This window comes from Zosterops lateralis, assembly GCF_965231275.1.
Source record: "Zosterops lateralis genome assembly, chromosome: 2".
NCBI classification, from domain to species: domain Eukaryota; kingdom Metazoa; phylum Chordata; class Aves; order Passeriformes; family Zosteropidae; genus Zosterops; species Zosterops lateralis.
In genome coordinates, this window is record NC_139763.1 from 5,781,438 (window position 1) to 5,852,131 (window position 70,694).

Genomic DNA, 70,694 nt, shown 5'->3' on the forward strand with positions numbered 1-70,694 from the left:
AGTGCCACCAACTCCCCCAGAGGTGAGGAAGGTGCTTTCCAAAGCCCAGCTGCCACCACAGGGGTGACCATTCACCACCAGCCCAGCACCTCATCCCCTCTGCTCATCACAGCCCTCAGCTTTTCCTCCCAACCCTTCCTGCTGGCACCTTTCACATTCTGGGGCTCTGTGTCCCACCTGTTCCTCCCTCCTTGTCAGATCTCTCCTGCTGCCTTCTTGGAGCCAAACATAGCCAGGGATGAAGAGGAATGGCTCCTGGGGGTGCCTGCAGCCCTGCCTGGGATGGGCAGAGAGGGACAGGAGGGTGCAGCAGTGATGTGACTTGCCCCCAGCCCTGCTGCTCTTGTGGCAGAATTGGGGTCTTGTTGGAACTCTGGAAGCTGAGAATTTCAGGCTTTCTGTTCCAACAGAAAAAAGCACTGACCCTCAAGCGAGCATTGCATTTGACCTGAGGCCATGGAACAGGCTTCCAAAATTGACTGACAGCATTGGGGCTGTGGGTGTGTAGTTTGAATAGCATTGTGTGATCTCAGGGTGAAAAACTTCGAGTTTAAGGTTTTAGTGTATAGTAATATACATAGAGCAATATGGAGGATTTAGGACCTTGGCTAAGTCCTTCTTCAACTTCTTCATGGTTTTGGGTGTTTTTTTCTAATTGGGCGAAAAAGGCCTGCATTGTGGACCTTGTGTGGTAAATTATTGGGTCAAAAGTATAAATAATAGAGGTGTCATCTCGTTATTGGATAATTAGCACTTGGGAGTCCTTGGAGAGAGTCAGAGGCTCCTCCATTTTGTACCTTGTTAGTCAGAGCTCACAATTCATGAGACTATAATATAGAGAAAAAATTCATAAACACTGAGTCCCAACATGAAACTGTGACTCCTGTGTATTAATCCCAGCTCCAACACAAAGAAAAGATAAGAAACCAACAGGGTCAGGCCTGGAAGGATCAGGATAACTCTCAGCAGCTGCAACACGGGCGGTGCACAGGTACCTGCAGCTGGCAAACTCACCAAACCTCCTCCTGCTAAAATCTGGGTAATAACAACCATCCCCTTCCCATCCTCACCTTCCCACATTCCCTGCCCCATCCTGGGAAGCTCCAAGTGACCACACAGGGCTATGAAACATAATTTCTTTAGTTCTCTCCTCTTTAGTGATACTGTGGGTGGCGTTTGGCAGACAAATACAATACAGCACAATTTTCACCTAGGCATTTTGGGAAACTACTGGCTGCATTGGGCCAGAGGCTCCGTTGACCAGGTGGTTTGGGCTGGGGGCCACAGCTGGCCCTGCTGGAGGAGGGGGAGCAGCTGAGCTTCTCTGCTGCTTCTTGTCGTTCCTGCTGACAAAGGTGAGGAGGTCCATGGCTGTGACCACGCCAAACACCATCTGCTTCATGAAGGAGCTGCCATTTCCATTGACTGGAAGCACAGAAAATTCCAGCTCAGTGCGAAAAAAATTAAAAAGAACACCACCACCCCCACCGGCCCCCTCACCACCTTCCAGCTGTGCAGAGGCCGCTGTTCATTTATCAAAAGGAAACCTTTACAGGGAAAGTGTCTGTCTGAGCTCTACCTCCACAGAAGTGACTGATGGAGCCTCAGTCAGGTTACTGTGATCACACCAGAAAGGTTTTTGCTGCAAATAAGGCACCTTTCCCAGAGCAGGAAACTTAATTTCCCAGTTGTTTTTAACCAACCTCTGTTCCAGTCCTGCTGCTATCACCACAAAACTTTTCAGAGCAAACTAATGAGACTCTCTAAAAGCAGCAGTCAGGCACTTTTCTACTCTGTTCTCATAACATCCTACACCACCATTAATGAAACAGCACTTCCATAATTGTTTTAACTGCCTGATAAATGTTTTCTTAAATAAAAATAAAACTAGCCACCAGAGTCCAAACACAAGATAAAATGAAATCTCCAAAGGTGTGGGAAGAAAGTAATAAATAAGGGGGTAATTGTGACAGCATTAAAACAGCAGCCCTGGGAAAGCAAGTGGGTGTTGTTTGAAAATCAGAGCAAGAGGTGCTGCAGACAGCCGGCTGATATTTTTTGGTTGGGTGTCATTTAATTTGCTAATACTGTTTAATTTATATCAACACATAATATGAAAGAGATATTCCTTATTTTATGACAACACAGCTGAGAAAGGAAATCCAGCCTGGCATTAATTTTGGTGACTGAATTGGAAATATGCATCAAAGGCAGTTTTGAGTGACAGATTTTTGTTTGCAACCTGGTGTGGGAACATGGATGGGCTTGGAAGCTTCGGAGCTGATGGAGCTCTGGGGATCAGGGCCTGGAGATGGAGGGTTTGGGATGTTTGGGGATGGTGGGTTTTGGAGGCCCCTTGCTGGCAGTGTCACCCACTGCTAACCTGAGGGAGGCTTTGCATGCTCAGTGTGTGACATCAAATCAGCATAATTACACCCTTCACCTCTAATCCACAAGACCTAAACAGGGCTCTTCTGGCTTTTTTGTGTTGCTCACTTTTCCCAGCCAAGGTAAAACCTGTACTCCTAGCAGTCTTTTGGTGTAATTGTGCTGGAAAGGTGTGTCAGGTCAGATGTGCTGAGCAGCACCTGCCACCACTCCTTTATTTGGGTCAGAGGAGGCACAAGGGGTGATCCCTTCTGTCACTGATGTATCAGCAATCCTGATGCTGCTGTGGTGCTGCTGCAGGTGACTCTGCTGGGTTGGTTTGCCACAGGGGGAAGGTGGCTGTGCAGTGGATTGAGAATAAACCAAAGCTGGTCTAATGGTGCTCCCAGGCTGGCACAGCATCCCTACATCCAGCCCTGGTCCAGGTAAGACTCACAGCTACACATCAGTGCCCCTGGCTGACCCATGCCACAGGGCTTGCTCATGGCCCAGCCTGAATTTTTCTCAGCTTTCTCAACTTCAGTGCCTGAATTCCACCCAGGCCTTACCTAATGTGGCCAAATACTCCTCCTGACCTTGTCCCTGGGCTACAGAAGTCTACAGATGTCCCTCATTTCCCCCTGGCTTGCTTTGCCCTTCTCTCCTCATGTCTGGGATGTCAGGAACAGACATGGGTGAAGAGTGGGCAGTTCCAGGGCTTTGCAGAGCAGAATCCCCTGGTGCAGAGGCTCAGGGGCTGCACAGGTGCAGCAGCTGCACTGACACCTGCCAAAATCTGCTTGAGAATTTCCCTTTCCCCTCTCAAACACTTGTGCCAAGCCTGTGGAGAGTTTTTGCAGATACCTACACTGCATTTGCTCGTGTACAACGATAGCAAAATGGTCGTTCTCCAGGATGCAGGAAAGCTTCCCCAGGCTGTCCTCCAGGCCGATCTAAACAGAACAAAAGTGTGACATTTAACGTTTCACTTCACCTGGCAATGGCTGAGCTCTGAATTTGGAGGGTGATGATTCCCCAGCTGGATGAAATCCCCTGTCAGTGCTTGGCTTCTGGTGTGAAAAGCTCCCACGTCTGATCCCTACTGGCTCAGCAGAGCTTTTACAGATCCTTGTTTTTACTCATCTCCAGGATACCACCACTGCCCTCCCCTCCCCTCTCCTCTCTGCCTTCTCACCTCTTCTCCCAGCTCCTGTCACACCCCAGGGTGGTGGAGGTGCACCTCTCCCTCTCTCCCTGTCCCCAGACAAGAGGTTGCCACCAGCCCCAGCCTCAGTGGTACCTTAGAGAACTGGTCATAGATGACTTTGGTGACAGGGTCTGAGAACTCTGCATTTCCAGCCAGCACGGAGCTGAGGGTGTTGCTGAGGGTCACCATTCCCAAAATAAGCCTGTAAGGGAACAGGGAAATTTTCAGAAGGTCAGACCAGAGGTAGAACCTGTATTTTATATGTAGGGGCCGAACTGCTCTGGTTGAAGTCAGTGACTAAATTGTTGCTGCAGTCAGTGGGAGGCACCAGGTTTCTCCTCACTTGAGCAGAACAAGGAAGCCCTTTGTCCTCACCAAGCTGTTGGTTTCACAGTAGTTAAAATCTGATGTTGCTGTCCAGGACTTAGCAGCTGGGAGAAGGAAAACCCATGGGCTCCCCAGCTGCTTATTTGTGTGTGTTTCCCCCCAGCTCTCCCTCCCCTGGGCTCCCCTTGCCTGTGCACTGATCCAGCATCTTCTGAGTTTGGTGGGCACTGGATTGGGCTTTAACTGGATCTTTTACAGGAATTATATTGATGAATCTTCACAAGGAGGAGGATGATACATTTATGCATCAGAGTCCAACACAAGAGCCCCAACTCTGAACGAGTAAATGGGACTTCAGCTTCATCATGACTCATTTTTCTCTGTGAGTGCCCCTCTCTGTAGCGAGCAGAAATAGTTACCCTGACTCAGCAACAACAGGAGCTTGGTCATATCCCTTCTCCTGGAGGATCTCAATTGCCTTTTGACAGCTGACTTCAGGAAGGAGAATGAGAGGGGCCGAGAGATTCAGTTTCTGCACCTTGATGTTCCACCACCTGTCGAAAGACAAATGGCAGCGCCGAGCTGTGACTGCTGCACAGCTGTGGCCTGGAGCAGGGGGGCAAGGCCAGAGGAGATGAGGGATAGTCTGTGTGCCTGAAAAGCCAGCCCCACTCCTACACCCAAAGCAGAAATGCCACCACGGCCAGGTCTTGTTGAAGCCAAGCTTGCCCAGTGTTCATGCAGCTCCAGAGGCAGGGATGAGACCAGCAGCTGGCAAGGTGCTGAGCTGTCCTGAATCCAAGGAAGCTATTGAGGGCTTCACTTCAAGCTCATAAATGGGTGACCTACCAGTTTTACTCCTTTGTTCTGTATCCTTGGTCCTCACAAGGCAGCATTTGCAGCTCCTGCAGGAGAGAGCCTGGCAGAGATGCTCGTGTGACTTATGAGGGACAAGCTGAGATTTTTTTTGTGGGGGAACACAAGCAGCTCCCAAACATTTCAGCTCTGAGTCCTTGCAGAAAAGGCAGGGCAATGCTAGAGCCTGGAAGGGCCAAGAGCAACTACAACAAGAGGTCTTGGAAATGTATTAAGTTTTTAGGAAATACTTTACAATAACCTTTGGTAAAGAAAGAAGGTGACATCAGTAATACCTGCTGTCTTTAGAGTGAGAACAAGAGCTTTTTTAAACAACTGGCGTCTGCCCAGCCACACATCCACTGGAATCAGCAGTTTGCCTGTGACTCCCTGCCTCGAAGGGACTCTTTCCCCATGGTGTCCAAGGGACAGCAGAGTTGGCCATCTTTTCTGGCCAGCAGCTCTGGAAGGTGAAAATTTCATGTCTCCTGCCTGAAAAGATCTGCAGAGATGTTTGAAAGGGGGCTTGCTACAACAGGGACCCACCTCCAGAGCAGCCTGTTGGTCCTTTGAAACATCAGATGTGGAGCAGAGAGAGGTTTTCAGGGGGTTTAGGTGGCCTGGGCTGCCATGTGGGAGTGGATCAGCTACATTGGGACAGAAATGGCTCCTTTATAGACTTTGATTGGAGAGCTGAGAGATAACCACTCAAAAGAGAGGAGCTGACATTACAGCCTCCCCAGAGGGGTCTGGACTTTACTGTGTTTTTTCTAAACACTAAAAGGGAACATACTCCTTTGAAGATAACAATTTCCAGACTCAGAAAGCTGATTCCCCTTAGCACAGTTTATCCCAGCAGAAGTTGTCTTACCAAGGCTTGTGCTCCTGGACATCATTTAGGAACCCGTTTTTTATCATCCACTTATCATTCACAAATTTGGACCTAGAAATCACCAACAAAGAGCGAGTCTGTGAGGCTTCCAGAAGAAGTCATGCTTTGTTTCATGCACCAGACCACAGCACTGCCCCCAGGGCTCTCATGATTTTTGCAGCTGGCTGCTCTCAGCCCCTTTTAAGGTCAGCAGGAGCATCGGGTGCTCAGTAACTCTTCGAAGCACGCCAGCTATTTGCCTCCCTAACTTTAGGCATGCAAGCTCAGAAAGTGGAGCTTGGCTGAGTCCTGCTTTGTGCAGTAAGTCAGTGATGAGAGGAAATAAACTCCAAGTGTCCCAACACCCATCCCCTGGTGATTGCCACAGGGATGTGCTGTTTCTCCCTCTTGTTTATTTTGCTTTCTTCCTCTGATCTGCCCAAGGGAGACTGCCAGCTCTGGGCTCACTCCTTGTGCCTTGCTATCAGATTTATTGGGGTGCTTCTACAGAACCCCAAGCACCTGGGCTTGACTCCTGTCACAGAAGGTCACAGGAGCTCCCACCCTGATGCAGGAAAGCAGGGGAAGAAGCAGGACACTCACATGTAGTTCCTCACAGAGTCAGGCAGGATGACAACGCAGCGCTGACCTTCCTTCAAGTCCTTGGCAGCTCTCACAGCCACAGACATGGCACTGCCTGAGCTGCCACCTGGATGGGCACCAAGGAGAGGGAGACAAGTGTCAGGGCTGCCCAGGGCACAGGGACACTCCCCTGGTGTGGGAAGCAGAGGCTACGGGTGCAGAGGTGGCACCTCTTTGGGACAGTGGGATGGGAGGACAATCAGTCCCAAAGCCTTGTTGGCTTTAGGGCCAGGCAGAGGTGGGGACTGATGGGATGTGTTCATATGGTGGCTCTTGAGGCAGCATAAAAGTCACCTCATGAACTTCATGAACCATTTCTTGTGATGACTCTGTGGGCAGACCAAGGTCCCATTCAGGGACATTCAAAACTGCCCACACCACACCCTCCCTTTACATGAACAGAAGCCCACGCCAGTTCTAGAGCTTCTGGCTGACATACTTGGCAGCCAAAGATTGGCTTTAAATGCACTGTAAAGACTGAAAAAAGCATAAACATTACATTCATACTTGGAATACCAGGCCAGCATGATGGGAAGACTTGAACGCTCCCCGTGTCTGTGTGCACGCATGTGGTTCACTGCACGTAGGGAAAAGCAGGTCCCTGCTTTACAGAGGCAATTCTTCCACCACCAGTCTGAGTACTGGAAGTCAAACACATTCCAACTATCTGTGTGCCAATTACACACTGCATTCAAGGCAGCACGTATTTTACAGCAGGTTAATTATCTCTGGGTCACATTTTTCAAACAAGTGAGGAACGGCCCTGAAAAAAATGCAGTTCAGGGAACACGAAGCTGTTCACAAATTATGGTTGAGTTCAGACAAGTGGTTTCTGTTGAAACACAGTGACTTGGTGCCTGCTAGGTTAAATCAACATTTAAGTGTTTCATTACATATATAGAGCCTGATCTTTTCCAAAACTCCCTGGATATGAGTGCTCAGGGCTTTTATCAACTGTAACTACAAGCCTACGTAGTGTCTGGTCCTGGATGCAAACCTGTGTCTGTTTGCTTGGTGTCAGGGAAGGCTGAAAACAACACTGATGCTCTGTGGAGGCTCTTAGGGTACAGGCATGGTCTGTCTGAGGGGCACCTGTTCATTTTGGGAAGCCAGTGGGATCACTTACAGCTTGTTGGCACAGAGAGAAATACTCAGTAAGAACATCTCACACTTTCTTTACTTTCAAACCTTTCTGGTCCAAACCTGGCACCTCTGGTGTGGCAGTGACACCGAGCACGGCCTCGCAGAGCTGTTGGCAGAGCCCACCTGTCCTGCCCCACTAATCCTCCCTTCAGCCTGTGTAACTCTACACTGCCTGAAGATCCAGTTCCACTGCAAAAGTGCTCCAGTAAGGAGAGAATTATTGCTTCTATAATTATTGTGGCCCGTGAGTCAGACCCCAGACCAGACTGAGGGGGACACACCTCTGCAGTCTGCAGTGACCTCTGCACACCCCAAGGCTCAGCCTTTCAGCCCTTCTGACCCAGCAGACGCAAAATGCAGAGGGCATCCACCCTGGAGCATTCTGGTCCCAAAAGGATGAGGTTCAGAAGGTTTGCTAAGAGAACAGGCAGTTGTGGCTGCGTTGTGCTTACCACACAATAACCCCTCCTCTCTGATCAGCCTGCGGGACATGAGGAACGAGTCTCTGTCATTGCTTTTGTACCACTGGTCGACCACCTGGAAGGAAAGCGAGGAGGATGAGTCTTGGCAGTGTCATTTCAGGCTGCCCTGACTCTCTGAGGCACACCATGGTGCTGATTCCCACAACATCTGGCAGCTCTGAGCTCCCTTCCACACTTGTTGAAAGAATTTGTCAGAACATCCATGGTCTGGAGGGTGTGTTCTTGCTTGCAGACACCTTTCTAGTTAGCACCCTTTCCTTGGAGAGTTAGGGATGCCTGACAGGTCCAGAGTTGGGATGTGGAAGAGTATTTATGATGTCCCAGGCCAGAGTACATTAATAGCTGAGATTTTGCCGAAATGAGATCCAGCTACAAGAATCAGTGTGGATTATGAAGGTGACAGCTCTACAGCCATGTGCTGACAGCAGGGATATAGTCAACACCTGGAAGCAGAAAGAATCTGGGGTCTGAGGCTGTGAGGGACCTTTCTAGAATGAGACCAAGGGAACACAGGCAGCCTGTGTTGGGGATTTAAAGCTCTGTGGCAGCTGATGCACTGAGAGGGAACTTGACAGCAGAAGCTGTGGGGTTCATGATCTGCTCTCTTACAGGGCTTGGATCCTGTTGTCCAGCCTGTGCGTGGTGCAGGATTTCTGCTCCCTGCATGTGATGCCTGAGGCAGAGAAGGCTCAGGAAACAGCAGTGTGATGAGGAGCAGCCTCAGCACAGACATCTGTGATCACAGTAAAAGGGGCACACTCTGAACTACAGTGAGGCTGAGCAGAGGAGACTCACACTGTGTTGTTTGCCTGCTTTTCACCTCTATTTACCTTCTCCTTGTGGGTCAGTTATAATCAGAATTACTCAGAAAGCAACTGGGAGTCCCAATCCCCCCACAACAGCTTGTTGCACTGGGCAGATATGTCAGGGCCACCACACCTCTGGCCTTGGGAGCAGGCTGGATGCAAAGCCAGGGGTCAGGCAGAGGCCCCTGTTCACTGATTACTCACTGATCTGTCGAGGACAGTGGGGATGAAGTCGTGCCCAATGCCCTCCACCTCAATGGTTGTGGTGTTGCTCCTGTTCAGCTCACTGGGCAGAGCCACGATGGAGCCATCAGGGTCCACACCAACGATCTGTGAGGGAAAGGCATTTTGTGAAACCAAAATGGGAATTCAGGACCAGCCAAACACAAAACTTAAAGGAAAAGTCATCCACTCCCTTATATCAGCAATGTTTCCTTCCCCTGATATTCATTAATATCCCTAATCACTGGCAGCATGGAGAGCTTCCAGGATAAAAGGGTGCTGGTTTTCGCTGTCTTTTTAAATAGATCTTAGGTAGTCTTCAGCTGCTGGAGAAGTGACTGGTGGCTTAAAATGTTATCACTCTCAAGGTGTTTGTCATCACCCCTTTGGCAGAGCCTGCCACTGCCTGCCACTTAGGACAGTGCCAGAGCTCCTTAATCTGCTCTAGGTAGAGCCAGCCAGTGAGCTCCAACCTGTGGAAACGTGTGAATATAGACATCCTTCCTGGATCCAGCTATGCTGGCTGATGGTGACACCTCCCTGGTTATTCACAGCTTTGTGTCCGGGCTGAGGTGGCTCCCTCAGCATGCAGCTTAGGAAGGGATGGTGACACTGCTCCACATGCACACTGCCAGGGAGGCAGCTTCATGTCCCAGTCCTCCAGTGGTGGCTCCACACCTCTCTGGTGGATCAGGGATCACTCACATACTGACCAGACCAGAGAGGCAGTGACTGTCATGCCTCCAGTCTGCCTTGGAGCACGAGCTCTGCAGGATAAGCATCGTGACTGATGTTAACCCTAAAGCACAGAGGGTTTTGCAGTGGCAGAGGAGAAGCACTTGCAGTCTGTGCCTCCCAGAGTGTCCTGCACAGGGAAAGGCACCAGGCAGGGGGAGATTTTAGTGGGGCTGTGGAAACTTTTGGTCTTTAAGGCACTTGGATGGGGCAAGATCAACCTAAACATCACCAAATTGCCTCCAACAAAAGCCACTATTGCTGTGAACAAACAAACAGGTGGAGAGAACAACTCCCTCAGGTGAGCCATAGGGTTAGGCAGGAAATGACAGGCAGTGACAGGACAAGGGGGTATGGCTTTGAGCTGAAGGAGGGTAGATTTACATTGGATATTAGGAAGAAATTCCTTACTGTGAGGGTGGTGAGGCCCTGGCACAGGTCGCCCAGGGAAGTTGTGGGTGCCCCATCCCTGAAAGCGTTCAAGGCCAGCTCTGAGCACCCTGGTCTAGTGGAAGAAGTCCCTGTCCATGGCAGGAGGGTGGAATGAGATGACCCTTAATGTTCCTTCCTACCCAAACTCTCCTGTAATTCCATGAGTACCCCAGCAGTCCTGCCTCCCACCTTACCTTGCACTCCGGGCACTTCTCCTTCAGCTTCCTGGCCACACCAGTGATGGTGCCTCCTGTGCCAGACCCAATCACCACCATGTGCACCTTGCCTGCAGATCAGGAGGGAGAGAGGCTTGCAAGTACTCAGCACAACCCTCAGCACCATCTCACCTTTATTCAGACCCCAGTGCAGATGCAGAACCTGAACCTGCAGAGCCTGTGTCCACCAGAACCCCAGGTGAGGAAAGCTCAGGCAGGGGCTGTGCTGGTGGCCAAAGCCTGGTCCTGTGCAGAAGCTCAGATGAGCTTGCAGGACCTGAGCACAGCTGATTCTGCCTCACTGCAGGGAGCTGAAGGTGACCTCCAGATCTCCCACTGCAGCTCTCCATGATTTCTGCATCTTTGGCATCTATGGAGCAGAGGGAACAGCATGAAAATGTGTCAGGGCAGGTTTAGGATGGATATTAGGGAAAGGTTTTTCCCCCAGAGGGTGGCTGGGCACTGAACAGGCTCCCCAGGACAGTGGTCACAGCACCAAGCCTGTCAGAGCTCAAGGAGTGTTTGAACAGCACTCTCACACACATGGTGTGACTTTTGAGGTGTCCTGTGCAGGACCAGAAGTTTGACTTTGATGATCCTTGTGGGTCCTCTCCAACTCAGGATATTCTGTGATTCTGTGGCTTAAGAGGAGGGAATATCCCAGCACATCCATACCTTTCAAACTACAGCATATCAGAGCAAATCCCACACGTGAATATCACTAAAAGGCACCACTTTTCAGCCTGTATTGGCATCCACAGTGGAGGGAGGGCTGAGCTCTGCCCTGGCACCTGCCTCTGTCAGATGCAGCCCCACTGGCATCACTATTATACAGATTTAGAAATTATACAGATTTAGGACTGGTAGGAGCAGAATTGAAGTCTGGCCTTCAAAACCTGATGCTGCAGCTGCATTGGGAAAGGGAGACCTGCAATCCAGGGCTGGCAGCCAGCTGGAGCAAATCCTAACACTGTAGTGGAGGGAAGGCTGGGACCCTCTTGTTCCCATTGATACCTGAGTGCTTTACTGCTCTGATAACTGGTCTCCAGTTAAAATCCCCAAGTCCTGTTCACATTTTACAGTGCTGCCAGAACTGGCAATAAATTTCACTTCTATCTGCACAAATGTGGACTGGGGCAGCCCTTTATCCTCCCCCAGCCCTCACTTCCAGTGTCACATTTGCAAATCAAAACAGACTGAAACCTCACAAACTATGAGGGGTTTTTTTGTTTTGATTTGCAAACGAGAGTGCTGGATCAGCTGCAGCCTGGTGGATTTACATTCCCCTGTAAGGCTTTGTGGGACATCCTGTGCTCCCAGCTGGCAGGTCACAGAGGTGTTGTGGCCACCAAGGGACATGTTCTTTCTTCTTTAGGTACAGCCTGGATTTCTTAAGCCTCTGGTTTCCTCCCCCAGGCTTTTGCAATGGGAGGGGACAGCCGGGAAGCCCTGCAGGCTGAGGTGTATCTGGAGTGGATTAGGAGAGGTTGCTACACCCTCTGTGTCGGTGTTATTAAGATAATACTGCCTGCCCCTACAGAGGCCCTTTGAGCTGTTTCTAGACATTCAGGTCAATAAACGATGTAAATTAAGCCTCTCTGAGAGGGTTACAGCCCTCTGCACGTAGAGGCAACAGCACAGACCTTCACACTGCTCCAGGATCTCCTCAGCCGTGGTGTCGTAATGAGCCAGCGGGTTGCTCGGATTTCGGTACTGTTTATTCCAGCAGAGAACAGCAGGAGTTACCGTGTGAAGAGCAGGTCAAATACCAAACCAGCAATAGCTCCTGACTGAGCTCTACCCAAAGCATGCAGCTGCCCCTTCCTCTCCCTGCCGAGGGGGAAACTACCAGCCCAGCAGAACAGGCCACAGGTATTCCTCCTGCTGGTCACTTTGGGACAGATTTCCAAACCCACTTGGGGTTTTTCCACGCTGGAAGGTTCCACAGACACTCAGTCTCCAGTGCTTGGTGCCCATTGGGTGTGGGGATGGTTCAGAGGCTGGGAGCTGTGGGCTGGAGAAGCTGTCCTGATCGTCAGCTCTCATGCACAGAAGGATTTTGCAGCACTGATATTTATAACTGTGCACCCTGTGTTCACACCCATGGACCAGGCTGCTCCTGAGAGCAGTCTTTGACCTACTTTTTTCTTAGAAGGAAGGAGCTTGCTTGACCTTCTGGCACTCCAGGGGCTCTTTACTCAGGGGTCAGACCAAGTGCCCTCCTGTCCAAGACCCAGCACTGCAGGAACCTCTGGCATGAGTCACCAGGGTTTTTTGCCCTTTACAACATGAGGTTTATTTTTGAGGCAGAACAGAGTCTACTAGCTAGGCTTAAAAAGTGGGGGTTTTTCCAGGTCAAAGTTAAACCTGAAGCAATTTGAGGAGTCTGAATTGTGCAAGAAAACCCAGCCTCACCCACATGCAGGCTTTGGCAGAAGTGTCACGGGTTTGGAGGTGTCCCTTTTTTTGTTTCTGTCCCCCTGTGCTTTGCAGAGGAGAGATTAAGTTTCAAATGCCATAAAATACTGACAGAATCTGCCTCTGGTGCCAGTTTGAATGAAGTCCCCAAACACAGGCACCCTTGGAGAACATCCTATAAACTCTGTTGGGAAAGAGAATCAGTGGAGGGAAGGCCTTTACCTGGTCCAGGATGTGAGAGTTTGGGATTTCACTCTTCAGTTTCCAGGCCACACGGATGTTGGACTCAGGGGCATCAAAGCGGGTGCATGGGGTCCTGACGATTTCAACACCCAGTGCCTTCAGAATATCGACCTTTGGGAGGGAAAGGAGGAGATGCAACACCACTGAGCCCACATAGGGATGGTAACCTGACCCTCTGCGGGCTCAGGGCAGCTCCAGATGCCAGAGCAGCTTTGCATGCGGGAGACATTTATCATCTGGAGATACAATGCCCAATTCTGGGCTGTGCTGCCTCTGACGTGCTCCAGGGCCTCCTGCCTGAAGCTGGGACATGGATTCCAGCCTGGCCTCTTGCCCTGTCCTACTTGGAGGGCAGGCTGGGGACAGGGTGGAGGGAGCTGACAGTGTGCTGCTGCTTGGTGCCAGAGGGAAAGGGCAGGGGGAACTGGACAGGGAATGGTGTCTCCTGTGTGCTGGGACTGGAGCACCAGAAGGCAAAGGGGAGAACAAAAAAATGGGTTTAAGTCCCTTCTCTTCTCTCCCCAAAGAAGCAAATCAGCCCTAGGGTGTCTCCTCTGGGAAATGTGGCTGTCAGTGGGAGAGGGGCAGTGTTGGGATCCCTGGAGATGAAGCCCATGGCAGATGGAGGTGGCATCTGATCCAGAATGAGCTTAAGTGAGATTTAGAGTGAAGTGAGGGTGACACTTTGGAGAAGAAGGGCTCATTCTTGAGGCAGGTCAGGGTTCAGGTCTGGCTTCACTGGCATGAGTTCAGCTGAGGGGTCTGTGAGGCTCTTGGCTCACCAAGGAGGGATTTCTACCATCTCCAGGACAGTGTGTTCACTTGACCATCAGCTCTCGTGTAAGTCACTTGAGACACCACCTTGAGAAAGCAGCTCAGGCAACTCCAAGTGTGTCCAGGTTAAAGAAAGCCATGAACACACAGTGAGCCAAGTGAGCTGCCAGATGTCAGAGAGGAAGTGAGCAGGACTGGCAGGATAGCCCTGACACCTGCCTGCCTCTCCTGCTGTGCTTTCACCTGCAGCAGATCCTGCTGTTTCTCTGCAGCCACACACTGTGTTTGGTGTATCCCACCACCCCAGCTGCACTTCTGACACCAGACAGTGACCAGGCCATCACAGGCTGCTTTTTTTTCCCCCTCAAGAGACAACTTTCTGAATAGCAGCTGTGGCAGTGGGTGTGCAAGGCTCGTTGTCCTTTAAAGGAGAGGGCTCCAGGAGGGGAGAGGCAGAGAGAGGGAGGTAGGAGACAGTCCCTGGCTGTGGGGTAAAAAAAAAAACATACAGAGTTCTGACCTTCTCCATGCTCATTTTCTCTGGCAAGACGATGATGCAGCGATAACCCTTCAGTGCAGCCACCAGTGCCAGCCCAATCCCTGCATGGTGGGGAGCAAAGGGAATTGGTTGGCAGCAGGATTTGGCCAGAGTGAGTGACACGAGCCACTTCCCACGTTCCTCTGTCCTGAATGGAACCATGGAATGGTCACTGACAGGTGAAAGCATCCTCCACGAGCCTCCTGGGATGTGCTGGGAGCACCAGGAGGTGTGGGAGGATGTGCTGGCAGGCAAGTGGAGCTGCAGCATCGCTCCTGCCCCCAGGGGTCTGCCAGTGTGGCACTGAGAGAATGGCAGGGCTGGAGGGAGCTTTTCTCCCCTCACTGAGGCTCAGGCATCTTCCTGTGGTTTTGGAAACACAGGAGAGAGGTGATTTTGGTCCAGGAGTGCCTTCCCCTCCTTCTCAAGCACTGTCAGCTGTGGGGGGACACACACAGAGGACTCTGCACGTCACCCTGTGGCCGGCAGGCGAAGGGCACCTCTCTCTGCTCCAGTTTCACTGGGGTGATGGATGGAGCCAGCTGCTCCCAGCTAGAACAGGAAGGTGAGGCAGCAGGAAGGAGCAGCATGTCCCTGCCAGGGGCTGCAGGGAGCCTGGTGTCATTCCAGCTGCCCCAGGCAGGCAGGGAGCCAGCAGGATCCATGTGGGACACAGCTCTGGGGGAGCACAGACCCCTTGGTTCCATGTGTGGGGTGACACAATGTGGTGCACTGACAAGTGACAGTGACAAGGGCAAAAATCACAGGGATTCTCTTCCAACCCATCAGGGGAATGGTCTCTGTGAACCTCTGAGAATTCAAAAGCTGCCCAGCCTGAAAACACCCAGGGTTTCCCAAGCTGCTGATGCTGTCAGCCTTGCCACAAGGAGACCTTCCAGGCACAGCTGTGCAGGTGTGGGACCCTTACAGGACCCTCAGGAATTTCAGCATCCCAGGAAGCCCATGGCCACCAGGAGGGGAGCTGAGGGGGAGGATGGAGCCAGAGCTGACCTTGTCACTCCAAGTGCAAGAGCTCCTCAAATCCCTGCTCCTCAGAAATTCCACCCTGCCCAGTACCCAGGCAGAGGGAGCACCCCTGCCCTTCCCACCTGTGTTTCCTGAAGTGGGTTCAATCAGGGTGTCTCCTGGTTTGATAATCCCAGCTCTCTCAGCATCCTCCACCATCCTGAGGCTGATGCGGTCCTTTATGCTGCCCCCAGCATTGAAGTACTCACATTTTGCCACTGGAAAGGGGAAAAAAAGGGGGAGACTCCATCAGGCACCAGCTCTCTGCTCCCCCCAGGCCTCACTGCAGTTTTGGGACACCTATTCCTCCTCTGTAGGATGGACCTTTGCTCTGGGGAATGCATCCTGCACCTGCTTTTCCAGGATTATCCGTCAGCATAACCTGTGCAGAGTCCTTCTTTCCCCCATGTTTCCTCCACCCTGGATGGGTTTGAAGTCAGCCTGGACAGCCCAGGATGGGTTTGAAATCAGCAGGACATGGTCATTGAAAGGTGGGAAGTCCCACACAGGCACAACACTCCTTGTTGCTGTGCCTTGAGGACTCTACTGTGGGCAAGAGTTTGCAGCAAAGTCTCAGTGTCCATCATTGAGGTTTTTAACAGATACTTGAAAAGGTCCCCTTTTTCAGTGGTGATTTGTAGTCCTGGCTGAGGTGCCATAAAAAATCCCAAACAATAGAAAGAACCCTTTCAAGTGTCAGACAAAATTAGTTGTTTGGGTTTTTTTTTTTTTTTTTTTTTTTTTTTTTTTTTTTTTACTGAGCTAACAACGAACTGAGTAACTTTCCCAGGCACATTCAAATGGCAAAGCACATCCCAGTACTCACTGGGGCCTCCACACCACAGGATTCTTCTTACCAAGGCTTTGATGAAAATCTGCATCTAAACTGCTGCTACTGAGCTCTGTTTTACTGACAACAGAGAGAAATGAGGAATTCCAGGGCTCATTCACTTCATCCTAGCAGAGACCTGAGGCTGAGAAATCAGCCCCGGACCTGAGCAGCCTGAACAGGAAAAGAAATCTTGTGCTCATCATTACATTTAATCACGCAAAGTGCCACAACCCCAGCTCCACAAGGATCCCTGGGGGCACAGAAAACACCAGGCAATCCCATCCAGCTGCAGCTCTTCCCTGAGGCAGCTGTGCTGCAGGCACTCCTGTGTTTGCTTGGGAAGGGGCTCTGTGCTGACACATGGCTCAGTCAGGACTGTGCAGCTGCTCTGCCTGTTCTGCTCTCCTTCCCCTCCTGTGCCAGGGGAGGGAGACAGCATCCCAGAAAATGGGATCTGCCCGGCTTTCCCAGGACCTAAAGCCTAAACCATCCTCCAGAACCTAAAACCATCCTCCAAGGGACAGGCTGCTCCAGAGGTGCACCAGGCACTGCACATCTGTCCCCCCACACCTCCAGCAGCTCCCTCCCAGGGTCTCCTAATGTCCCCTCAGCTCTCACTGTGAGCAGGGTGAGGCAGTGCAGTGTGGAGGTTTGCAGGGTTGGTGGCCCAAAGATCCCAGATCCTGCAAAGGGATCAGGTGGGAAAGCTCCACATGTCACTGTGGTCAGTGGGGTCTGGTTGCCCTGTGGGCTCCCAGCTGCCCCACAGCACTGCAAGGTTCTGCTGTGACATTTCTTTAAGGATCAGTGCTCAGCAAGTCTCTCCTGACTCAGCTGTGTGACACTCATGGCACTTTCTGCCTGAGAATCTTTTTGCCCAGTTTGGACAAAATTAATTATTGGGGTTAGGAGTTACAGGAAAGGAGACTGAAAAGTCCACATGCACAGATCTGATTTTATCATCCTTGTGATTGTAGGGGACCAGCACCAGAGCTATGTTAACATCTCCTTAGGGAGAAGACTTAGATCCATCCCCAAATTTAGGCCAGCTCTGCTCTGAGCTTCTGCTGCTGTTATCTGGGAGGAGAAATGCCTCACTACCATTATCCCCCTGCTCATTGCTGCTTGAATCCTCCTGTTTGGCCCCAGAAATTACAGCCTAATAAGCAGGAGAGCCCAAATGAGCCACATCTGCCCCTGCCCATCTGTTCTTCCTCTCACAGAGCCTGTTCTGATGCCCCCCTCCAGCACCACCCCTCACCCTCACCTCGTGGCATGCAAAAACCTGGTGGGAAGGGGACACTCACAGAGCTCACACTTGAGCCCATAGGACTTCCCAATCTTGTTGATTCGGACCATTGGGGTGCAGCCAATTTTCTTGAGGATATTGGGCAAGATCTTCTTTTCTTCTGTCCTGAAACAATGCAAGGGAAAAAAAGAAAAAAAATATCAAAGCTATTGTTGTGAAACATGAACCAAGAGAAAATCTGAGTGAGTGAGGTTTTAGCAGCTTCATCAAGACCACCAAAAGCCACTCCAGCTCCAAGAGAAAAAGTCCCCATCGATGATAAATGGCACCAGGAGTTAGTTACAGTTCTCCATCATGAGTTATTAGCTCTTTTACATAAAAAGTGAGGTAATTAATTTTCAGGGTTGTTCTGAAATGCCTTGTTCTGCAAGGCCCTAGGCCAGGTCTAGAGTAAATGAGAAGATGTTGGCTAGCCTTAGGCTTTTATATTGTGGGTGAGAAAACCAGGAGACAGCACAAGGCTCTCTTTTCCCCATCCTACCCAGCCCCATCTCTGCTCCCCACATTTCCAAATGCCTCTGGGCCAAGTGTTGCTGGCCAGGACTCCCAAACTTGCAAGGATGGCTCCAAGCCATCAGAGAAGCCCAAACCACAGAGGATTCTGGAGGTTGCTTTGCAAACAATTAAACCCAGCTCTGTGATCAGTGAAACCCAGATTTGCCAGATTTTGCCTGGATTTGCCAGTCGCTGTGAGACTCCAGCAGAAGCCAAGAACCACAGCGACTGCACCCTGAAAAAGACCTGTTTGCCCAACACACCTTGCCAGGGAACTCACACCTTTGAGCTCTTTCAAAGACAGAAGGAACAGCTTGATGATGGCTGTTTGTTTGAGCCACATCCTATTGCCCCTGGTCACAAGCCAAGCACACTCCAGTGCCAGTTGACAACCCCCTGTTCCCTCACTGCTTTGCACAGCCCTCACTCCTTATCATGCTTTGACCCTTGAGCTGGAGCTGTTCTGTCCCTGTCAGGCCAGGCAGGTGGCTGTGTGCTGGCAGGAGGCTCGTGTGGTGCAGGGGTGACACCCTGGGTTACTCACAGACCTCACTCACACCCCTCCCTCCAGGTTTTGCATGTGTGATATGAACACCTCCTGCCCTTCAGGGCTACAGGGGTTTAGTGAAGGTCTTTATTACCAAGAGGATCCAGCCTCCTTGCATCTCAAGCCCAGAAATGATGGGATGTGCTGTTACCTCTCCCTGTGTGGGAAGCGTTTGCAGCAGGCTGCACTGAGTGCTGGCAAATGTGAAGCAATAACACAATAAATGAGCTTCCCCAGCAGCTGCAGCCATTGCCCATCTGCTCCAAAAGGCATTGAAATGTTCAGGGGTTTCAGTGGGGCTGAGCTGTGGCACGAGGAGGCTCCAGCTCCTTCAGGTAATGTTTAACTTGAGCCTGGCTCTCTTGAGAGTGACCTGTGTTACTGCATTACATCTGGATTGCATCCTGCAGATGCTGATATCAGCTCAGGACAGTGGTCAAGGATGGTTTTCCCCTACGATTCCAGCTCTTAGTCATGGCTTGCTGTTCATTAAGGTGTCCAGGGGAAAACTAGTCCTGGCAAAGCAAAGGATTCCTGCTGAGGTTATGGTGGGTCAGACCTGGCTCAAGGGATATCAGAACCAGGCTACCTCTCAAAAAAACTTAAATCTTTAATATTCCTAATTAAAAAAAATCTTGTCTCCTCCATCTGTTTCTCAATCCCAAAACTCAATCAGATTTCACCTGGGAATCTCAGGAACTCCAGAGATTTTTGCTACATTGGCTGCCATCTGTGGTTTACTCAGAGCAGGGAAACCAAACCACATCTCCCTCCATGCACTGCTGAGGTGTGGCCTGTCCCAGGGTTTTTTCTTCCCTCCTACACAGTGGGTTATGTTTCAGCTCCTGCCCCAGCAGTGCTCTGTGGGCCCCCTCAGCCAGACTCCATCCCCAGAGCACTGTTTGATGCCCAGGGTTGGGGAATGTCTCTCCATCTCCTGTCTGGGGGTGGGATGGTGCCACTGGCACCACCATGGCACCCTGATGCTAAATTATTAAAAAATGAGAATGCTATTCTGCTCAGAATGATAATTGAGGGAAAAAAATTAATTTTGACTGAAAAGAGCTGATTCTATCTTCAGGCACCAGCTGTAGGGGTTGCACTGAGTGAGTGCCTGGATGCACAGATTGCTGGATCTGCTCCAGGGCTCTGCATTCCACTCCTCCCTCCCTCATGGGCCAGACCCAGAGGCTGGTGGCTGTGCCCTGCCCTTGTCCTGCCTGGTATGTGGTCAGGGATGACCATGCAGAGCAGTGCTGCACCTCCCATTGGCTCCAATTCCTCACAGCTGGAGCTGGATTCCTGTTTTACATCCCTGCACTGCAGTGCCTGACATTTATGGGAGAGCCTTATCTTTAGTAGCTTGTCTGTGTCTCGTTTGCAGGGTCATTAAAGCACCTCTTGTCAAGTCTAGTCTGGGCCCTCACGTCACCTGGGAAGGGAACCTGCTGCTGTGAGGGCAAGAACAGCTCAGAGCAAGAACTTTTCTCTGCACTGTGGCCATTTGCTACTGATCTAAAAGCCCCAGGCCTTGGTAAATCCATTTTTGTGAAGGTCTCTCAGCCATCTAAAATAAGATGCCCCAAACAAGCAGATGCTCTGGAAAACACAGAGCTGAGACTTGAGCCAGCCACATCTTTCTGCAGAATAAAAGGGAGTGAGAAAGCTCTTCTTGGAGAGGAGCTACCAAGCTGGTTTTGCCATCTGGAAAATAAACCATCATTAACACAACAACTGGCTTCTGGCCATGACCATCCTGGTGTAACAACAGTATTGCACCCCCAGGAAAAGGTGCTGAGCCTCACCCTGAAACAGCATGGAGGAATTACTTACAAGGGAACACAGGAGTGTGGAGACTTGCTGGCAGGCGTTGTGGCTGTCCATGTGCACTTACTGGGCAAGTTGGGAAGGACCCACGTGCTGTCCTGACTTCCTCCACCACTGCCATTCATGAAGGGACATGTCTTACTCATCTCCTGCGTGGTGGAAATAGAGGTCACATAGACACTTGGGAGAAAAATAGTTGCAGAAGGGAAAAAAAGTGGCTTTTGGGTGTGAGGGAAGGGTGGCCAGGCTGCTTGGAGCATCCTGCTGGCATTGCAACCACATGGATCTAGGGTGGATAAGGAGGTTGTAGTGATGGGAGGAGGTTGGAAGGAGATGAACAGATGAGAGGATGTTGTAGTGAGGTGTCAGTCCCTTCTCCCAGAGAGCAATTGGTGTGACAAGAGGAAATGGGCTCAAGTTGCCCCAGAAGAGATTATACATTAAGGAAAAAAAATAGAGCATACTTTTTTAGAAGAAAAAAAAAAAAAGTCATGGAAAGAGTTGTAAAGCATTTGAATAGAATTCCCAGTAAAGTGGTGCAGTCACCATCCCTGGAAGTGTCCAAAACTCATGTGGACATGGCACTTGAGGACACAGACTAATGGTGAACATGGTGCTGGTGGGTTCATGGTTGGACATGATGATCATAACAGTCTTTTCCATCCTCAGCAGTTTCATGATTCCATGACAAAATTGCTCTTTTGGAGTGGTGTGCTAGACCCCATACATCACCTGGGCATCCTCTTCAGTCCATCTTCTTCCCCATCTCAAAACCATCACCTCCACCAGAAATTTTTTTGCTCCAAATTTAATTATTTTGGTCAAGAACAGCTTTTTTTTCACCTTAGCAGTGAAGAATCTGCAGGTAAATCCATCCAGCAATAATTGGAAAATAGTTTTATGGTCATGGTGGGACTTAGAGGTCACCTCTGCTCTGGCATCCAAGTGTATTAAAATTGAGAAAAAAGAACCAACAAAAATAAAACAGCAAAGGGCAGCAAAGGTGCTCAGGGGTACTGAGCAACTCCTACAGTGAAGCAGCTTAAAGAGAGGAGGATTCATCAGGCTGGAAATGAGACAAGAGGCTGGTGCTGAGAGCAGGCTGTAAATCCTGGGGGAGTTGGAGAAGATGCATCAAATAATGAGCAATACATAATAAAGCAGAATGGAATTATCAGGAACAACTACAGGGGCTGAGCAGATAAAAAAATGGAATGAGAAAAGGGTTAAACAAGTTCAAAAAGGTTGAGTTCAGTAGCAGATTCTAAGCACACAAGCCCTGATGGCATCAGTGCTCTGTAGGAAGGCAAGTTCTGTGCTGTGCTGTTCTCTCTGTATTGCTGGTGCATATACAGACAAAAGAAGGAGTCTGGCTTAAATATTATTTTCAGCATCTGCTACTGAACAACAGCAGAAGCAAGAGTTACATGCAGGTTTGATGTGACCTCTGCTCTGATCCCCTCTGCAATCCATGCACCACCCACCTGTGCTAAGGAAACAAACCACATGGAGAAAAAACATATGATTTCTGGTATCTGTAAGTTCCTTTTCTGGCTTGTTCATGGAATGAATTTACCTGGATTCAACCATTAGTGAATAAAGGGACCTTGAAACTCCACAGGGTCATGGATGGAGATTTGTGTCTCACTTCAGCTGATGATGAAAGCTGATGTGAAACTGCTTAGGCTGCCCTGTCTCCTTACACCTCTCTGGTGGTGCATTTTGCACTTAGAGCAAGTGTAAGGCTTTCATCACCTTTGTTGCAGCAGAAATGGTCAAGGACGTGGTGTTGGACATTCCTTCTGCATTAAACTTTCAGACTGAGAACAGAGACGTCATTTTGCCGTCTGACAGAACCAAACCAGTGACTCAAAGAAGAAACATCCCATTTCTAAACACAGACAACTGCCTGCAGAAGGGTCAGTTCTGCTTCCATGGGTAATCCAGTTTATTTGGGGAGCATCATCTTGCCCCCAGGCCATAAAGCCCCAGGCCTGCCCCTCCTCACTCCCTGGGCTCCCTGCAGTAGCTGTGACTCACAGTAGCCAGCACACTGTTGTGGCTAAGTCCACATGATTTATCTGAATTATTTGTGGCTTGACAGATGAGCCCAAGGGCAGCCTTAATTACCATTTCTGCCATCCTCCTCCTGCTTGCCTGCTCGTTTCACCCTCCTGGTGGGAGTTCCTTTGCAGCAGTGTGCCAGGACAGCCCGAGGTCCGTGCTGTGATTCCCTGGTGGTTTCCACACTGCCAGGAGGATGGGGCTGGGGTTGGGTTCCTGAGGGCTGGGATGTCCCTGGAATACAGAAACACACCACACCATTACTCCAGCAACACCAGAGGGATGGAACAGCCCATGGTGTATGGCTGAACCTTCTTCTTATCCAGAGGGCCCAGAGCATCTCTGAAGATGGACGTCAACAACCTTGTGTTGCAACTTGGCCCCACAACCAGAGCAGACAGAGAACTCTTGTCCACTCCCCCATCAGGCCCTCAGCCACCTTTTTTTCTCCAGAGACACCACCCCCAGCCTCAGAAAGCAACAGAAAACCATAAGGGTGCAGGGCAGTCACTCCAGAACACCTTGGATCCTGCAGCCCACACAAGTTTTCCCACCAAACTTTGCTTTTTGGTGCTCTTCCCCGCCACTGACAAACTTGCTGCCCATTGGGAGGGATTAAAGGAAAAAAAATGGTTCATTTCCTTTGCAAACCAGGATTTGTGTTGGCCTTGAGTCTATCTCCCAAACCAAATCTGTGTTTGCCTGACTAATTCGCTGGGAAGGAGCAAAAGTCACCTGTGGGTAAAGAAGAGATAATCCACAGTGGATCAGAGGTGGTCAGCACGTTTTCACAACTGAGCTCACCAGTTACCACCCAAAATGCTGGCAAAATAGATTTTATGGTGGGGTTTTTTTTTCTTCCTTTTCCTGGTGATGCCCATCACTATAATTGTGGTGGGGTGGAAAGGGACAAGGCTTCTAAGCATTCTAAAATAAGGTTGCATTCTCCTTGTATTCAGTTTTCCTGAGGTTTCTTTTCTGATACAAAAATAAGCCAAGAATGGGGTGTTCATTTGTTCTCTCATCCAAAGTGAATACAGACATATTTTCTAGACACACAGGGAACAAAGAAACAAGAGCTGGCCATTGACTAGGTCAACATCTACATTCCTCTCTGCTGGAGAATTCCTCAAATGTCTCCTCAAGGGCTGGTGCTGCAGGAATGTCATGGATGTCCTCTTTCCACTTAAAAAATACTCTCAAATCACTGCATTTCTGTGCCCAGAGTCTATATTCATATTTATATTTATATATGTCAAAAACCTCACAATGGCTCTGAAGGTAATTTCAAAAACTGCCTGAAGTGTAGAACCCCCAAAGTAAGACAGCAGATGGCCTGAAATGCCACCAAAGAATGGTATCAGATTATAGTCTTCCTTTGAAACTTGTTTCTAGTTGTATTTCTCTCTCAACAATGTCTATCCTATTCTATGGAATTTCTAAGTCAGCATTTCTTATCTCAAAGTTTTTATACAGATACATGTGAGCCTTCTCTCAGGCTTTGAGAATTATCTACAGATCCATTTCCCACAGATGGGAAAAATCTGGGACTTTTGGAGGCCTTAACACCTCCAAAGTTGAGCTGCTTCCTCGCTGCCAGCCTCAGTCACATCCATCAGCAGGGGCTGGGTGAGGTGTGAGGAGAAAAGACAGCCATGGACAAACAGCCTGGCTGCAGCCAAGGGTGGCTGAGAGGAGCAATGCCCAGTGCAAACATCTCCCCACTCTGCCTACAGTGCAGTTTTAGATCACAAAGCAAAGATACATCCTCTCTGTATGACCAAAACTCTTTACCTGTGTGTCAATACTGCTCCCAACCCCTGGCTGAAGCCACCAAATACACCTGAGCCACTGCAGGTGTCCTGCCACAGCCCCGTTACTTGCTGCTGAATGGAGGATCTTGAGAGGGCACAAGACTGGGCAAAGGATGAATGGAAATCTCCACTGGAGCTGGGAAGCAGGCCAAGAGACCAGGAATGATAACATCCAGCTGCTGCTACTTAATGAAAATATATGACAAGGAGCACAGGCTAATATTTACAGAGCACTCTGCAGATAGGAGATTGCAGGTATCAGGTTATCAGGCTGCTCTGATAACTTCAAGGGGAAGAAAATCAGATGCTCATTAAGTAAAGTGAGGGAAAAAATTAGATGAACTCAGCAAGGCAGAAAGAGCTCCATGCAAGCTCACTCCATGAGAAGCAAAATGCCTTTTTCCTGCCTTATTCCAAAGAAATAGCGTTGCTGCTATTGAGCAAGACAAAGGTAACATCAGTCTAAGAGAATTATGGAGTGACCCAGGCTGGAAGGGACCTTGGAAGGTCCCAGTCCAGCCTCCTGCTCAGAGCTGGGGCACCCCTAAATTCAGCCCAAGCTGCTCAGGGCTTTGCCCTCCTTAGATCTTGAAAACCTCCAAGGATGGAGCTGTGCAAGCTCTCCAGAAAACCCCCTCCACCACCCCACTGACTTTGTAGTGTGAAGCCAAATCCTCCCTGCTTGCCTGATTTATTCAGGACTTACTGAAACCGCAGCCGCTCCCCAGGTGAGAACCAGGATGGAGGAGCAGGGGCTACCAAACCTCCCCACAACACTGAGGGCCCCCATTTCCCCAAGGAGGTAAGAGATGAGCCAATACTCACCCCTGCAGCCTGTCAGCCAAGTGTCTGAGCTGAGCCTCAGCCCCAGTTAATATGTGCTGGTGGCAGGGGACAGCCACGAGCTCCGGGAGGGACGCGATTGGGTCCTGCCCCACACCTCGCTGTGCCCAGCACCTGATTGCTCTGCGAGGGGAGGTGACTGGGGTGTATAAAAGATAAGCAATTTATTGTTTGTTTTAATACATCCTTATCTCCAGGAGTGCTCTGAACCCTTCCCCCAGGATTTGTAGAATTTCGTGACTGTTTTGGTTTCGTGTCCTGCGCTGGAACTTAAACCCAGCTCACCCGTGTCAGCCTTGCTGAATCAGGCATAAAGTGGTGACAGAAATGACATATTGTGTTAGGTGCTGTCTGCTGGGGACTCTCTGTGTCCTCTGGGATCCTTAGTCTCTGCACCACCTGCAGCCCTAAACCTCCATCTCCTGCTTCTCATGCAACTCCTTTACCATTAAATCATCTGAGAGCATGGAACAGCTTCTGCTCCACAGTGATTCCCAAACACCAGCCAGGGATCAGGAAATTACATGGATGCAGATTTTACTTGAAGAGGAAGAGCCCGTGAGAATTCCAGTCCCTCTTTTCCACACTCTTCCCCAGAGCCAGGGTAGTACACAGAGCTCCCTGGTCCATGCTGGGGCCGTGCTCCTCCAAAACACAGTGGTGAAGGAAACTTCAAAACACAGTGATGAAGAAAACTTCAGAACTGCTGACATGATCAGGGAAGAATAAATCTTGTCAGAATGCTTATTTTGGAACTAAACTTTTGAAGACAAGACCAGTGTTAGCACAGGGATGACTTCACCTTTGGTCTTTTTGCAATAAATGGACTCTCTGGAAAACATTGCCAGAGGTAATCCATCACAGAAAACTCTTGTGGGCTATCTGATGTGACAGAGAACATGCAGCTGTCCTATGAAGAGGCTGCAAATAAACCCAACCCCAACAAGAATTATGTTTTCTGGGCACTGCAGTTACAGAATAACCCAGCCACCCCTCCCTGGTTGTCTCCTGCAGCAGGGTGTGCTCAAAAAGAAGATTCTCCCCTTCAGTGACCAAACTGCAAGAAATGGAGAACTTTTCAACCTGAAAGGAAACAAGATTTAGATGGGTATTGGAGGGAAAGAAGACAATTTTGAAATAAAATGCTCTCATTTAGAGAAATAAATTGTTTAATTAAATACTTTCTTAAAAAAAAAAAAAAGTCCCCCAAGTTTGTGGAGTTTGAAAGAAAAAAAGTTGCCATTTTTGGGAGGGGCAAGATTAAAGCTGTTCATTGCATCTGACCAGAATGCTCAGGGTTAGTTGCTGGCTGGGTTTAAACCATATTTTACCACCACCACCATCCCCAGAGCTGCTGTGCACTCAGGCTCTTCAGCATCACCAGTCCTATGGTCACACACACAGTTGGGGTTTTTTGAGGACAGGAGGTGTTTTGACGTGGGTTTTCCTGCTGTGCCTGTGCCTGGGTTAGGAGCAGAGGAGGAGCTGGGCTGGGGTCTGCACTGGAACCTTTGCCATGCTTCCACCCACACAGGAATGCCAGGTATTTATTTCACAGCCTGTACACACCATAAAATCTAATTTTACCTTGCTGTTCTGCAGTGCTGGTGTTACTAAGTTTAAAAACCACAAAACAGCACGGGGCACAGGTGCTCATTCCCCAGCAGGTTTGCACTGTCCCATCCTCTACCTTCATGAACAGTTGCTTTGCAGCATTTAACCTGCACAATTCCACTGGCTAAACATCAGCATCCCCAGACTGGGGAGCAACAACTGGAGAGAGCAACCACCCAGCCAAAAAAAAAAGGGGGGGTGGGTGGCGGGGGTGGAGGTGGCTGAGAGCACTGGGATGGCTCTGGGCTTTCACCAGGGGGTGTGACACACAAGTCCATGCCCAGGGAGAGGGACTCTGCTTTTAAAACACCATCCAAAAAAAAAAAAAAAAAAAAAAAAAAAAAAAAAAGCGAACCTCCTGGCAAAGGGAGTTTTATAGTTCTCACATCATCTTGACTATGAGAGTGGTGAGGCCCTGGCACAGGCTGCCCAGAGAAGCTGTGGCTGCCCCTGGATCCCTGGAAGTGCCCAAGGCCAGGCTGGACAGGGCTTTGGTAAAGCTGGGCTAGTGGAAGGTGTCCCTGCCCATGACAGGGGGTTGGAATGAGATGGTCTTTAAGGTCCCTTCCAACCCAAACCATCCTGTAATTCTGTGCCCCCTGTGGGGATGCAGCGCTCAGGTTTTACTTTTGGACACTTGGGAGGAAAGACCTCTCATGACCACAGCCACCCACCAGTGATTTTTTTTTTCCCTAGAAGAAACAACCTGGTTTTAAAATGTTCCTGATTCTGCTGTACCAAGTGGGAAGGAATCCATGTTTTCCCTCTCATGTAATTAAATATTCAAAATGGCTTTATCAAAGCAGTTGAAGCTCCACAACAGGACTTGAGAATATGTCAGGAGAAGGGTTAGCAATGTTTTGGGAGGGCCTAGCAAATAATTCAGGGCAGAATAGGCTTTCCTTGATTCTTGGCTTATTTTTGGCCAGCAGAGAAAAAACATCTTGCTGTGAGGGCATGAGGTTAAAACTGCTTCTTGTTGAGCTGAATTGGCCTGTGAGTTGGAGTACTGGTGATGGTGCCTGCTATCTGAATAATGTGGGTAAACTGGGAAAAAGGGAGGTTGTCACTATTAAAAATATTTTTTTTACCTGTTCAATGTACTTGGTGTAGAAATCTTACTGCAGTGATGGCAGCTGAAACAGGATTCCAGCTGCCACAGGCCAAGGCAGGAATAGGTTAGAAAAGTTACATTTTTGTTCCTACATTGGAGCAGCCATTCACACCCACCTGTTTCAGGAGAAATCACCATTTGCTTGTACTGATGCCTTAGGATTTTAGCTTTTATGTTTTTCATATATCTATAATCCTGTTATTTAGTGTATATCTCTAAACTCCATATACAGTGCTAGCTACTGCTTTCCCATTTTGGTCAGACAACACAATTCCTCTCCAGGCCTTGGACTCAAAGACACCTCACTGTCCCAGGCCATGAGAAATGTGACAAAGGTGAGTTGGGGGGGAGCAAACTTGGAGTAAATTACTTCATTACCTGAAGCTGTAATTGGAAGATTAATCCCAAATATGCAAATGAACCAAACGTACAAAAGTGTGAAAATTTGTGACCTGTCACCTATTTTGGGTGTAGCCCCTGGGGGGGCTTTGTCTGCCCTTCAATAAATATAACTGCTTTATACCTTAATTTTGCCTGGCCTCTGTTTTTTAGGTAGCCCCAAAAAGGCATCAGCACAACCCATGGACTATTCAGCACATCTGAGCAGCTTCCTTTGATGCTGCACCTGCTGCTGGAGGCAGTGGGGAGAGCAATGCTCCAGAGCCATCCAGGGAAGAGCAGACCTGCAGGCTTTTCCTGGAAGGAGCACAAGGCTTGAGCAGCTCCAAACACATCGTGTTTCCCACCTTTCACAGGTCAGACCTGCTCTGCTTGTCTCATGGGGCAGATCAGCTCCTTCCTGTGTCCTGCTGCATCCAAAGGGGTCTGACTGTGGATCAGGACATTGCCTGCTCTCCAGGGACATGCAGGGCCAGGGAATACAGGGCCAGGTGGTGCCCACAAGCCTCTTGCCCTGTTGGTTTGGGCACACAAACTCAGCTGGCTGCCACTGGAGCAGGCAGTGACCTCCCCAGCTCTGGGATTTGGCAGGTGTGAGAGAAGCCATGGCATGTCTTTAGCCCCTGAAAGAGCAGCTAAACCTGCAGTGTAGCCAGCACTTGGCTTTTACTCTAACTAGAAGTGGATTTTTCCACAGACAGGGGTGGTGGCAGGTGAGCTGGCTGCTCTTAGTGCCTTCCACGAGTCAGGTCCTGTGGGCTCTGCCCTCACCCACCATGTCACCCTCCAGCACGTGACAAAAGGTAGCAGCACTTCCATCAGTAACACGAGTGTGGGTTGGTGGTTGTACTTTTTTTTTTTTTGTCCCCCAAAGGGAATTTATTGCTTTCACAAGGCAGCTTCCTGGACTGAAGTCCTTCCTTTATCTGCAGAGCCAGCACAGCTGATTGTACCCAGTAATTTTCCTGCTGGTGACGAGGAGGGGCAGCTCCACAGCTGGGGACAGCTCAGTCCCAAAGGGCTGTGACTCAGAAAGTCTTGCAAAAATCGGGGTTTGGACAGTGCCCTGCTCTCAGCTCCAGCCTGGAGCCTGATGCTAATGAGGTGCTGAGGAGCCCTGAGCTCTCAGAGCTGCTCTGGCTGAAAGCACAGCCCTGGTTTAGAGCCTGCTGTACCTCCTCAGGGTATTTCTTAACCTGTCCAGCTCCGTGCTCAGCCTGCTGGAAGGTGGAACTTGATCCCTCACACTTCCTGCAGCTCTCTGCTTGGGCAGCCTTTGGCCTTTGGCTGGAATGGTCCCTCCATGCACGGGAGTGATGCTGGGCTTGTGTCACTCAGGCTGTGACACCAGGATCCCTCTTCCCTCCTCTCAGGGGGCTGCCAAAAGGGAAAGGGAAAGTGGGGATTGTAGCCCTGGTTTCGTGCCTGAGATATTTTGGTTTTCTGAATTATTTTCCCCTATGGAATTTTCTGTAAACAGGAGAAGTATTTTTGTAAACTGTACTTTGTTTTCATTCCTTTCCCTAGGAGGGACTTCTTGATGTCCCTCTGGTCTGACCAATGTGATTGAAGAGGTTTGTCTTTGTTTCACTGATCAAATTGGTCTGTATAAAAGGGAGACACATCCCAAAAATAAAGGAGTCATTTTCAGCCTTCTGAAGTCAGAGTCTGTGTTGTTGTGGTGTACAACAGCATCAGGGGATCTGCACTTGGTGCCAGCAGCATTTCAGGTGTCACAAGAGAAGGATCTACAAGGTGAAGTCACCCCATGCTGCTGGATCAGGGGTGAGGAGATGAAGCTGAGGACAGAGCACTGTGTGTGTGTGGGGAGGTTCCTGAACACCCAGCAAGGAGCTCATGCTGGCAGGACTGGCCTTGCTCTGGAGACATGGAAAGAACTGCAGAGCCTCACAAGCCTCACACTAACAGTCAGGGGTCTTCTGCACAAATTTCTTACAGTCTAACACACTTACAAGCTTGAACTGGCATTTTAAAAACAACAACCCAGAGCCATTCTGCAATCAAACAGCTTTTATTGAACTCTCTGTATTATACATTTGTGAACATCTGTGCAATAAATACAGCTCATAGTGTTGATTTTTCTCAGCTCCTTGAAGCTTAAGAAGTCTTTTCTTTCCCTTAGTTGACCATATACAGTAAGAAAAGCTGTTGGATGATGGGGGCAATGTCAGGAAACTTCTGACAGTGACCCTTGTGGGAGATTTATTAAAAGCAAGCAGAAGTTTCCAGAAATGAGCTTGGTGGGCAGATGAGACTGGTCTGGCTGCTTAGAGGAGCCCAGAGACCTGGAGTCAGCCACAGCTTGTACAAGAAATGGGAAATAACATTGGACATGACAACGTGAAAATGAGCCTTAAGCCATTGCCTGGTAACTGCTTGCAAAATATTGTACAGATTTTACTGAATAGCTGTCTTCAAGTGAGAAAACAAGAAGTATTTTTGCAGAGCCAACATTAGGACTGATAATCTCTTACAGTGATAAATACAGCATTAATTGTTGATAAAAATAGCCATGTGCAAAATAGTTCTCAGGTTTAGTCAGCGCTTGCATAAGCAGCAAAGGTAAACAGAGGATGCAGGCACTCACTTTATTAAAAAAAATATACAGCTCTGTTCAAGCTCTGTCCTTCAACTTCAGGTAAAAGATTGAACAAACTGCAGTGTCTTTCTTGATCTTCAGAGCATTTGAAACAAAGGTAGGCCCAGTTTTAATCAGCCCTACCACAACTAACCAGGACCAGGTCAGCAATGAGGTTCTCAGACATGCCAAAAAGCATCACATTTACAAGCTTTTGCAGAGGAACTTTAGCCCTTCTGGATTCCCTGCCCCCTTCTCTTTTCTGCCTTCATCCCTACCATGGGAAAGAGCTCTGGAAAGTTTTTCAGTTGTGCAGCAGCTCCATTTATTTACCCAATTCTTCTGGTCTTACCAAGTTGCTGCTGTGAATAAGAAAAGCCTTTTCCTCCCTGTGACAATGCAGAACAGGAGACAGCTCCTGTTCTCAGCAAACCCCAGGGGAGCAGGTGAATTTCTTTGGATCCTTTGGTTTACCTGGAATGCTTTAGACTCCCATCCTGTGTTCCCCACCATTTCTAACCACCCCCTGTGTCTCAGTCCACAATCCTGCCAGTTTTCATGGCACTGCAGGGATTAATGCATGAACAGTGAACGAGAAAAAACAGATTCAAATCTTTACACTTCTTTATAACTGACTAATTTGCTGCCCCACCTTTGACTCCTCTCTTGTGCTGCTCTGAAAAGCAGCTTTGGGAACCTCCTTTTACCATTTTCATGTTTCTTGCTGAATTCTGTCAGGTCAGGACATGGAGCTTTTACAAGGGAAAAGGACAAACCTCAGCTGCTCAAACACCTCCCTCCCTGCTGCTGTCAGCAAAGGTCAGATGGAAAATGGGGAAAAAAAACATCAGATAAAAGCCAGTAAAGTAAATATTCAAAGTAATGCCAAAATCTAGCAGCAGTAACATCCACCCTTAACATTAATCACCCTTTAGAACCTTTCAAATACTATAAAAGTTGTAAATTTTTAGATTTATAGTAGGTTTTTTTTTTTCAGAGCCTTGGGAAGAGTTGTCTTAAATCTTAAAGAAGTGTGTGAGTTTAATGGCAAAGCACAGTTTAAGGTAAGGATGGATCACTCTCCTTTTGCAATAGCCCTGACCTGAAGGGGCAGCCAATGCAGGCTTTTCTCCTGGAATAAGGCACTACAGGGTAGGAATACCTGAACAAGACTTGGAAATGTTCACAGCCCGTGAGAGATTATTATCTTTGGCTTTTCTGTAACAGGCACAAAAAAGGCACTCTGAGATAATTAAGAGGGTGGGGAGGGAAGAGGAAGGTAACAGATGAGGCAACATGGTTTTAAAAAACCTTTGGGCAAGATGCTTGATCTTCCCTTTTAAATCTTTCCACTTGTGCTTACTTATCAGGATATCATTGGGAAAAAAATAGGTCTGTCATGGCAGGGAAAACTGGTGCACTGTGTAAAACAGTGTCACTGGTTTATGTTTGCCACTTCACTGCCATGCTTCTACTCCAACCAGCTTTTCCTCAGAGCAGATGGTTGGAGCAAGCCTCAGCTGCAGCCCTGAAGATTTTCTCTTGTTTTACAATGATCTCACCAAAAGGGAAACTCTCCTTTTTTTCTCCCCATGCCCCAGTCCCAATTTTGTCTCCACACAGGTAATATCTAACTTAACACCTTTAAATAGGGATTAAAAAAAAAAAAAAAATCCAGAACTTTCCAGAGCTCTCTTCTTGGGCCTCTGCTTCAGCAACTCTTTATTTCAACACATTTTATGATTCTGAAACAACATTTTGTAAAGCCAGCCTTCAGCCATAACAAGTAAGGAACAAACCAGTTAATTTAAGCAATATTTCTTACACACACGCACACACATACATATATATATATATATAGGTAAAAAAATAAATTGTCTTGATAAGAAATATTGCTTAACCTGATTAAGAAACAAGTCCCAGAAGGTGGGCAAGACACATTGGGTGGATGGCTGACACCGGGAATAGATAACTGCTTATTTTCAGAATTAAAAAAAAAAAAAAAAAGGGGGGGGAAAAATCCCACATTCTATTTAAGACATAAACCTGATTCTTTGGTTGAGATTTCAAAATGTTGAAGAGGCTCCTGGTTGCTGCCTGGCTTTAGTTGGATTTCCTCTCCCGCTCCCGCGCAGTGACAAAGTTGAGGAGGTCAATGGCTGTAACGATGCCAAACACCATTTGCCGCTTGCTGGAGGAGCCATCCGTGTGATCTGCACAGAAAAAAGAGGGAGTTCTGGCTCCAGGAGGCACAAACACACCCCCCTCCTGCTTGATTTTTGTAAAATCAGGAGCTGAGCCATCCCAGCCCTCCATGAGCCGGGAGCTGTTTGGTGATTGTGGCACACACAGAGAGGGAGAACAAAAGGCACCTTGGCCAAGAGTCACGGAGCAAGGGACAGGGATTTTCAGCTCAGAAAAGCTCCTCATCAAAAGGGATACTGAAACTTTGTGGAAGGAATGATAAGGATGCACTGGATTTGTTTTTCTTGACACAAAAATTCAAGCCAGGCCCTCTAGTTATAAAGTGTATTTCCCTCAAATATGAATTACTTGAAACAGCTGTAAGTGGAATTACTCCATTGGAACCAGGGGCCACTTGAATGGCCCAGTGGAACCACATTTTGAGGAGGAAATTTGACAGAACCAACTTGCTGCATCCCTGTCAAATACAGAATCAGTGTAAAATCCACAATATCCTGTTTATATCCAAAAAAAACATACTAACCATTAAATCTTTGCTACGTTGAGAGCACAGGTTCAAGTGATTTTCTCATTGTGAGCCTAAGCCTTGACCTGGGAACCAAGTGGCCACACGACCTCTCATGGCTTTTTATCAATTTTCTAAATTCCAGTTCCTAAAGTCTGCCAGTAGTGAGATGTTTACTCTACTTCTATACTCATTTTTTTTTCAGTCAGCTGGACTTCTTGGGCTTTTTGTTTATTCAATCTCTGTTCCACTGCAAGTTTCCAGTGAGATTCCAGGTTTATAAATAGACAGCTCAGGACCAAGAGCACATCCTTATGGAGATTATCAGGAACAACCCCAAATTGGATGGCCCTTCTTCTTCCAATTATAAATGAGAAGCTAAAGATAAATTTATCTGGCAGGACTTAATATTTTTTGACTCTCATTTCTCAGTCTTTGTAACTTTGCAAAGTTGTCTGCTATTAGGAAGATTAAACAGGACAAAATATTATTCACATAAAAGAGTGATATACCCCAGATTTGAAGATTTATTTAGTCTTACTAATCCTAGAATGGTTTGGGTTTGAAGGGACCTTAAAACCATCTTGTTCCACCCCTGCCACAACTTCTACTAAACCAGGTTGCTCCAAGCTCTGTCCAGCCTGGCCTTGAACCCTTCGAGGGATGGAAATTAGGCTTAGTAGCACAAAGTTAGACACAGAATTAGGATTTTTTTGTTTCTTCAGAGCTCACTTTACACACTCACACTCACTTCTTGTTACCACTCAAAGATTTGCTCTCACAAGGTGCAGTGCTTTGTACTCACATTGAATCTGTTCATGAACCACCAGAGCAAAGTGGTCTATTTCCAGGATGTGAGAGAGTTTCCCCAAGTTGTCTTTCAGGTTAATCTGAGGAGATAGTTACAAAACTTGAGTAGAACAGTCCTTTCTATGTTTAGTAGCCAATAATCCCCATACACTTTGTACAGAACTAAAATCAGTACATCAGCATTTGTGTATTGCTCCCACTTGAAGCACTAGAAAACACCAACAAATCAAGGCCAACTTAAAAGACCAGTTTTCTTTGTTTCTAATTAAAAAAAAAATTACCGTATAAAGTTATTCCTTCTGGTTCTGTAAACATAATTAATATAATGAAGATCTGAAAAATGCTAGTAATCAAATAAGGTCAAGTGTTCCATGTGTCTCAACAAAAGAAGTTACCATAAAAGTCTTCATATTTGGTGATTTTATTCCAAAAAGACTGAAAAAGTGACCGAATCAGGCTGCAAATCATTGTGGAAGTGAATAGGATCTGCAAAGGCAGAAAAGCCCAAACAAACCAAAAACCAAAAAAAGGGTGAAGGATTGTTCAGCTAACACTGGATTCGGGTGCAACTCAAGGAACTGAAATTTAATAATTTTAATTTTTTTTTTTTTTTTTTTTTTTTGTGAAGTTCAACTTTGCTAAGACTGATCAAGAAAGCACCCTGTGTCAACTCTGAAAAAATACAGGTATTTCCAAAACAATTCAGCAATCACCTGCTGCAATCATTTTTAAAAAATGCCTAAAACTCTTCAAATATGAGTTAACAGATGAAGCAGCAGCCCCAGCTCCATTAACCAGGTGACTCTCCCCAGCACCCACCAACTGAGATACTTTTATTAAAGGAATTCACAGCAAAGAAGATTCAAAAGCACTGCAGAAGATTCACAGCACTGCAAATTCAAAAAGCCTCTCTGTGAGAAATAAAAGCCACAGCATGAACAGTTGGGCTGCACTGGAACACAGAGCTCTGTCTCCATCCTGGGAGTCAGAGGATTCCCAGCAGCCTGTGTTTAAGGGACCAATCCTTAAACCTGAGTCCAGGAAAGGAAGGAGGCGGGAAATCTGGATCTGCTGCCACATGGAGTCACCCATCAGTCCCAAATGTGTCTTCAGGGACTGGGCAGCTGCAGATAACCAGGACAAGCAGCCCCTTGGCAGCACTGGGGCAACCATGAAGGCACAAACAAGCCTAGAGATCTCAGTGGAAATTTAACAGAGCCCCCCAGGGAGTTTTCACCTGTTTCTCTACTGCTCCTTCAAGCTTCTTAAACATTTTTCTCACGGGTTTTCCCACATGTAGAATTTGTTTTTAAGGTTACCAGGTCTCTAGGCAGTGAGTACTGCGCTACACATGACTGAGAACCCAAACCACTGGAACTAACATCTGACTCCACAAGGAGGGCTCCTCCCTCCACCAGCACTTGTTTGGGTTGGTAAATTATCCTGTGACTGGTGTTTCAAACCCCCAGAGCACAGTTGTACCAGGGACTCTCAAAAAAAAAAAAAAAAAAAAAAAAAAAAAAAGCTTTAACCATCCTCTTTCCATTCTAAGAGATTATCATAAAATGATTGTGGTGATCCTACCAAAACAGGCTGCCCATGTTCTAAAATCACAGGATGGTTTGGGGTGGAAGGGACCTTAAGGATCATCCAGTTCCAACCCCTTGCCATGGGCACCTTCCACTATTCCAGGTTGTTCAGAGGCCCATCCAGCCTGGCCTTGTACACTTCCAGGGATGGGAAATCCACAGCCTCTCTGAGCAACCTAAAAAAGCCAAAAGATCCATCTTTCCAAAATGTACCTTTGCCCTGATTTACAGGCCAAGCCTCTTATTTGATGCAGGCTGTGGGATCCCGTGTAGGATACCAGAAGTGATTTTGGTGACACAGATGATCCATTTTACCAATTTCACTCATAAACAAGCCAAATCAGCTTGACTAAAGTGGTAAGAGAAGCAAAATCCACAATACTTCTGAGGTTATGTGCATTCCACCACGTTTCTCCATTAACCCATCAATTCAAATGGAAAATAACCATTTTTAGTTAACAGTTCAGCAGTACCACAGCTTGTGTCACTCCCCTTCCAGCCTACACCAAGAAAACATTAGAAATAAAGGCAAAATAAATGGTTAAGCTGCTCTTTACTAAAGAAGCCTTTAAGCTGCCCACGGAAAGAGCCACAACCTCAGAAGTGCAGAGAACTGGCTGATGCAGCCAACACCAGAGCAGCCACAGAAACCATCACACACCACCAGCCCCAGAACCTCTCCCAGGTGAGGGAGAACATGAACTGAGTTGTGTTACGCACCACATTTCCCCATGATGCTGGATTATCTGTCTGGGGGAGAAAAAATACATTTACATTTGTCCATAAAGAACCAGCACTCTTGTTGTGGCTCACAGGTTGAAACAGAAGCATTAAACACACTTCCAGAACACAGCAGTTCATACACTTTGGGACAGTGTTGGAACTTAAATCCTGGTGAAAACTAAGTCAAGCTTTCCATGTTTTTAAAAAAGAAAATTCTGTGGTCCCAGGTAAACCTCACCCAGCCTGTGTAGTATTAGCACACCTACTCTAGTACTTGCAATCAGAGAACCAGGAGCTGCAGAATATACCTGCCTACCTGTTGGAATTGCTTGTAGATTACTTTTCTGACTTCATCAGAAGGCTTGACTTTTCCAACAAGCAGGGAGGAAAGCATGTTACCCAGGGTAACCATGCCCAGAATCACCCTGGGGAAGGAGAGACAAGACAGGGATAAACAACACAAAAGCCTCAGGTGCTCCTGTAGAAAAAAGCATCCACTCTCAGCCAGCCTGGAGGAGTCAGTTCAGCTACTTCATGGTAATAATGCAGCATTATCAATGGTATACTTGGATTCTGTGTGTCTGCAGGAGACAGAGTGCAGTTCTCACAGGTTCTGGAGACTCACACACGAGGCAGCAGGTGCTGCAGGTCCTTCTGAGCACCAGGACCTTTTCACCTCTGCTCCTTGCAATTGGAGAGAGCTGCCTGCAATCTCAGAGAGCTTTTGGAAAGCACAAACTACTTCATTTTTTTCACACTCTCATCTGTCCCTTTGAAAGGTGTGAGAGGCAGAAACAAGCTCACCCCAGCTTGGCTCATTTCCCTTCTTCCTGTGAGGGTCTACAATAATTCATCCCTCAGGTCAGCACAACTGAGCAACTCTTCAATGCTCAGCCTGTCTGCAGGAGTCCTGCAGGCTGATAAGGCACATTCCAGCTTGCTGGGGACACCCTGGTTTATAGGGATCCCTGCAGCACTGCATTATAACACTCTGTGCTGAAGAAACTCTGTGAAAACACTGATAAAGGTGGGCACGTTTGGGGTTGGTTGTTTAAAATGGGAATTTTTGCCTTTTTTTTTTAAAGTTAAACTGGTATTATTAAAAGAAATTAAATTATCCTGCAGAGACACAATGAGTAAGTATATCATAGTAATGATTAGAATTATGTGAAAGGCAGGACAATCCTGGCACGAAAACACAAAGTTCAGCACTGGCGTTTTCAAGGCAACATTTCTAAACTGTGTTAATAAATGAAAAAGGATGAGTGAGAAGACATTGTATTTCCAGCAAGCATTTAAGAGACATCCCTGAGGACCTGGTGAGGGAAGTGATAGATATGGATGAAGAGTGATATATGTGGACATACCCAGATTCATCAACAACTGGTACCTGGTCGAATCCCTTCTCCCGGAGAATTTCCACAGTCTTTGCACAGGTAACAGTTGGGAGCACAGTCAGGGGGGCAGAGAGGCTCAGCTCCTGAATACTGATGTTCCACCACCTGGGGATGGAATGAAAAACAAACCCAAGCAAGTCTTATGGAGAACACAGAACCAATCCTTCAGGCACAGTGGCCTCCAGCACCACTGGAACGACAAAAGGCTGCAAGGAAGAGTCAGGATGCAGCCAGAGTCAGTAAAGCTTCAGGACTCTCAGGTGTCATTCCCAATATCAGAAAGTTACTGAAGTGTGAGAAAGTTTGAAAATAAAACCCCTTTTCTTCATTTCACCTGCTTTCTGTGGTTGCAGATAGTCAGTGGAGAGCGCTAATCTCCCCAATTTCATTATTTGTCTCTCACACAGAAAATTTTGTGCTACTACTCAAAGACCTATCTGTATTTTCAGTCATTACAGGCAACAATTTAAGGAAGATTCCCTTCTACTTATGTAGACTTGCAGTGCTTTGCACTCAAGAACTCTGATTTTGGAACCATTCTTTGCATATTCCATTTTTTTTTTTTAATACCAGATATAATGCTTTTCATTTAAAAAAACCCAATAATTAAGTACCAAATTTTCTTCTGCTGCCATACAACTCAAGGAAGGATGTCAACTAATTAAAGCAGATTTGATTAATAGCTGCAATTACACATCAAGACAATAACATGGAAGATCAGCTGAATCAAAGGAGAAGTGTAAATTGAAATGAGCTTTAAATTAGCAATTGCCATAAACTCGATTGAATAGACTGATGAAAATCCAAGTGGATCTGACAGGCTTACCAAGGTTTGTTGCCAAGGTCTTCTTCTTTCATGAACCCTTTCTGAATCATCCATTTGTCACTCAAGAACTTGGACCTGCAGAGCCCCAGGAAGTGAAAAAGCTCATTAGCAGGGGTTGAACATCTGACAGCAAACAGAGGCAACTGTTCACAGCTCACTGTCACCAACAGCCACAGTGTAATTGGAAATAGACCATCATCTGCCATCCAAGCTTAGCAGCCAGAGACATGGAGAAGAAATACTCATGGGGAGAAAAAGGAATCCCACAGGATCCAACTGCATCAGCCCCTTGCAATATCATGGAGACACAGCCTGGAATGGAGATGTGTCTTGTCTGCAGCTTCTGTTTTTCTAATATTGAGCTGGATGTAACATGGGTCAGAAAACTCAGCTAAAAATACCATGTTTTGGGGTATGTTTCAATGTGATTGGACAAAAACTTCTCATCACAGCTCAAAGCCCTGACATTTCCACTTGCAAACTCACCCTGAGTGTGGCTGCTGCTACTCCAGCATTGCTGGATCCTGCTGTGGGCACAGGAACCCTCCCAGGAATGGGATAACCAGTGATCCCCCACAAATAATACAGTGAATGCAAGGCCTTTGTTGTGAAAAATGCTAGCCCAGTGATCATTATCTACTGAAATCAGAGATCAGCATTAAAGGGGAAAAGAACCTCCCTGCTCCATGTCAGACCCCTTTTAGACAGCTCAGAACTTGTGCCCCAAAGACATTCCTTGCTGGGATAACTGGGTGTTACAAGGCCTGAGGGACTCCCTCACCCCACTCCCAGGGAGAAAACCAGCAGGTTCCTTACATGTAGTTCCTGATGGAGTCAGGGCAGATGACAACACAGCGCTGACCCTCCTTCAGCTCCTTGGCTGCCTTGACAGCCGCAGACATGGCACTGCCCGAGCTGCCACCTGCCAGGACACACAGCAGAGGCACAACCATCAAACCACGAGATGAAGGCCATTAAAAGAGAGAAGGAGAAAGGAGAGAGGAGCCCAGAGGGAGGAAGATGAGTTCTGAAGTGGAAGGAGGTCTCTGTGATCTGCACAAGGCTTCACCCTCCCACAGACCGCTCAGAGAAAGGCAGAGGATCCCCCTGCTCTTACCGCACAGCAGCCCCTCCTCGCGGATCATCATCCGTGCCAAGGCAAAGGACTCCTCATCATTGCTCTTGTACCACTGGTCCACTGCCTGGGGAGGGGCAGGAGATAGAAACAAGGCTCTGTTTAAACGAGGAGCGACAGGGGAACTGCACAACCAGCCTGAATTCAGCCCCAGCTCTTTGAATGAACAGCTGCCCTACTGAGCCTAGGGGTTCCATCCCCCTCCAAATGCCAAGTGGGTTTTTTTGCCAAGGTAAGATGATCACATCAGCACAAAAGGCTCCTTATTGGAACCTTTCTGTGAGAGCAGGTTGCTGTGAGTCAGCCTCAAACAGCACTAGCTTCCTCCCCTCCTGGAGGGTCACAGTCACACCACTTTGTCCAGGAGGGGCTGGGATGCTCTGCTGGAAGGTTTGATTTTGTTGGGTTTTGTTTGATTGGGTTTTTTTTTAACTGGTGAGTTGCTGTTCTTTGTTGTGAGTCTGTTTTGGTTTTTTGTGTGTGTTTTGGGGTTTTTTTTTAAACATAAAAACAAGTGTTGTAGGAAGATGTTAGCTACTTGCAGCATTTTTCCCTGGCATTGTGAAAGTTCAGAAGCCTTTCAAGGGCTGTTCATGCTAATGGAAAGAACAGGAATTGTTTTGTCTGTTAGCCCTTCCATTTCAGCTCAAATAAATACTTCCCCAAGTTTTCCTCTGTCTTTAACCTCAGTCCTGCATCCCAGCAGAGGGCAAAGAGCAGTAAAGCAAGCAGAGTGACTTACAGATCTATCCAACACTGTGGGGACAAAATCATATCCAATTCCTTCCACTTCATACATTGTCTTGTCAGTCTTGTTCAGCTCTTCTGGTTCTGCAAGGATGGAGCCTTCAGGATCCACACCTACAATCTGGAGAAGCAGTTTCCTGTCAGGCCACTGAGGCACAGAGCTTTGGGGAGCACAGCCCCTGTGAGCACTGGCCTTGTCACAGCTGCTGGTGTCACACAGCCAACCTGCTCCCCTGTTCATTTCCTCCTGGCAACATCCACCTCCCCTGGGAGGAAAATGCTTTGCTGCTTCTGGCCCCCTTGGAAAGCCATCCCACCTCCTCAGGCTGTGGGCACTGATGGCATCACTTGTTCTACATGAAACAGGAAACAGGGATTCCCTGAGACAAGCTTGTCCTCATTCACGTGCCAGACATCATTACACACAACTCATTATGTGCCAAGTGCAAGCAGATCACTTTTATTTTCTGTACCACTTCCTGCCTGTGTAGGAAAATTCTCATGATTGAAGCAGGATCAAGTTCTGTGAGGAAATCTAACACATCACACAGGAAAACACACAAAAAATTGTGCAGAGACAATTCCACTGGGAAAAACCTCAGCAGCTCCAGAGCAGCTGGGGAAGGCACAACCAGGGAGGAAACTCAAGGCTGCAGAACACACACCAGAGAATCCCAGGCACCCCATGGAGGGATCTGAGGGTCAGTGTTCATCTGCTTAGCCAAACCTGAACTCTGGTCACCAGTGGGATCAGAGCACAATGATTCAGACCCTCTGAAACCCTCTCTGCAGCCAAAACTACCTTTTAACTGAGAACACCCAAGAGCTTCCCATAGAGACCCAGGACAGGCTTACAGGGAGTGGGATGTGCCAAGGGGAGCAGTTTGAGGAGACACCAAAGAGAAAAGCAGTGGGCTTGTCACTTACTTTGCACCCTGGACACTTCTCCTTCAGCTTCCTGGAGATGCCAGTGATGGTACCTCCTGTGCCAGCCGTGGCCACCACCATGTCCACCTTTCCTGTTTAAGGGTGTAGGAGAGAAGTGTGAAATCTCCAACAAATGATGGATTGAAAGCTCACTTACATCTAAAGATGGACTTTCTTAAAAAAAAAAATGCACAAAGTGGCTGAAAAAGGCAGGACGGGCCCTTTGCTTCCCAGGAACTGCTTTCAGACCCTGCTCAATCACCATTTTCTCCAACAAGGGTTTTGAAATGTCCACACAGAGGCCTGGCAAAGCACCAATCTGTGGCACTTTGGACACAGCTGGAGGTGGCCCACAGAGCTGACAGCTGCAGTTTTCCTGTTGCTGTATTTGCTGATACAGATAATTCATTCTCTAAGTTAAACTGAGCAGCCCATTATGTTTGTTAATTAACTGAGTGAGTGCCAAGAGCATGGGATAGGCATCCCTGGAGAGGAATGTTACCACAACTACTCCCTCATTTTCATGTGAAAAAGACTGTTTTGGCCACTAGCAGTCAGAGTGAGTGTGGATATGATAGTTCATCCCTGTGTCACCACCTACAGCTTCTCTGGTGCATCCACAAGACAGCTTTGTTAATTAAAAAAAAAAAAAAAATGGATTTTTAGAAGGTCACCAATTCACACACACAAAAACAACTGCTTACTAGCCAAAAGAAAAACACCCCACCAAGCAGGGGTAACTGAACAGTGTCTGGGCTGTAAGGGGAAGTAAATAGAAACAAGAATCCTAAATCTGGAACTCATCTGGACTCTCAGTTTGTGGGATGTCAGCTTGTAAAAGTGCACTCACTTTAATTCAGTTCTTCACAGAAAGACAAACAAAATCCTCTGAACAGCTAGAGCTTTAGGAAGGAGGAGAACCTTTCACCTGGTCTTCACCTTAATGCGAATGGATTTAATTGCTGAGTTTCTTATCAGAGAGTCCAATCAGAAGCTGCACTGTTTAATAAGGCAGGTCTAGAGCCCTTCTGTCCCCTGTGGAAATGCCCACGTGGCTGCAGCATCACAGGGAATGTCTCCAACAGCTCTGAAACCAACCCCTGAGCTGAGGAATGAGCCCAGTTGAAGCTCTGCTGCCACAGCTCAGCCCCTTCTGCTGTTCAGGTGCCCAGGGCCAACACTGGAGAGAGCCCTGCAGAGCCAGAGGTGGTGACAGCTGTGACACAGAGCAGTCTGTGCTCCTGAGGACTCCTAAGTGAAAATGCTTCCAGTGTACTGGAGTATTTGCTCTGGGAATGTTACAACACCTATTTCTGTATTTGTGATCCAAGTGTGTATTTGTGTATTTGTGATCTGAATTTGTGACCCTATTCCATACCAGTCTACCTATGAGTTTTGGTTTTTTTTAAGGTAACTTAAACACCACTGCTTTCTCCACCTGCTCACAGGCAGAAAAGTCTTAAAAACAAAGAATTCTTCTTTAATGAGAAAAAACAAAAATCATTGCTCTGAGTACTGAACTAAGGTAACTCTCCAATGACACACAGCACACGTATGGGGTTTGCTTTATCAAAATCCATGCTTTTCTCATCTGAGGTGTCTCATTCTCCAAAGACAGAACAACAGGGCACTGCCAGGGGCTCTCAGAAGGGGTTTGGCAGCAAAGCAGACCTACCATCACACTGCTGCAGGATCTCCTCAGCCGTGGTGTCGTAGTGGGTCAGGGGGTTGCTGGCATTGCGGTACTAAAGTGACAGATCAGCCATAAAACAGATCAGAAATACAAAATTCACATTTTGAGGGAGTACAAAAACATTTCAAGCAATCCTCAAGCCCCACAACACCTAAAGATACTCTCTGCAGAATGTTTCATTGTGTATTATCTGGAATGAGACCTCCTAAGTGACTTAATTTAAGGGCAGTCCTAAGGTGCCAGCTCCCTCCCATGCCAAAATCAGTCCTGTCTGTGGGACAGCACTCTTATAAACATGATCCCTGTGTCCATTCTTCCTCACAGGATTGCCAACTCAGTGGAAATAGACACCATTAAGTGTTGTAGTTCTGGCAAACACCAGCTCATTGCTGCTCTCTAGTGACTGTAAAAGCTTCTTTTCCTACAATGTGGTGACTGTTCAGCTCCAGCCCCAGATTTGGGGCATCTTCTCCTCCACAGACATATGGAGAGTGTTGAACAGACAACCCCAGAACACTACAGAGCCTCCTCCATGCTACACCTGCACCTCTGACACCTTGGCTCTCACCTGGTCCAGGATGTGTGCATTGGGGATTTCATTCTTCAATCTCCAGGCCACTCCCACGTGAGATTCAGGAGAATCAAATCTGGCTGTGGTTGGGGTCCTCACAATCTCAGCACCCAGAGCTCTCAGGACATCCACCTGCAGCAAATAAAGTTGGTCACAAAGCCCCAAAACACCCTCAACAGGCTCCCTTCCCACTCAGCCCCAAGACCAGAATATTTGCAGAACATCCAAAGCTTCAGCACTGTCCCCCTTCACCCTCTGCTCAGGGAGGGACAGCTAACCTGGGGCACAGGCAAGCAGGCAAACCTCAGGTTGTCCTGACATCTGTATTTAAAACAATTATGGGAGTTTACAAAGTGGCAGTGCTATGGGAATGGGTCTTAAAGACACTTTCTATCCATGGACAGCCAGCCCGGATTTCTCTGGGCACTGCCAACAGCACCTCAGCAGAGTTTTCCCTGGCCAGGAGCCTGCACCTTTGTTCCTGAAGCCCCAGCACCCATCTGCAACAGGAACTCTGCGAGTGCAAACACGTTTATCTTTAAATCCTTGAGAACAGAGGCAGCTCTGACCTTCTCCATGCTCATTTTCTCTGGCATGACGATGATGCAGCGGTAACCTTTCACTGCCGCCGCCAGCGCCAGCCCGATCCCTGCAAACAAGCAAAGGCAGGCACAGCACTCAGTGAGCAGCAGCAAAGCACACAAAACCCACACTGCCAGCTCTGGCATGCCCTGGCTTTCATCAGATTTTCACCAGAGGCTTGGATGGAGTGTCTCTAGAAGGGTGGCAAAGTGGAGTTTCTGCCTGTTGGGTTTACAGAGGCTGATACCACATGCACATCACCTCCCTCCTGTCTCACCCACTTCATCTTTCCAGAAGTAATTTGGGAAAGGAATGTGCTTTAAGCTGGAGGAGACTAGAGGAGTCACTTTGATTCTGCCAAAAGAGCCTCTATTGACTCACTTCTGCATAAATCTCTATTTGCAATGTGCTGAAACTAACTCCTGTCCAAAACCAAATTATTTAGATGCTGTTGGTGATTGAGGGTCTAATACACTGTGTCAGCTTGCTGCCCTGGCTGTTGGAGACAGACATCTCATTTCTACTCTGAAAATCTCTGCCTCCAGCCTGGTTCCTGCCTGGTCACTGCCTGCACCTGAAGAGCTGAGCTCAGAAGTGCTGTCCCTGAGAAAGAGAAGCTGACACTTGCTATCAGATCACCTCTCTGCTGGCCAGGCTGAGCTGATCAGGTTGGCTGAGAGATGTGAGAGGTCAGGCTGCTTCTCCCCTGCTCCTCTGGGCACCGGCACAGCACCAACATATGCAGCTCACCCTACAAAGAGACTTGCTTGTTCAAAGCTGGCTCTGTTTTTGTGTGGATTGTATAGGGGAGAAAAAACCCCTCACCCTAATAACCTTTAACTGTTCCTGTAAGAGAAGCATAACTCACAGCTCAAACAACTCAAGCAATGTTTAATATATTGGGAAGGGAAAGTTTTCTCAGTATATTATAGATAAATATGGATTCCCAAATACACAAATAAATAAGACAGCAGCAGCCTCATGAAGGCCAAAGGCTGAAGAGAAGTCATCCAGATCTTCCTTATGGCCTGTGATGAGGAAAGGATTTTGAGACCTGAACTCTTATACTTTGTACTTTCTGCTAGTGACCTGGAAATGCACCAAACATTAAAACAGGACTTTGGCTGAAGGAGAAATGAGATGCAGAGAGGACAAAAATACAACAATTACCTCACATTCAACATACTCAGTAGCTCTGAGCAGTAGAGGGCAAAAACCAATTCTCTCAGGTTACTGTGTGCCCTGGTCTTTGCTCTCATGAGACAAAAAAAACCCCAACAAAACAAACCAGCTTTCTGAAGTAACTGTCCTATATCTTCTTCAGTCGCGCCTTTTTGGATTCTGTGGCAAGGAGAATCATTTATCAGGTACTGACCCAGAGAGAGGGATGTCATGGTAAGACCTTGGATACTGGAGGAGTGCAACACACAAGGATATTTTCCACTCCATGCCTGTTCAGGCAGGAGGTACAGCCACACTCACAAAGGCTTCAGCTGCCCCTGAATGTCCCCAGAATCCCCTGATCCCCCCCCAGAGCAGCTGCTGAGCAAACAGCAAGAGATGTGGCTTCCCAGTTGTCTGCTGCAGGCTGGAGAGCTGGTCAGACATCAGCTCATCCCCGCAGTAACATCAGAACAAAGATCTGCCTGCTGTGTCTGTCAGAGAGCAGCAGTGGGTGAAGTCCTGAGAAGAGTTTAGGAACAGGACCAGACACCTCTCCTGAGCACATAAGGCAGGAGGGCAGCTTGTAGCTCACCCCATGAACCTCCTCACAGGAGGGCAGTGTATTAGATATTTAGCTGTTTCTATTTAACTATATCATGTATTTTATATTGGACTCAAGGGGACTTGAGTCAAATATAAAATACATAATATAGTTAAACAGAAATAATTCCAGGTGTTTTTGACTCTCCATGAGGAGAGCAGCTTAACACAATTACAGCTTTGACACAGGAGCCCAGAGTTAACTCCAGACTGCTCAGATCATCAGATGCTCTGCCCTGGCCCCTGACTTAAGGGGACTGTTCCTTCCTCCAGCCCTCCAAGGAGGAAATGTGGACCCAGGCTGGATCTGCTGGCAATCCAGGCATACAGGGGCTCTGCCAGGCAGTGCTGTAGGGATACAGCTCATGTCCCATCTCAACTGCATCACCATGGAAAGGGCTGTTCCTCAAACCTGACAGAAGGACCATGGGACTTCCCCAACAGAAAGAAGGGGAAGATCCAGATCCACACCAGTCTTATCACGCTTTTTTCCACAATGATTTCAGTCAGACTTGAATTCCTAAAGACTCTCGTGAGTCTGGCCTAGTCTTTCTTTTATTTTCAAGAAAAGGGGCTCTGCAATTTAGCAGAACTCCTTCCCATCTGCTCTGGTCAGCACAGGACACTGCAGAATTGTTCCTCGTGTGAGATAGAACAGGAACTGCTCCCTGCACCACCAGGAAGAGATTCCCTTTCTTCCTTGCACAGGCTGCCCATCTCAAACCTGCCTTTTCCAGGGAAACCACCACAGCATTTCCCCCCAGGCCTCCCTCAGTCTCTCCATCCCTGTTGGAATCCTAAAAACTTAGAATTTGAGGGTTTGGTGTGTAGTAATACATATGAGTCAAGATAAAGGATTTTGGGTGTTGGCTTTGTCCTTTTCCTTCCTGCTTCTTCATGGGTTTGGGTGGTTTTCTCTAATTGGGTGGAAAAGGTCCTCATTGTGGGGCTTGAAAGGTCATTATTGGGTCAGAAATATAAATAATATAGGTGTCACCTCATTATTGGGTACTTAAAGCTTCAATAACCTTGGAAAGAGTTAGAAGCTCTCCATTTTACCTCATTTCTCTAATTTGCTAGTTAAACTCATGACTTGTCAGCCTGTAAATACTGTAAATAGGTAAGAGGAAATAAACATTCCAAGTCCGAACACAACATCCTCATTTCCCGTGTTGTTCATCCCGACCTTGGCAGGCAAGAAAAGAAGCCAAAAACCATCACACAATCCCCTACCTGTGTTCCCAGAGGTTGGCTCAATGATGGTGTCCCCAGGCTTGAGGATCCCAGCCCTCTCAGCATCCTCCACCATCCTGAGGCTGATTCGGTCCTTCACGCTGCCCCCGGCGTTGAAGTACTCGCACTTGGCCACTGCAAACACACAACCAGCAGGGCTGGAAAGGGTTTCAAAGCTCATCCAGCTCCACCCCCTGTCCTGGGACACCTTCCACCACAACAGGTTGCTCCAAGCCCCCCCAAGCAACCTGGCCTTAAAAGCTGGTATTGCCCCTTTCCTGGTTCTGCAGCAAAAAAAAAAGTTCTGATCAAAGTGAAGTTTCTCCCTATGCTCAGCCTGCACTTTCACTCCAGTAGTCCCAGCATTAATCCCCTCACCACCCTCCAAGACTCTGATCAGAGCCTCCAACAAATATCTATTTGTTTGGTTTAGAAACCCAACTAAACAAAAAAAAACCCACATTCACTTCCTAATATCTACAGTATCGTTGAGTTTAAAACCCCAAACAAACAAAAAAAAATCACATTCACTGACAGTTTCACCTCTCTAATCATTTTCAGTGATCTTTAGTGATAATTGCAGAGCTGCATTTTGCACATACTGATGAATACTCTGAGTAGGAGAAGCAGCCAAAAGCTTCACACAACTTCTTTAAATTTAAAAAAAATATTTTCTACAAAAAAAACATTTTTGCTTTTTCTACAGAAATGGAAAAGCTGGAGGAATTGTTCTCAGGAGGTACAAACTGAAAGGTGTTTGAGATGACCAAATCCTAAAACCCAGAAAATCTGCCAAGGAAAACCAGGAATTTTTCCCCACCGCTACCTGCACTCCTGTGGCCAGGTTATATGACATTACTGACCCAAACTACCCAAGTTTCTGAAACAGTGTTTGCTAATTTGTCCTGTGCCTGCAGCAACTCACAGAGTTCACACTTGAGCCCAAAGTGCTTCCCAATCTTGTTGATCCGCACCAAAGGTGTGTTGCCAACTTTATTCAGGATGTTTGGCAGGATCTTTGGAGGCTCTGGCCTGGAACAAACACAGAGTCAGTGTATTCACAGGAGGGTCACACAACAACCACACAGCACTTATTGCTTTTTATTTCAACCAGCTTTCTCCTTTACCAGGCTGGTTATTTTAGCTACTTTAGTTCCAAGGAATATCCATCAGATACAAAATCACAACATCAAGTCCTTGATCCAAAAAACATGGATTAATCAGACCTGGATTCCTGCTGAAAACCAGCAAGTAACACTTACAGGGTGGCATGATGGTGGGGGGAGGCAGAGAGGGGTTTCCCAAGCTTCCAGGTGCATTTGCTGGGTTTGTCAGGGCGGATCCACTGCCTTTCCTTCTCATTAGCCTTGCAGTTCTCAGAGTCCACCCCACCAGACACAGAGTAATTGGCAGGTGCATGAGGGCATGAGTTTGTATCTGGCTTCTTCTGGGAAGGAAGATTAGGGATTCCATTCTTGGGGAAGGGAGAAGGAAGAGAAAAGACAAAAAAAAAAGAAAAAAAAAAAAGAAAAAAAAAAAAGGAGTTGATGTTTCCATAGTACTGTGAGGATGGGGAAGTGTTTCAGGATCATCTGGATTTGCCAAATCCTTATTACCAACACGAGAATCCTGCCCTGCAAGTTTGGGAGCAAAAGCTCACCACAGTGCTCTACGCCAAGATAATTTAAACACACAGGTGCTCACTGTAACAAGCCTCCACAGACACAAAAAAACCAGGACAATTCTCTCCCCTCCCACACCAAAAGTTCTCTGAAATAAAACCTCCCCAATCCAAGCAGACTGGAATACAGTAAGACTAATTAGGTGACTGATTAGAAAACTGTGCCAGAAGACTCTGCATTGCTGCTGGTGGTCATGGAGAACTCTTCCAGAAAGGTTTCAACAGCACCTTCCTCCTCCACAGCAGCTCAGAGCCCCATCCATCCTGGCCTTGATACCTCTTGGTCTTGGCCCTTCCCTGAAAAGTCCTCCAGCCAAAGAGCTGCTGATAAAACTGGAAGTTTCTCCCCTTGTTCAGCCTGCACTTTCACTCCAGTACTCCCAACATTATTCCCTTCAATTTATTTTATTTTTATTTATTTAAATATATTTTTAATTTTTAATATTTTATTTTTTAAAAAAATATTTATTTATCTATTTATTTATATTAAATTTATTTATATTTATATTTATTTATTAATCCCTTGCCTCCAGAGAATTTCAGCCAAACAACCAGGATTCCTGTGCCCAGGAATCTCCCTGGACACAGACAGGGCTCTCCCAAATCCTGGGGATGGAAAGATGGGCAAACAATATTTCCCAAAGATCTGTGAGTACCTTAGACACAGGAACAGGCCTTTCTGATACAAACTTCTCCATGGTTTTTGGTGAGGGTGGTGGCACAGAAAACTGGATTTTCTTCAGGAGAACAACTGCTGTGGGTCACAAGACTGGAATCCTCTTCAAAGCTGCAGATCATAAAAGTTAGAAGGAAAAAAAATATCAGGAAACTCTCACAGGAACAAAACACACACATCCTTTTCACAGGGGAAAAAAAGAAGCTGCAAAACCAAGTGAGGATGATTTCTATAAACAGGATTAAAAATAAATCATGCAGCAGAGGTATTGTGCAAGATTGATGGAGAGTCCCCTAACCCTGTCCCCTCCTGTCCCTCTGCCCTGTCCTCCACAGCTCAGAGCCACAAAGTAATCACAAAACATCCTTCATCAGACATTCTGCAACTCCAGGAGCTTGAATGCCACAAAAAGTAATAGGAAATACTTCAGTTCACAGGAAATACAGTCCTAGAGACACAAAGGATGAAAGGGCTTCATGGTGCTGTCCCCAAAAGACCCTGTACACAGCTTTGAAAAGGCTTTATCCAGGAACAGAGGCCTCTCCAGCCTCCAGGACAGCAAAATCTCACAAATTCCTACCCAAAATTAATTAGGGTTGCACGCACAGCCACAGTCATGCTGCATATAACACACACAACAAATAGTTCATGCTTCTAGCAGCTTTTTGCTCTGGAAATTAGTAAATGCTAAAAAATAGTAAGTTGATTTCTCCTACCAGTTGTTCACAGAGCCTGGCTGTTTCCTATCAAATAAAGACAAAAATATCTGGCTGAAATCTTGGAAAGCATGAGGGGAGTGTTTTGCCTCCCTAATATTTTCTTCATCACTGTTTTGCAGTAAGGTTCAGCTCTTTCCATTACTGAGTTGTGCTGGAAAGGGTCCCTGCCCTCATCCTCCTTCTGACAGATGCACACAAAACACATATTTAAGATCTCACAGAGTTGATGGTCTGGCGAGAAAACTGGGGAAAAAAATCTGGATCACAGCATCAGTGACCTTTAGTATTTGATCCTGCAAGTTAACACGGGCCACTGACCACTGCTGGAGGAGAAGGGAAAGGGGAGGAAAGGGGAGGAAAGGGGAGGAAAGGGGAGGAAAGGGGAGGAAAGGGCAGGGAAAGGGAAGGCCCAAAAACCCTCTGAAAAGATCAACTTTCCAGACTGAGATTTTAAATAATTTCCCTTCAAGATAAAAGGATTTCCATGCCACCAAAATGATACAATTCTATTTCATAGGACAATACATGCCCAAGAGCCAAGATGGACTATAACCTGTCACAGACTACTGACCAGAGTTAGAAAGAGAGACATCAGTGTAAAAAAGCAAAGATCCCATAAATACACAAACTCTAGCACCAACCTGTCTTTGCTACTAGAAATCAGCTTATTTCCAGTTCCAGAGCAAAACCCAGCCCTGATTTCTCTTTCTAGGATACTCTGGTTCACCGCCCAGAGTATCAGTGGGGTTTTTTAGGGGGGTTTTGTTTTGTTTGTTTTTTTTTTTTTTTTGTGTGTGGTTTTTTTTTTTTTCTTTTTTTTTTTTTTGGGGGGGGGGGGGAGGGGTTAGTTTGTTTGTTTGTTGTGGGGTTTTTTTGTTTGTTTTCTGTTTTCATTTGTTGGTCTTTTTGGGGTTTTGTTTGCTTTTTTTGTTTGTTCTGTGGGTTTTTTTTGGTAAAGGAAAAATACTGGGGGAGTTTCAAGGTTTCCTCTGGGGCACATGCTCCCCCAGAGAGCTGGCATGAAACACTGGACACAGACAGAGACTGCCTCTACCACAGGTAACACTGACAATATTGACAAAGTCCAGCTAAAAAGGGGGCCTTGCTGCCAAAGGATCAAACTGCAGGAGGAAAAGCAGCAAGGATTTAGAGACAGGAAGCTGCAAATTTTGTTCTGCTTCCAAGTTATCATAAAATAGGAGCACAAAACCTTTAAAAGCTTTAAAACACCTGCTCTCAGGGTCTTTTAAGGGTGTCCAAAAACTGAGATACAGAGGGAGAAATTCATTACAGTAAAAAAAAAAATTAACACGTTTACAATACTTGTTCTTTGTATTGATGGCAGGAAAGAAATTAATGTGGCTCTAAAAAGCTGCCTTTTGGAGGATTCCCTCTGGAGTGAGCAAGGCAATACCATCTCATTTCCTTTATTGTAAGGTAAAAAAAAATTAATAATTTACTAACAGCAACTCCCATTACCTCTTGAACAGCAGAAACTGAGAAAAAGCTGTATTTATTGCCCTCAAATAAGCTGTGAGATTCTCTCATAATTTTATAATGGTAATACTTGATGTTCAATCAAAGTTTCAATAATGGGTCTTCAACTCTGAACAAAAATTAGGAGAGGGACTAAAAGTTCAACACAAACAGTGCCAACAAAAATCCTGTCACCAAATACTGACCTTAAGCAACATAATTAATTGCTTACAGCCCTTAGGTGACACAAACTCAGCAAAATGGGGGCAGAGGTGGTCCAGGACATCCAAATCCCCTCCAGATCCTCCCTGCAGGCCCAAAATAGCCTTTTCAAAAAAACCCAAAAAACACCCTTTTCTCTGGGGAGGCAGGACAGGAGAGTGGCAACTCTGCTTCTGTAGCTGCAGCTGAACACTGCTCAGCAGAGGCCAAGGGAGATAAGCTGCAAGAAGAGCTGCCCATCTTTAGGAAAAAAAAAATTCTGTCAGCCTGAATTTAATTTTCTTATAACGGGGAAACACTCCCAAAACTAATTTGGGATGTAGGTAGTGTCTAACTAGAAAAGCCTGACTAGCTCCTGCCATTGTATCTGTAGATCATACAAGGAAAAAAAAAATTAATCAGAAAGACAATTTACAAAGCCACTTAAACCTAAGTCACAAAGGGGAGTGGGACAGAGGTAGGAGATCCAGAAAGTCTCATGGGCAAAGCTCACACCCCTGGATCCATCCCCACAGGAACCCAAGACCTAAATTATTTCTCAGCTCCTGGAGAACAGGACTGAAGGCCAGTGAGTGAAATTAATCCCCGAGCAGCCTGAGCTGAACCCACTGCACAGATGAGTCAGGAGCTACAGTTTCCATGTGAGATCAGCACTAATGGACTGTACTGTTTAAACATCCCGTGTGCAGCAACCAAATTAACTGAGTCTGGCCTGGGGCACAGATGAGGCTGTGTAAAAGGCAGGTGTAGGAGCTGAATCAGAGGGAGATGGCCCCAGGGGTGACTGCTCAGGGAGGGAGGAGGTACAGAATTCCATTATGCTGCAGCCTGAGAAAGGGAAACTGGATGATGTTAAGCAGATACAAATAAACCACTGCAGAACAGTTGTTCTGCTCCAGCCTGAGCACCACAGGGTCTCACAGGGCTGCAGGATCTTTGTAGATAACCAGATGCAGCAGTACCCATCCAGCCTTTGGAAACGCCACAGCTGTAACAGACTAAAGAGAAAGTCAAACATTGGGGTTGTTTTGCTGCTGTGGTTTTTCTGTGAGAGTGTGTGTGTGTGTCCTTGCTACCTCCTCAGGAGCAGCCATCCCTCCTCCTCCTGTGTCAGGAGATATCAAGTGACCTGAAGTAACAGGGGAATGAATTAACACCTGGCTCTAGGAAGAGATCCTTCAAGAATCCAAAATCTTATTTCCATTTTCCCCTACAGAGCAAGTGAGCACATGCACATCCTCTCAATGATCACTCTTTAAAAGCCAGACTGGCACACTCATAACTTTCTGAAAGAAAAGGGGCAGTTCTTTAATGCCCTCACCTCTGTAACTTTGCAAAGATTAAACCCTGGCAGCAAAGCAGCTTCCACTGCTGAGTCAATTGTTATTCTAGAGATCAGCCAGGGAGAACAGGGGAGTGTTCAGTTGGCTGTGCCCCCACAGAAGGGAAGCTGTGCCTGCAGCCCTCACACAGGTGTGTGACAGCTCCACTTCCTGAGTTCACTCCAACCCTGCCTGGGCTCATGTGATAACTCTTCTGTGTGAAGACTGATGTCTTCAGGAGCACAGCAGCATCAGAGAAAAGACTGAAGAATGCTTTATCTGCATTTTCACCTGTTGCAGTCAGAAGCTTTCAGTATTTCTTTCCCTGCTTCTCTTTCCCCTCCTTAGCCCACAGAGATGGACCAACACTGCAGCAGTGCTCTTGATCTGCTCAGCTCACCAAGCAGAGGGAGAGGAGGATTCCAGGTGAGGTGACAGAGGCTCAGACATTAAACAAGCTGCCCAGCATCACAAAAAGAGGGAGCTGCTCTCAGCTTTTGACCAAGACAGGCAGAAGAGCAGCACCCCTTCCTCAGCACCATGGTGCCTCCTGCAAGGCTTCACAGCTTCTGTCAGCCCAGGGAGCTGGGATAAAGGCTGGCAGAGGGTTGGGCAGATAGGCAGTTCTTTGGCTGACGTGTGTTTTGTGGGAAAGACCAGCTGCCACCGCTGTGGCTGCACCTGTGGAGCTTTGGGGAGGATCCCCAGGGGCACAGCACTGTGTGTGCCTGGTTCCTGTGCTCACATGCAGGCCAGTAGCCAGAGGCCAGCCACCCTGGCAGCCTGCCCTGCCCTGCCCTGCCCTGCTGCCAGCACCAGCTCAGTGACGTCCCTGGGTCTGCACGCTCCAGGACACGGGTCACTCGTCACCCTGGCTGCCACCAGCCTCGTTAGAAGCACTCTCTGCCTTCAGCAAAGCTGGGTAAATCACTCACAGAGGGTACGGCAGGATACCAGGAGCCACCAGCTAGGATGGGAAAGGATGCTGAGTGCAGATGCCCCAGTACTGGGCTTGCACTGGTACCTAAACCACACCTCATCAGTGCTGATCTAACTCCAGAAGAGAAACACCGGGTTCTGAGCAGGTCCCAGTTTCCCAGGAAATACCTTTTCCCCCTCCCATAAGATCCCCACGTTTCACCTGCCCCCCTGCCCTGTGTTTTTCCGCCTTTCCACGGCGCAGGCGTTGCAGAACACGGAGCTCCCGTGCCCCAAATGGGCAAACAGACTCCTGGCAAAGGGTAAACAGGGTGAGCAACTCTGCTGGAACGGGGCCCAGCGCTCCAAAACCTCCGTGGTCAAAGGCTTTAGGATCACAGAGACGAGATACTCGAGCAGAAGAATCACTCGAATTTCAAGTTGTGGCTGGCTCAGGACACCGGGAGCATTGTTAGTGCTACTGAACAGCTCCCTCAGCTCCTAGTCAAGTTCGGATTCCTCTCAGCTGGGGAGGGATAATATATTAAATTAAATGTAAAAACTAAGCTTCACGGTGCAGTGCATCAGCCAGACTTGCCAAAATAAAAAAGCCCTGCAGGAGAACCTCATGGCACCCACGAGGAGAACAATGGGCAACGAGCCAAGACCAGCTGGAGAGGCGGTGCCAAACCCAAACGGGAAAAGGGAAACCCAAACGGCACCAAGTCGTCTTGTGAACCTGTAGGAAAAGCAGAGAGCCCATCTGTGCTCCGGGCTCGGGGGAGGCGCTCCCGGGCATCCCCCGGCCCGTGCTGGGCATCCCCCGCAGAGGCAGCAGCGCCCGGGGGCGGCTCCGGGGCTCCCCTCGCCCGCGGCTGCCCCTTCCAGGCATCACTAAACCACAGCAGAAGCCCAGCTGTGTGGAAATGCGCTCAGGTCGGACGGGACCACAGCGCGGCATCTGGTCCAGACTCCCTGAGCCGGCAGAGCCATCCCGGAGCACATGGCCCGGGACCGCATCCGGACGGTTCTGGAATATCTTCACCCAGGGAGACTCCACAGCCTCTCTGGGAGATCCGCAGCCCTCCATCCTCCGTCCCCTCCGGGCTGTGGGGGCACGGCCGGCCGGAGCTGTCCCCCCCCCCATATCTCGCTCCCGCGGATGATGCAACCTGCGGCCACCGGGATGCGCCGCCCGCCCAACCCTCCGCTCCGGCCGCCACCTCACCCGCGCGATCCGGACGCTGCCCAGGACACGGCCGCAGTGGGGATGGTGGGGATGGTGACTGTGAGGAGGGAGGATGAGGATGATGATGATGAGGAGGAGGTGGAGGATGAAGGTGCGCAGGATGCGCGGGGGGTTTAAGAGGAGCCCGCGAGCAGCCCTGGCCCCGCCCCTGGCCCCGCCCCGCCACACCGGGAGGGGCGGGAGCAGCGCGGCGAGCGCTGATTGGTCAGCGCGGGGGCGTTGGCGATTCCGAGCCAGCCAATGGGAGGGCGGTGCGCGGCCGCGAGGCCGGAGCGCCCGGGGATGTCCGACGACGCCCGACGGTGTTCGGCGGTGTCCGGTAATGTCCGGCGAGGTTCGGGGATGTCCGGCGATGTTCGGCGATGTCCGGGAATTTCCGGCCAGATCCCTGAGGGAAACCCGGAGGGAAACGTTCAGGGTTTGCCCACAGGGCCTCCAGAGCCTGTCCAGTTCTGATCACCTCAATTGAGGGAGAACATTTAGGTGATGGAGCGTGTCCAGAGAAGGGCAGCGGAGCTGGTGAAGAGTTTGGGGCATGAGTTCTTGTCCTAGAGTGACTTTTCTCCCAAATTTGCCCAGCACAGTCCTGTAAGGAGTGGCTGAGGGAGATGGGGGTGTTTAGCCCGGACAAAAGGAGACACAGCGATGACCTTATCACTCTCTACAGCTCCCTGACAGGTTGTAGGACAAGAGAAAATGGCCTCAGGCTGCACCAGGGAAGATTTAGGTTGGACGTTAGGAAGAAGTTGTTAACAAAACAGATAATTAGCCATTGGAATGGGCTGCCAAGGGGCACGGTGGAGTCACTGTCCCTGAAGAGACTGGATGTGTCACTCAGTGCCATAGTCTAGTTGACATGGTGGAGGTCAGTCAAAGGTTGGACTCGATCTCAGAGGAGTTTTCCAGCCTAATTGATCCTGTGACCCTGGAGAAAGGGCTCTGCCGAGGACCTTTGAAGATGTTTTATTCATGTCCCCAAGGACAGTGGCCATAGTGGGGACACATGTGGCTGCCAGTGGCTCCCAAGCACAGCCTGTGGTAGTGGCTGCTTGTCTGGTTTGGGGGTAAAATACCCACTGAACTGAGGGGTCTCAGTCAGGTGCTCCCCTAAAAAGGCTGTGGGGATGTGCAGGCATTGCCCAGGCATCTCAGCCTGCCCAGGCCAGCACCAGGGCAGAGAGGTGGAGGCAGCCCTAGAAATGCCCATCTCCGGGCAGGGAGCCTGGCAATCATGGGATGGTTTGGGTTGGAAGGGACCTTAGTGATCATCATGTTCCAGCCCCCTGTCATGGGCAGGGACACCTTCTACTAGACCAGGTTGATCAGAACCACAGCCAACCTGGTCTAGTTGGGATGAGGCAGCTACACCGTCAGGAAACCTGTGCCAGATCCTCACCACCTGCACAGTAAAGGATTTCTTCCTGATAAGTATTCAAACCTTACCCTCCTTCAGCCTAAGGCCGTTCTGATGGTGTCTGAGAATGTGACAATGAGTTATTCACCTGAGAAACAGCTCAGTGTCACAACAGCTGCATCCTCACTGTTGTGAACATGGCTTGATCATGTAGAACACAGAGTTCAAGTACATTTAATACACTCCATGCAAATTATCTCACAGTATTCTTAAAAATTTGCTCTCAATTATGCAGAAAGTTAAAAAAAAAAACCCAAAAAACTACAGAAATCTTTGCATGAAAGCAGAAGATCCTGAAAGGCCTTACCAGAGAGAAGTTCCTCAAGAACACACCCTGGGGCTCTGGAATGTCCAAGCAGCAATTCCCTCTGTATCTATAAAAAGTACCAATACAGAGAAAAGCAGTTCAAGGTAATTTATTTTAGGATATGAGATTCACCCTGAAGTGTTTAATGTATTTCAGGCCATTGAAGGAGTTGAGACAGCTGTATGTCTCCATCTGTACATATATAATTATATACTATATCATTTATAGAGCTATTTGGAGAGTATTGCATGCTGTAGAAATAGGAAAAATAAGAAATAGGATGTTTTAATCAAGTGGTAAAAGTGACAAAAAAGACTTTCCAACTGGATGTGATTAGTCTAAAAGTGAGGGACCAGTTTCAGCATTAAAAAGTCAAGGGTCTGTCTCTCTGATGAGAGAAGGGACCATGACTGGAATGTGGGCTTAAATTTATTTTAAAAATGCAGGAAAAACACTGAGCAACTAAAAACAAGTCAAGAGAAGAGCCAGATATTTTATATTTTCCATACACAGAGACACTAAAGCAGCTGTCTCATTACATTGTTAAAAATTCACAACTTGCAGAGAAACATCCATATCAATGACAATTTACAGAATCACAGAGTCACAGAAAGTTCTGAGTGGGAAGGGACCCACAACGATCATCAAAATACAATTTTTGATTGAAATGACACTGTTTTTTCCCCAACCCTCCATATTCTAATTTTACTACAGAAGAGTTTAATAGAAAATAGTGTTCTTAAACAGAACAATTGCTTACTCCAAATCATAGTTGCTTAGTTAATTACATCTGAAATATGCTATAACGTGACATTTACACAAGTAACCATTAGCCACAGTGGTAAAAACATCAGTTGGAAAATCATGTGGAATAAGATCGTGGCTTGCATCTGGTGCAGCTAAATTATGGGATGGCACAGGGGGGATGCAGAGTGTGAAAATGGTGATGTGAAGAAGGCCTGGCCCTTGATTTGGGTCTCAGAGAACCACGAGATGCCAGGGGACACAAGAGGCAAAGCTATGCAAAAATCCATCAGTATTTGTAACAGCAGGAGTGTAAGCAGTGACAAACTGCAGACGTAGCCAAGGAGGGATATCCATGCCTTTCATGCCTTTCAGGAGAGACTGGGGAAGAGGCCCTGAGTCAGCTGCTCTGCCTGAAGAAGTGCCAGCCTTGCAGCAACCACTGCAGCTTCAGGGTGTCGAGGTGTGGAGTCGTCAGCACAGATGGATGTGCCAGATCCTGAGATGTGAGACAGACACCTCAGAGAAAACTTGTAAGACCAAGTGACAGCGCCAAGTGTGTTGGAAAGTGTCTGAAGATAATGTGTGAGGCAAATTAGAGGGGTTTGTAATTGCAGCACAGCTCTGCACTCAAGATTCAATTTCCTTCACCAAGGCAGCAGCCAGGTGAAGAATGGTTTGGGTTGGAAGGGACATTAAAGAATGTCTGAGTTCCAACCTCCCTTCCACATCCAGGGACACTTTCCACTGTCCCAGGTTGCTCAGGACCCCAAACAGCCGGACCTTGGACACTTGCAGGGATGGGGCAGCCACAGCTTCTCTGGGCACCCTGTGCCAGGGCCTCAACACCCTCACAGGGAACAATTTCTTCCTAATATCTAATCTAACCCTGCCCTCTTCCCAGCTTAAGGCCATTCCCCATTGTCCTGTCACTACATGCTCTTCTGGAAAGTCCCTCTCCACTACAAGGAAGTTTTGGTATACATAATAAACTGATATAAAATACCTCCACAGCAACACCAACCCACACTGTGCCATTGGCATTAAAGACATTAAAATCAATCATGGTGGCTGGGAATTAATACACACCACTAATTAGCTCCATTAGGGCTTATCCAAATCAGTGGGACACAGATTGCTCCTCATTCCAGCCTTGAAAATAATTCCCATAGATCAGCACCAGTTTAATAAGAAGAGACACTTAATCCATTTCCTGAGATCTGAGTTTCTTTCTCTCACAAGGGACAAGATGAGCTGCAGTGAGGGTTGGTATAAAAGCAGAATTATGATCTGATCAGCCTAGCAGTGAAGTGACACCAGCTGGAGTATTAACATGGAAATAAGCAGCTTGTTTAGGAATGGTAAGCAGAGAATGATGTTCCTTGTGGCAGTGATGAGTAGACATGCTGAAGACTGGAAGATCAAAGAGAGGAACCCCTTAGAGAAGCACAGTCAGTGATCAAAGAGGGGGGAAAGGTAAATGATGTTGTGGTGAGATCACTGAAGGAGGAGATCAAGTAGAGGAGGCTTTTTGTGAGCAGCAACTGAAGTGACCAAAAGAACAATGGAACTTTGGTGGTACCCAGAGCCCTTTTGAGAAGGGACAGCATAAGCCTATGGCACAAGTTCATGGCAATGTTTTTATGCAAAGGGAGGAAAACACAGCCCAAAGGGAATCACTCCTTATTTTAACTACATGGGATAAGCCACAATTTGGACAGAATCATATCTCAAAACGATCTTTGGCAGACTGGAGAAATCAGAAGAGAAAGTAAAATAGGAATGTGGCTGATAAATGCAAGTGCTAAATTATGCAACCGGGCAGGAGGAATAATCTGCTTGAGTGGCCATTACCTGGGCAGTAATTGCAGTGCCAGGCAGGCTCAGTGTGACTCAACAAGGCCCTGCCGTTGTGTAAGAAGCAAACGTCATACAGGGTTAAGCAAACAGGGATCCAGCCTGAGGGACACATGGCACTCCCAGCACCCATGTGCTGTGGGGAGGTGCCTTGTCCCACCTGGAATGACGTGGCCCATGTGTGACGTGGCCTGGCCAACACCAGGAGGTGTAGAGAGAAAGACAGGCCAGGAGTAAAGACTGAAAGAAGTGAAGTTGTCAGAGAAAACAGACAGAAACCTTGCTCAAATCAGCTGCAAGTACTACAAGGAGAAATAATTTGCTGTTTGCTCTGCCCTGCAGGTCTGTTCCCTTTGCTGGAGATGCTTTTTTGGTGAGGGCTAACAGCTGAGGCTGGCCTCCTTGGAGACTGAAGGAAGGCAATGAAATGTGTCTTTATTGTGGTGACATGAAAGGGTAAAATATAACGAGTCAAAGCCTTGCAAAATGAAAAAATGGCCCAGACATTAAGGAGACTGTTACTCGGTCAGATTTTGGTCTGTCAGACTTTGGAATTTCCCTTGCCCATCTCCAGTCCAGCACTGCAGTAATTAATGTTGCAATTAAAGGGCTGGCTGCTCGCTCTCCTCTGGTGCTTTGTCCAGAAATCAGTTCTCCATGTCCTGCCTAGAGTCCCTTTATCAACTCCTCCCTCCAGGACATTTTTTCCTACCACAGAAGAGCAAAGATTTCGCATGTTCACTGACAAGGAAGGAAAAAGGATGATGGAAGATGCAGGACTGTTTTGATCTGTGAAGTCCTCTCTCATTTCCCTCTGGGACAGGAGCAGTATTTGCTCTCAAGGAAAATGGGTGGTACAGAAGGGAGGAGCAGTGGCTCCCCTTTGGTCTTCCCACAGCCCCCAGGAGCAGGTTGGTGCAGTGGGAGCAGCTCCCTCCCTCCCTCCCTCTGCCTGGCCAGAATCCCAGACAAGCTCCAGGAAGACAGTGAGAAGGATCTGAAACACATCCAATATTCAGCTGAATAGGTAGCAAGACTTGAAATGAATCCAAGTGTTGGCAAAAGCACAGCAGGCCTCAGCCTGGCAGAATAAAGGCTTTTCCCTGAAAAACAAGGAGGCAGGGAGACTCCTTTGCTTCCTGCTGACTTTCTCCCCACTTTGTCTCGCTGCTCAAGCAGAGCAGAAACTATTTTTTTTTCCTCCTGCCCTACACGTGCAGTCATGGAAGTGCAGAGCTGGAAGAGGCTTGGGAAAACAGTGTTCTGCAGACCTTTGTCACTAACACATGGGTTTGTCCCAAAGGAACACCTGGATCACAGTAATCATCTCCCTAGTGGGAACAGCTGGAAGAATGCTGGTAAGGCACTTGGATCAAAGGAGCAGCCACCCACACAAGCTGCTGCCTGCTCCTCACTCACATCCCACCACTTCACCAGTTGTCCTGTAAAAACAATCCTGTTGGAAAGCAAACACCCAAACAACACAAATTATGCAAAAGCACCGGACCCGATGCTTATCAGAGCACCAAGAAGTCGGCCCTTGCATCTGAACAGTCAGAGATAAGCACACCCTGCCCCCTCCCGCCGTTGATACCTCAAACGAGCCGCTGGCTACAGAGCCGGGCTGCTGGCAGCTGCCCCGAGCTCTTGGCTACCACCCTTCCACCCGATCCCACACATCCAATTTACAGTTGAAACTTGAGATCAATTGAATAAACGCCACTCCTGGCAGAAACCGCCAGCAGAGAAACAGGGATCTTCCAAAGCAGTTCTCCTGCTGAAGAACCACAGGGATGCAGAGTGGGGTTGTGCTGTCCTCTCACTCCTGGCTCTTCTTGCTAAGGTTGTAATTTTGTAAAGAATAAAACATGAAAGGTTAACAGGGGATCAGAGGTTTTTGACTGATGAGCACATTGCTGACAAGGAGGGACTGTCTACACAGCTGAGGAGATACGCTGGGTTTTCCATACAAGTGCATTTAACACAGTGAAAAATCACAAAAAAATTAAAAAAGTTTGGAGACTCTCTCACCACTGACACTGCAACACGGGTTGCCCAGGAAAGTCGTGGACTCCCCACTCCTGGAAGTGTTCAAGACCAGGCTGGAAGGGGCTCTGAGCAACCTGGTCCAGTGGAAATTGTCCCTGCCCACGGCAGGGGGGACATGATGGTCATTAAGGTCTCTTCCAACTCAAATTATTCTGTGATTTGTAAAAAAACCCAGCTAATTGGATGAATTCAAAAATACTTGTGGATGGCTTTAGAAAGCACTGTGAATTGATTCAATGTGAAGATACATTAACTTACTCTACAGACATTTGGATGTAATTTTTTTTTTTTTAATTGAAATCCATTTGCTCCAGGGTAAGTGTGCAGTAACACAGCTCAGCTTCAGCCTTGCAGTAAGTGCAAATATTCTCTCCTGTGTCAGCCTTGCCATTACTTCCTTACTAGCTAAAAAGAAACACCAGCTCAGTTCTGTTTTTCAGCTGGAACTTTTCCTGACCAGGACTGTTTTTAGGGAGTCCTGGAGAATGAAATTATTTACCCACACCCTCCCCAGCTGCTATGAAAGCAGTTTCACTTCTAATGTATTAAAGACAACAGTTTAAGGTGCTGATGTACAGTCGTTAACACCCAAAATTTTGCAGCCTGGGTGGTGCAACACCAGGTGGAATCATCTTTAAAAAGTCATGACCCCTCTGATTATGTATTTTTTCAATTAAGCACATTCCTTCTGTAAAAATGAGCTTTCTTGTCCTCTGCAGACCACAACAGAAATTTACAGGTTCTTCCTAATCTTAACAATCTAACCAAAACCTTTATCAATTAAAAGAACCCAAACCAACCCCTCCCAATTCCTAACCCCAAGTTGCACTCTTAAAATTCAACTTGATCATGTAAATATGGAGAGGCTGGGGTTATTTCAGCTGATGACATGCTTCACCAGCTCTGAAAAACAGAAGGCAAAGAATTGCTCAAAAAAATAGCTTAAGATCTAAAAATTTTAAACTTTACTCAATGTCCTCATTAGATATTTAGAGAGCGGCATCCAATCTAAAGGAAAGGGATAATTTTTGTCAGATTCTTATAAAAAAAGGCTTTATTTTGAACAAGTTTTCTCCATTTGGTTTTACAGTCTCAACATACATCATATTCATGGACAAGCAGCATTTTCACAGAATAAGAGCCAAATACAAAGAAGAGAAAGCCACTTGGGATTAACAGTTTCAACCTAATTGACTCAGACTTCAGAAAATCCTGTATGCTGTCACTTATTTGAGGTAAAGGAATTCCATAAATTAAAATCCACTGTTCAACAGAAGAGTCAACGATGAAATATTTTGAGGAGTAGGAACTTTGGGGAGGAGGGGGAGGAAAAAACAAATCTTAAAGACATTATGGGCAACAAGAGAAGGGGGAGGTAGGATTTCCACTTGGTTTGTCTTGATGAACCAACACTTGGGTCTATCAGGTGTAAATGTTTAATCAAATTGGTGCAGTTTAAATTTCAAATTTCATGAATTTTACTGGTAGCACAGTCTCAGAAGGTGAACCTAACAAGATATGTCATGCACTTAGTTTATCTGCTGAATGCTGTCACTAGGCACCCATTAGAGTATCCAGTAAAATCTGCTGCTTTCAGTGCCCATTCCAACATAGTCCAGTTACATGGAGAATTTTTGGGCAGCTGTGCAATCAGATCATAAAATTATACATTTGGTAGAGTTCTAGAATGCCTTCCCATGTAAAATTGTACTGGGTGAGAGAGAAAAATCAACCTTCCACTATCTGTTCATGCAAAAATATACCTGCAGTGAAACAGGATTTAGATAAAACAGATTAAAGCCATTACAGGGACACATTTGTACTTTTTTTAAAACTAACTTTATAGAACAACTAACTTTTAAACTAGCTTTACAGAGCAAGTCTTAAACCTTTTAAATAGTATCCACACTGTATTAGATACCATTTAAAAAAACAAAAACTATCCTCACCTTTTGTAGTTTGAGATTTAAATCAGCTCACCAATAATCATGAATCTCACTTAAGAGAAATATGGAACTAGATTAATATCCTGTAAACTGTAAGAACTTAATTATCAATGTGAAATTCCTAATGCCCAGAAGAAATACATTTCAGCTCAGTCATTTAATGCCAGGCACTGCTCAATTTCTTCCACTAAAGCATCATTTGATTTATGTACTTACAACAAAACATCATGTGGAGATGGGCTTCACTGCTTGAGTGATACTTCTTCAAAAAGGGTCCTGGCACACCAAGTCCCAAAGTCTGGCTGGCCAAACCATCCAGTGGGAACAAAAAAAATTCGAATTGAACTGGCGCAAGAATTTACTTTAAGAAGCAAAGCAGGTTAATTTAGAAAAGCTCATTTCTCAATATTGTTTTGTTTTCCAAGTTCCAGCGAGAAAAATGGTTTTATACTTAAGAGGCAGAAGGAAGCTGGTTTGTTAATCATCTGACTATGCAATGCATCCATATCCCTACTTCCAATTCTTTTTTTGAAGAATCACCAAGGAGCAGGTTTATAATTTATTTATCAATTACCTGGCTCAGAAGTAAGGAAGCTCTAGCAAATTCTCTCCCCAACTGCAAAGCTGTGTTTTATTGCGTAGGTTTGTGCACATAAAATTCTATTCTGCAGGAATATGATCAATGACCAAAACTTCTCGCTATGGTAAACTTTGAATAAAAGCAGACATGAATGAGGTGAAACTGCAAGTCAACCATTGTACAAACTGTCTCTCAGAATTCCAACATTTCCACTGAAGCTTTAACACTTTGGGACACAACCTACGATGTTCAGCAATTGCGCAATTCAAGCTCAAAAAATAATAAGTATTTGTGAAGGAACTGCCATCTGCCCATTAGCTTTCATCACACTCCAGACCATGAGAAAGGTGGAAAAAAATTCTTCCACTAGCATCCAATTAGTTTTCTATGACCTTGAACACTAACAAAATGCTTTTCATTAAATGACAGGTGAGAGAGCAGATTAGAAAAAAAAATCTTTTAAGAAATTTGATCCCTGCATTCAGGACCTTGCATTTCCTTCAACAGCACTTCTCTATCATGTTACATGGAGCATAATTTTGGTAGGGTTTTTTTTTTTCCCACAAAACTCTCACCTGCCTATTATGAATCATTGAATAAAAATATTTTTTTCCACACTGCACTAGGCAAACTCTCTTTCCAGCTTAAGAAAGGAATTTAGTCAAGAATTATAAAAACCTGAACTAACAAACTCTGGCACAGCCAGGAGCAGCCACTCAGCTATGCCAGAGTGCTTAGAAAATAGGCAGCCAGGAGTAGCAACTCAACTACTCCGGAGTGCTTAGAAAATAGGCTTTAGATTTTACACCAAGAAACTGGATTTATTGTAAATGCCACAGTCACATTGATAGACAGAGCACAGACTTCTGGTAACAAACAAACATACATTTTTGTAACTAAGCGTTTCTACTCAGTAAATAAATGCATTTCGCACAGCCTTCCTCTTAAATGTGCCTAAACTAACCTAAATAAGCAGACAGCATAGCAGAAAAGGGAAACTTATTGTGAGTAACTGTTTCTTAAGCAGTATATTATTTTTACTATGTATATAATATTTTATATTATATACACACACATTTTCATCAACAGTTCAAATTATACCCGAATAAAATAAAAATTAAAAAAAAAAAAACCCAATCCAAAACTGGCGCTCCTCCAATACATTTACCACCTTTCCCTCAGGCAAGACTTAATCCAGGTAATTTGTCAAAGATAGAGGAATGACAGTTAAAAAGACTCCCCCCACAAGAAACAAGTTACACAAAGAATACTGTATCACTACAAATTTTTTTATTCAGAAGCCCATCTTTTTTAAAAAAAATGTCATTATGAACTTGTTTGGTCAAACTACAACACTTTCTAGCAGACATACAGTAAAAATGGCATGGCTCAGAATCGACCGGACCGTTCGCGGTCCCGTGACCGCCTCCTGTCGCGCTCGCGGCCTCCGCCTCCTCCGCCGCGGCCGCGATCTCTGGATCTCGACCGGCGCTCGCGGGACCTCGACCTGGATCTATGCCTGGAAAGGAAGGTTGGACATTTTAATGTTCCATCACAGGCAGAAATTAGTCACTTGTAGTACCGTATCGTTGAGAACAGGAGTGATGAGGGAGAAGAAAGGCAGCGTGTCATTAGAAGGATCAGTTAATTGGCAGTTAAAATGTATTTACAAACTGCCCAGATTTCATACTGGCAGTCGGCACAAACAGGTACAAGAATTGGCTGTTCCCTGCAGTCACCTATTACAGTGGATGTTCCAATTCCAAACCCTAAGGGAAGGCATGGCTACACTGCTGTTATTTAAAGCACGAGATCCATGCCTTCAAAGAAAGTCTGGATATTTTATTGGTTCATTCCAGGCAGAAATTAATTTGCAGTACCACACAGTGGAACATGTAATTGAGAATGGGAGTGATGAGGGAGAAGAAAGGCAGCGTGTCATTAGAAGGATTGGTTAATTAGCACTTAAAATGCATTTACAAACAGCCCAAATTTCATGCTGGGAGTCAGCACCAACAGGTACAGGAATTGGCTGTTCCCTGCAGTCACCTGTTCCACTGGATGTGCAAACCCTAAGGAAAGGCATTGGCTACACTGCTGTTATTTAAAGCAAGAGAAGGGGACACCTGCTTTGGCAGACCGGAACAGCTCTTAGCAGCCCATACCAAAAGCCTACAGCTGCTTTTAAGTCCACTCATATTAAATCAATTGCATTAATTAGCAATTACAATCCAATTCTCTGTTGTTGTTCCCTCTACATGATTTCCAGCCCTCCAGGATATCAGCACTGGCAAATCATCTTCCCTGCCTCTTAGGCTGATAAATTCAGGAAGGGAGATAAAACCGCACAGAACATACCACTATCACAGCTACTACCAATGAAAATTACTGAATCTGAGAGTTCCAAATTTGTAACACTGACCAAAAGGTTAATATAAAAAGCACACTTGGTCTTTTTCATAAAGCATTCAAGTATCTGAAGAATTTACTTAGCCACAAATACATGTGGCTAAGCAACACAATCTGTTTTTCAAAGTTAAATTCATCCTCACAGAATCTGAAACACAGCCAATTAGAGATGTTTATAGGAAAAAGACATTAACAATCCCAGGCTCCTTCTGTAATTGACAGAAATCGACAAAAATCATACTATATATAAAAGCAAGATCAAAAATTTTACATGCCTATCCCAAATAGCAAGGTCCTAAATGCAAGCAGACTGAATCCAGTTCCAAGTGAACCATCATAGTAACAGCAGTGGTAAAAGCCTTTCTGCAAGGTACCTCACTAAATGAATAATTTAATATATAATAAAATGTATTTGTCCATTTTCTCTTTACCATTAAGCAAAATTACTTCTTTCTCCTACTGGGAATTCCTATCAAGAAGGGACACACTGTGAAGCTAAAATTGAGCTCCACACAGTGACTGGCTGGTATTAACAGTAAGAAATGAATACAGACTACAACATTTCACCATTAACAACTGAAGGCAAATAAGCTGGGTCCTGAATATAATCTATAGATATGCTTGACTGCACACTATGCTGAAAGCTGCCAATCTGGTGCTGCAAAAATGCCCCATTGGCCAGGCAGCCTGCATCTAACAAAGGCCATGAGCAAACACATTTAGAAGAGAATAAAACAGAGGAAGCATAAAGCAACTTCTCCCCAAATAATGTCCATCTATACACTTTATAGTCTGGAGATCTGAACAGGGGCCTATGTACTCAGTAGCTCAGTGAATCTTCTCCTTGAACCTTGCCTTCCACACCAACCTTCAGAATCCAGTGCTGCAGAGCAAGAAGCACTGTGTTTTTAGAGCCCTACTCCTTTGTTCTAAACTGGCCACTTGCCAGCTTGACTTGATGTCCTTTGGCATATGCCAGAAATGCATCAGAAAAAACACGAGGACTCGGCTCGAGTTTCAAGATTTGCTTTTAGATTTTTCAGCAACTGATCCTTGAATTACTTGCTTTAGTAGTGTTTAAAAACAAACTTACTTTTTACGACGCCGCCCATACAACTCGCGCCTCAACTCTCGAGAAATGGGCTTCAAATGCATAAAGTTGCAGAAACCTCCTCGTGTACACTCTCTGGAACAGAATTCACAGGGCACAGTTAGAATTCCCAGCTCTGCACTATCTGCTGAGACCTCCAACATCTCTAATATTAAATGCAGTAAATTACAAGCATCATTTGCTGACACTGCCTCACTCCTAGGAGAAAACCCCCAAAAGATGGCAAAAGTTGAGAGGTTCACTGCAGGTCCTCTGCACTGCTGGCTGTTGCCCTGATTTTTCAGCCTTCTTATGTTTACATTCTGTACTGGAGCCTTCTAACATAAAGAATGATGTTTTGCGAATCATGCGTTCCTTCCTGAGGGAAGGACAAATTGATAGACTTCTGGCTTGACCAGTGGGGTCAGAGAAGTGTCAACCTCGTCCCCGAATTACTGGTCAAAGTCTAAAGACTATTTAAACCCCACACCCAAAATAAACTTCTTTCTTTCTCATCTCATAACCTCAAGATGCAAGTGTGATCTCTTCGCATCCTGGCGACATCTGGAACCTGAGGTGGTTTTCCCCCTGTGCTCAGTACATTTAAAACCCCCACCCAAGCAGGCTCCCTGCTGTGCTGTGCAGGCAGGAGGGAGCCCTTGCCTTACCCCATCTCATATTGACGGCAGCAGGCCTCTCTGAAGTCAGTCACAGGGGAGAGCTCGGCATGGATGGGCTGCCCGTTGAACCAGCGATTGTTCAGGTCAATCACGGCCTTCTCTGCATCCTCTTCACGGCGGAACTGAAAGGAAAATCAACATTTACTGAAAGGAAAAATCAACATTCTCCTTACAATACAGGGAAGAAACAGGAGTAGAGAAAAGATTCCTGTCAAATCAGTTGTGTGATACCTGAGGCCCAGGATTAGTAATGAAACTAGAAGCTATTTCAGATTTCTTGGACAGTCCATCAAAACAAGGGTAAATACGCCAGCTTTTCATTAGCTGGGACTCAAGGGCAATCAAAACATTGATTTTCCTCTTCATTATGCTGTTTGGTCTTTTAAGTAGGAAAGATAGTCAATAGAAGATATTGTGTTTTCTTAGTACAACTTTAAACCAAGAGAAAGCTTATAAATACTTTCTGGAGCACCAACAGTCCTGATGTAATGTATTTTTTCAAACATTTAAGAGAAATTTATATAAAAACTGGAGCTTGCATTCATTTAAATGAGCATTTACAAAATTCAGATCCTTTTTTATGAGGAATGTAAAACTTAAATTTGAAATGCCTTTTCACAGCTAATTTTTTTAAAACAACTTTTTTTTTTCTGATTATGACCTACACAGTCAAGAATTTCAGGTGTGAAAATACTTTCCAGCTGAGGGAATCTACAGCCAAAATATTCAAAGGAACTCTCTCACACCTCCCTCACAGTGTGAGCACACAGTAAAATTTCTGCAGGTGACAACTTTGTACTTGTTATTCAAGAGATACCAATGACTTTTAGAAGTTAAACCTAAGTGCTCCAGTTTGCACCTTGAACCACCCAGCTACTGCCAAATCTAACTTGGTAACAGATACTGTGTTTAACTGGGAAGTTAAAAATTATTGCACCTGTGGCATATAAACGTCTCTCATACTGATGTGCATTAAAGGGCAGCATGATGCTAAGACATATCACAAATTAATCCTGCCAAACTGAACAGTCCAGCAGTGGTGACTGTTTGTAATAAAGGAAAAAAAAAGTGTTAATATTTCTGAAAATGACAGATTTTAACTATCAAAAAGGCTTCTCAAAATTCTTTAAATTTTCTTTTGGATTCCTTTAATGTTTTTACTCTACTTTAGATTGTGAAGTTGGAGAGTAGCTTATATACTGAAGAGCTTCCCTTGCAAAATAAAATCTACAATCACACAGTAGCTTTTAAACTTCTCAACCAATAAATACCACCCCTCCTGACAAGATGAACATCTCTCCATCCTACCTTTACGTATACATTTCCAACTAGATGATCTCCAAGGTTATCACAAACGTTCATCTCCTCCACTTCGCCGTATTTCTCCTCCATTTCTGTGAAGACCTCCTAAGCACAAAGCAACCCAGAACAAATTTGCAGCACATTATTTTGTAAGTACAGAAATATTGCATCTAGCACTAAGTAAGTAAAAAAAGACCTTTCTTGGAAAAAAGCAAGATCATTTGAATTTTTTTTTGTTTTACATTTTTGGATTTAAAATTAGTACTTGCTTGGCCATCTGTAAGCAGAGCACTACCAAGATACAATAAAAACCTATGGAAAACATGCACAGCATTTACAGAATACACAGGATGCACTGAAAACACCACATAGAAACCTAGCTTCAGGTACTTTGTTTCTAAACAAATAATTAATACTTTAAAATTATAAAAAAGGAGATTATACAATCAAAGTGCTACATCACTTAAGCTGCAGATGTTAAAGCCAGCCTATTTCAAGCAGTCAAATTAAGGCCAAACTAACCAATGGTTACACCAGGAAATATTTAATACAAAGGTGTGTGCTTTATATGAACACCTGAGGAATA

The 70,694-nt window shown here is 46.6% G+C and overlaps 3 protein-coding genes across 9 annotated transcripts in view; all 3 read right to left on the bottom strand.

Moving 5' to 3' along the window:
* Positions 1-1,210: 1,210 nt before the first annotated feature.
* Positions 1,211-20,459, bottom strand: LOC310905782 (cystathionine beta-synthase-like; the record flags this gene model as incomplete). The annotated part of the gene is made up of 15 exons (XM_083854474.1): positions 1,211-1,425; positions 3,236-3,320; positions 3,668-3,776; positions 4,321-4,455; positions 5,628-5,699; positions 6,231-6,336; positions 7,865-7,949; positions 8,905-9,030; positions 10,284-10,375; positions 11,948-12,017; positions 12,945-13,076; positions 14,260-14,339; positions 15,387-15,521; positions 17,443-17,549; positions 20,320-20,459. The coding sequence occupies 15 exons, from the start codon at positions 20,457-20,459 to the stop codon at positions 1,211-1,213; spliced, it is 1,689 nt and encodes a 562-aa protein (XP_083710600.1).
* Positions 20,460-30,174: 9,715 nt separating this feature from the next.
* Positions 30,175-55,871, bottom strand: LOC310922524 (cystathionine beta-synthase-like). The gene is made up of 17 exons (XM_083883154.1): positions 55,710-55,871; positions 49,805-49,935; positions 48,730-48,941; positions 48,393-48,499; positions 47,468-47,602; positions 44,458-44,537; positions 43,886-44,020; positions 43,300-43,369; positions 41,625-41,716; positions 40,693-40,818; positions 39,933-40,017; positions 39,632-39,737; positions 38,816-38,890; positions 37,960-38,094; positions 36,909-37,017; positions 34,276-34,360; positions 30,175-32,973 (listed from the first exon to the last, which is right to left on the bottom strand). The coding sequence occupies exons 2-17, from the start codon at positions 49,844-49,846 to the stop codon at positions 32,864-32,866; spliced, it is 1,704 nt and encodes a 567-aa protein (XP_083739280.1). The 5' UTR covers positions 49,847-49,935; positions 55,710-55,871; the 3' UTR covers positions 30,175-32,863.
* Positions 55,872-63,138: 7,267 nt separating this feature from the next.
* U2AF1 (U2 small nuclear RNA auxiliary factor 1) overlaps positions 63,139-70,694 on the bottom strand; it is a 17,368-nt gene continuing 9,812 nt past the window's right edge. For all 7 annotated transcript variants that reach the window (XM_083854380.1, XM_083854381.1, XM_083854378.1 and 4 more), the window contains 4 exons: positions 70,115-70,213; positions 68,795-68,928; positions 68,130-68,222; positions 63,139-66,146 (listed from right to left, as the gene is read on the bottom strand). In XM_083854380.1, the coding sequence (XP_083710506.1) occupies positions 66,017-66,146; positions 68,130-68,222; positions 68,795-68,928; positions 70,115-70,213 (456 nt within the window). In that variant the 3' untranslated portion in view covers positions 63,139-66,016. The remainder of the gene's footprint in view (positions 66,147-68,129; positions 68,223-68,794; positions 68,929-70,114; positions 70,214-70,694) is intronic.

Bases quoted from the DNA above. Each gene is read 5' to 3' on its own strand.
- LOC310922524 (XM_083883154.1), bottom strand. From the start codon at position 49,846: ATGGAGAAGTTTGTATCAGAAAGGCCTGTTCCTGTGTCTAAG. The intron at 43,370-43,885 runs GTGAGAGCCAAG...CTGTCACTTTAG, and splicing joins ATGCACACATCCTGGACCAG to TACCGCAATGCCAGCAACCC. The intron at 41,717-43,299 runs GTAGGTCTGCTT...ACCCTTAAACAG, and splicing joins GATCCTGCAGCAGTGTGATG to GAAAGGTGGACATGGTGGTG.